The sequence below is a fragment of the Akebia trifoliata genome, chromosome 1, assembly GCF_017979445.1.
Source record: "Akebia trifoliata isolate Shusen 1 chromosome 1, ASM1797944v1, whole genome shotgun sequence".
Classification (NCBI taxonomy): domain Eukaryota; kingdom Viridiplantae; phylum Streptophyta; class Magnoliopsida; order Ranunculales; family Lardizabalaceae; genus Akebia; species Akebia trifoliata.
Genome location: NC_141375.1, coordinates 23,643,358 through 23,715,446, shown reverse-complemented (window position 1 = coordinate 23,715,446; position 72,089 = coordinate 23,643,358). Strand labels below are relative to the sequence as shown.

At 35.2% G+C, this 72,089-nt stretch overlaps 4 protein-coding genes across 19 annotated transcripts in view; 2 read left to right on the top strand and 2 right to left on the bottom strand.

The window, feature by feature from the left end:
* Positions 1-4,415: 4,415 nt before the first annotated feature.
* LOC147411078 (SH3 domain-containing protein) lies at positions 4,416-26,336 on the bottom strand. Of its 3 annotated transcripts, XM_086444426.1 has the most exons (11): positions 26,165-26,327; positions 21,660-21,782; positions 19,100-19,169; positions 18,783-18,928; positions 9,237-9,338; positions 8,899-9,096; positions 8,750-8,812; positions 8,521-8,610; positions 8,359-8,433; positions 4,827-4,984; positions 4,416-4,742 (listed from the first exon to the last, which is right to left on the bottom strand). In XM_086444426.1, exons 1-10 carry the CDS (start codon positions 26,222-26,224, stop codon positions 4,865-4,867), a joined length of 1,047 nt encoding a protein of 348 aa, XP_086300552.1. In that variant the 5' UTR covers positions 26,225-26,327; the 3' UTR covers positions 4,416-4,742; positions 4,827-4,864. The 3 variants fall into 3 exon arrangements, with proteins under 3 accessions (XP_086300552.1, XP_086300549.1, XP_086300555.1); XM_086444423.1 differs by having other exon boundaries at positions 4,416-4,984; positions 26,165-26,325; XM_086444429.1 differs by lacking the exon at positions 8,521-8,610 and having other exon boundaries at positions 4,416-4,984; positions 26,165-26,336.
* A 16,533-nt stretch (positions 26,337-42,869) lies between these two features.
* Positions 42,870-57,522, top strand: LOC147411077 (uncharacterized). Of its 2 annotated transcripts, XM_086444415.1 has the most exons (6): positions 42,870-43,065; positions 47,786-47,848; positions 51,866-52,038; positions 52,526-52,624; positions 52,717-52,868; positions 56,814-57,522. In XM_086444415.1, exons 3-6 carry the CDS (start codon positions 51,868-51,870, stop codon positions 57,187-57,189), a joined length of 798 nt encoding a protein of 265 aa, XP_086300541.1. In that variant the 5' UTR covers positions 42,870-43,065; positions 47,786-47,848; positions 51,866-51,867; the 3' UTR covers positions 57,190-57,522. The 2 variants fall into 2 exon arrangements, with proteins under 2 accessions (XP_086300541.1, XP_086300544.1); XM_086444418.1 differs by lacking the exon at positions 47,786-47,848.
* Positions 57,523-59,258: 1,736 nt separating this feature from the next.
* On the top strand, positions 59,259-64,919 carry LOC147411076 (ubiquitin-like-specific protease 1A). 11 transcript variants are annotated; one of them, XM_086444400.1, is made up of 9 exons: positions 62,043-62,182; positions 62,255-62,539; positions 62,620-62,779; positions 62,865-62,985; positions 63,078-63,170; positions 63,944-64,102; positions 64,217-64,348; positions 64,427-64,615; positions 64,699-64,919. In XM_086444400.1, exons 2-9 carry the CDS (start codon positions 62,338-62,340, stop codon positions 64,762-64,764), a joined length of 1,122 nt encoding a protein of 373 aa, XP_086300526.1. In that variant the 5' UTR covers positions 62,043-62,182; positions 62,255-62,337; the 3' UTR covers positions 64,765-64,919. The 11 variants fall into 11 exon arrangements, with proteins under 11 accessions (XP_086300518.1, XP_086300510.1, XP_086300505.1 ...); XM_086444395.1 differs by having other exon boundaries at positions 62,251-62,539; XM_086444402.1 differs by having other exon boundaries at positions 62,251-62,544; positions 62,643-62,779.
* Positions 64,920-67,114: 2,195 nt separating this feature from the next.
* HBT (CDC27 family protein) overlaps positions 67,115-72,089 on the bottom strand; it is a 20,640-nt gene continuing 15,665 nt past the window's right edge. For 2 of the 3 annotated variants that reach the window (XM_086444353.1, XM_086444366.1), the window contains 5 exons: positions 71,570-71,646; positions 69,302-69,421; positions 68,963-69,182; positions 67,748-68,032; positions 67,115-67,646 (listed from right to left, as the gene is read on the bottom strand). In XM_086444353.1, the coding sequence (XP_086300479.1) occupies positions 67,596-67,646; positions 67,748-68,032; positions 68,963-69,182; positions 69,302-69,421; positions 71,570-71,646 (753 nt within the window). In that variant the 3' untranslated portion in view covers positions 67,115-67,595. The remainder of the gene's footprint in view (positions 67,647-67,747; positions 68,033-68,962; positions 69,183-69,301; positions 69,422-71,569; positions 71,647-72,089) is intronic. The other variant, XM_086444360.1, reaches the window with a different exon arrangement.

The window sequence follows — 72,089 nt, the reverse complement described above, 5'->3', positions numbered from 1 at the left end:
ACCTTTCGGTTCGGCCTTGGTGCCTATCCAAAATTGGACGGCCCTATTAAATATTTAATTTTTCTCTCTCTCTCTCTCTTTCTTTCTTTCTTTTTCTTATTTTATATATATATATATATATATAATAAAAAAGAATTATTAAATTTCCATATAGCTTGAAGCCATTAGGAGCTCTCAAGGAGAGAGTCTTTGGAATGAAGAAAGAGTTGAGAATAGGTTCTTATATATAGGTTTAAAAATCCCTCCAAAACATTTTAAAAAGCAATGTGGGATTTATAAAAATTTGAAAAAAGGAGCCAAAAGAACTTTTACAAATTCCAATCCATGTGAAAAGTTATCAACCAATAGAAATGCTCTTTTTAAAAATACTTACTTTTCTTTTAACAAAAAGTAAACCAACCATAAAGTAACTTTCAAAAATCATTTTTAAAATAAACCAAATTAATTTTATTTGAATCAATTTTAAATAAATATTAATCATCATTTATTAACATTTATTTTAACAGTCATGAGTAAGATGACCATGGAACCTTGGAGAATCAGCCATATCCAAGCACTCTTCTTTGATCAACTCAAGCAGATCTTGAGATTTACTTATCTTAAGCTTGATATATCTCTCACTTTGCATTACCCGATAAAAATATATAGTAATGATCAAGATCTTTCCTGCGTTACTTATAAGAAGGGAGGTGGAACACCAACTTCTTCATATTTAATAGAATCTTTTGGATCCTCCAATACCAACAAGAATTTTGTATTCACTAAAAAACGACCTATTTTTCTCGCTACAACTTTCTCGTCCCACTCGTACTCATCATCATCATCATCATCGTCAACCGGTCTCGTGCAGGATGGTGGAAGATCCAATCCCAGTTTCTCAATGATGGCCATTTGGATCTTCCTCACACTCCAGTCACTTCTTCGCGGCATCGAAATCCATATCACTCTGTCGAAAAGGCGGATATCCATCACTTCCTTCACAACATATTTTGCAGTCCTGCATCTCCCTATTCCATCTCCTTTCCATCCCGAAATGGTAATAACTCCAATATACGGATCTGTCAAGTACTCCAGGGCTTCTCTCCAGGCCCTTTGCATTATTTCGGGGCAGTTTTCCAATCCCTCCAACATGTTATACTGTGCTTGCATTTTTTTTTTTTTTTTCTCAGCTTCTTTCTTCTGGAGATCAAACATAAAAAGAGTAGTTAAATTATTGTGGTGGCTCTTTGATATGTATAGGGCTAATTATGTTAGTGTTAGTGGTTAAAGATAAAGATCAAATAAACAAAAGGAAGACTAGACTAGACTATAGGAATAACATTGCTTCATGAATTTGAAGTTCTCGATTCCTTGATACTTTGCATTAATTAGCAAGAAGACATCATCATCAATATCTTTAGCATAGTGTTAGGAAAATGAATTCAACCATTTGATTGCATCTAGTCTAGGAAAAAATCAAAAAGAGAAATGGGGTTTTCATCATACTTTTAAACTCGTCGAGTCAACTTCAAACTTGATCAAGTCGACTTTAATGGATTTCACGAAGACTTCCAATTTACCAAACTCAAACCCGACCCGTTTAATAATTGTGTTGAAAACTTAAACTCAAACTTAGTTCATTTATAGATAGGTATACCTAACTTAACCCATAGATAACGTGTTTAATAAAATTCTCATATTTATTGAAAAAAATAAGTTTCATTTCCACTACCAAAATAAAATACCATTATTAAAAATAAAGTCATAATTTGTTTTTAATAGGTCCAACATAAATTAATTTTTATCATCAAAAGTGGGTAATTTAAAAACAACGTAAATAATTATTTATATGTTTAAGACTACACGTTAATGATAGAATAATTGAAAGTGCCAAAACAGGTTAATACCCCTAGTTGGGCCCCGACCCATTTAATAATCGACGGATTGACACTATTATGACTCAAACCCACTAATTTTGTGTCGTTTTTTAATTGTATTCGCGGGTGAGTGTGTTAAGATTGCCCCCCCTACTTGGCCCCCAAATTCAATGAACCAACTCGTTGAGTCAGCTCAAAAAATGCACCTAGGTAAATTAATTTAACTCAAATTGTATCTAGTCTAGCAAACTATCAAAAAGAGGGTTGAGGTTTTTAGCATACTTTTGAAACTCGTCAAGTCAACATCAAACTTGTCTAGTTCGACTCAAATGGATTTCACGGAGACTCAGCCCCAAAATTCAATGGAAACAACTTGTCGAGTTAGCTAAAAGAGAAACCGAGGTAAATCAGAAACTTGACCGAGTTATTCATATAAAAAAAATTAAATATTTTTTTATTTTAAATATTTACAGATTTAAAATATTTTATTTGACTCATTCAAGTCGACTCAACTTGATAAAGAGTCGAATCAAGAGGAGTTTTTGAGTTTAAAGCACAAACGCAAAACTTTGTGGCAAATAGGTAACAACAATGTGATAATTGTGTATTTTTTGAGATTTCAAATCTTAAAAAGGATAGTTGAGCCCACGTTGATTATCACATTTACAATCCAACAACTCAACCTTCTAGATTTTATGAAAATATTTATATAAAAAAAAAATATATTAAAAAATTATTATTTTTCAAATTTATCCAAAGTGTTTAAAATGTAAAAATAAAATAAAATTCAATAATAAAAAATAATTATTTTTTTAAATAAAAAATTAAAATTCATATAATTTTGTACTCTACAACTCTGTTGCATCGTATCATGTTTTTGAATGTCACAAGGTGATCAGATTAGATTGTTTTCTCTTTTTTTTTTTTTTCACTATTGGAGGGCATTAGTCAAAAACACGTCATATTATCAAAATTAAAAAAAAATTTATGCAGTTAAAGTGCCGGATTTTTTTTAAAAAAAATGAAGATAAATTTTTTTTTTGCAATTAAAGCGGGAATTTTTATAATAAAAAAAAATTGAAATTTGCGGCACTTAAAGTGCTGGTTTTTTACATTTTAATATTAAATTAAAAACCCAGCTTTGAATCCTAATGGTAAATTATAAAAAGTTTGTAATCCAATATGCAAATATAACAAACTCATTTCGTTGTTTTGTTGACAGATTGATGGCGAACCTTACTGGTACTATGAGTATATTGTTCAAAAATCACCTACGGATTCCGTAAGTGTTCTCTCCATGAATTAAAAGTATCTGCGAGCGTTCTCCCCATGAATAACTGTTTTCTATCCCTTTTGTGGAACCCTGCAGGCTCAAGAACCAAACTTTCAGACCTGAACACACTGAAGGTTTAACACACCATATGGGGGTGCCTACAGTTTTGCACGTTGACCAATTAGTTAATGTTTCAAGAGGCGCTTAAGGCTTCTCTAGAACGTCATGCACCTCATAAATAAGAAATGTAAAAGCTCAAGAGGCATTGGGATCAAATGTAAAAGCTTGGAAATTCTGAAAATGTGGATCAAATGCTTTCTCAAGGGAGTCCGCGTTGGAAATTCTGTCTTAGAGTTCTCGCATCAAGGGAGTTTCTGTAATAAAAATGAAACAGTTGGGTAGGTAGTGTAAATCTCGCTAGGTGGTGAAAAAGGGAGCCAGCTGTTATAGAGTGGGCGAGACTTGAGACCACTTCTCACACTTCCTTTCGCGTCTTCAATAGTAAAGGCTTTATTTGTGCCAGCTTACCATTATTTGGGGCAAATGACTTGGTTCTAGTCTCTCTCGATTCAACTTAATTTTAGTTAAGAGATTGACTTAACTCAAGGTGATCAAGTGAAATTGCATCTTTTGCTGAGAGAGTGAGCTTAAAAATGTTCCCATCAATCTGTTTGAGGTTTTTGAATTATTCTTGTTCAATAAGATTGAAATTTTCAAGGTATCTCAATACTATAGTTTAGGGTTTAGGTTAACACAGTCCTCAAATGATTGTCTGACTTGGCTGCTAGTAAAATACTAACCATTGACAATCTTACATGTCACTGTATGATTCAGTTAATTTTTGTTTCATATTCAAATCATTTTGGGAGTCAAGTCAATCATACCTTAACGATAGGAAGGGAAGGACTCTATGGCACTTACTATCTTTTGCAGCTTGTTGAGACCTTCTTAAGCGTTCGATGGGAAGGAACATTCTTCAAGACCTTCTATATTAGTATTTTGAGTATTTTGCTCTTTTGGGGAGTTGTTTGAGGAGTTCAATGGGTGTCTTCTTTTTCTAAGTAGAGAAGTATATGGTTTCCTATAGTTCACAGTGGGTGCAGAAGTGTCAATCAATTAGGTAATGAACGTATTTCTGCAGAAAAACCAGGAAATCAGGCCCCTGTCATACATAGGAAGAGTAACTATACTCTTGACCAGATACATTGAGTGATTTGTGCCCATGTGTTAAGCTGTTGATTGTAAATCATGATCACTCATAGCGGAACTAGAATGGAACAAATGACTGCGCAGAACATAAACACATCTCAAGACATCATTTTTAATCTCAGTATTTTGAATCATCTTAGTAACCACCGAAACCAAGATGACTCATATGGCTCACAAATATTTAAATTCTTAAAAATCAATTACATATATAACCGTTCTATACTGGTCGACTTGGTCGAGTTTTTCAAATTCTTGGACAAGATGACTAGTGTTTTGGGCCAGTCATTGGGATGGCTGATTCATAGTGGAAATCTCGCTCGGATGCCTCAAAGTCAGAGATCACTCGTCTAAGTTGTCTCTGTCTTGTCTCATTCCCAGTTTCAAAAGCACAACTCAATATTCATCTTGTTCAGTTAAGAAGAATATGAAGTAAAAGAATTTAGTACAAGGACCAACACATTACACATTAGCAACACTGCTTTGTTTACCTTAGATACATAAAGTTCTGACTAGTTCATGTGTGCAACTAGAAAACTTCAATGGTCGCATTACTGGTGGGGATCCTATGGCGTTTCTCCACGTACGCTGACGGAAACCAGCCTGCTTTACCTTTGCATTCTCCTTCTGACCATCCCGATGGAGCGACCTGAGTTAACATAATTAATGTTAAAGTAAATTGAACAATGTGGAACTTCAATTCTCAAAGGTAATACATAAATACAAGATATACAGAGTCAATAATCAACCTAGTGACATCAAGTTTTTTATGTAAACTATATAAATGACATGGTCAGAAAAATGGAAAATAAAAAAAGGAACAAGGAAGTAGGGTGTGGTGAGTTCTAGGGGAGGGGGACATGTTTCCTAGAGAAAAATTTGATGAATCAACCTACTTGAGGCCACAAGATCCACAGATCAGAACACCCAGGATGAACAATGACTCAAACACCATGGAAATGGAGCAAATTGATTACGTTTGAGATTTTGTATAGATCTAATGCCAAAGAATTCAGTTTTTGCTAGGCAAGCCAGGTTATTGGTTTGAAATTAGTAGGTGAAGGCATTATACAAAGCATATGAGTAAGAATATAATAGATTAAACTACTGGTACAATAAAATATATTTACAAGATTGTATTGCAATTAACCATTCCCAAAGCCAACTAAGCTATTGTAGTGTTTAGAAAAAAAAAAAAAAAAAAATGTTGACTAAGTCAACTAAGGTTGACTCAAGTCAAGTCAACTATGATTGACTCAAGTCAAGTCAAGTCAATTATTGTTGACTAGTCAAACAACTTTGACTAAGTCAAATTAACTAAGATATTTGTAAGAAATTCTAAAAGGATTAGAATTTTGTAATATCTAGATATTTAAAATATCTAGATATTTTTTTTTTAATATCAAATAGAGATATTAGCTGATTTTTTAATTGTTGTTTCATTTTCTTTACACAAAGAAAGAAGAGAAAAGTAAGAAGAAAAGAAGGAAGAGAAAGAAAGAAAGAAGAGAAAGAAAAGAAGGAAAGGAAAAGAAATAAGGTAGGCCCTTACAACTATTTATAATGGTTTTAGTAAAGTATATGTATGTATATATATATGTATATTGCTGATTTTATAGTTATAAAAATTCAATTTGTTTTGTTTTTAAAAATAATTTTGACTTAGAAATTTTAAAGTTAAAATTGTTTTGTAAATTTTTAACAACATGCATATTATTTATACATATTTATATTATTGTTTTTATGATTTTAAAGCATGCTAGTATTTGGTATTTTGTTTAAAAGGAATTCTTACATGTTTGTAATTGATTTAAACATGTTTATACGTAATTATATATACTAAAAACAAAATACAGCAACTATGAAAGTTGCTATTTTTGTATTAAATTGACACCATGATTGTTGGATAGAATATAAAAAAAAAAAATGGTTGCTTTATACGTACGTTATACGTGTTTATACGTACGTTATACGTATTTATACGTATTGAAAATAAAATACAGCAGCTTTAAAAGTTGCTGTTTTTATAATATATTACTATGTTTACTTTAGTTTCATGCTTAAAAATATTTGTTAATTTATACGTATTTTATAAGTACTTAATACGTATTTATACGTATTTTGTACTTGTCAAAAAGAAAATACAGCAACTATATAAGTTGCTGTTTTTTTTTACACAATACATATTTTGTTCACATTGTTATAAACAAACATGATTTTTGAATAAGTTAAACTGGTGGACAGTTTACTTTAATCATTTTAGTGATGGATTTCCAAGAAATGTTTCTAATTAAAAGTTGGGTAGAAAAGTAATTTATTAAAATGAATATGAGAACGAGTTCTCAATTGAATGTCGTACTTTTAAAATACCCAGTTAGTGAGATGCTTCGGCGTATGCCGTATAAGACACGAAAAGGAGAGAAAATATGAAGTGATGCTTCAGTCATAGACTGTGTAAGACACGAATGAGTGAAATGCTTCGACTAAGGGTCGTGTAAGACACGAAAGAAAGAAAAAGAAAAGAGAGATAAGACGGTACATTTAAGAGTGGACTGGGTATTTAAAACACGTGTATGTTTTATTTTTCATTACGTTTTGAAAAGAAAATAAATACTTATATGTAGTATTTTAGTGATTTATTAAAGAGATTGTGAAAACCTATAAAGAATAACATGTTGTGATATTTCCGGAATGACGTGTTATTCTAGGATAACAGTTGCGTTGTTTGAGTTCTTATGTATTATGGGATGCATAAGAACACAACATCACAACAGGAATCCGGGAGTTTCTTTTCTATCTTTAATAGAGAACAAGATGTAGATAGTTGTATAATTGATAGAGAATATCGAGGATCACACGCACGCCAGATTGGCATAGATGAAGATGGCTAGTTAATGATCATTAATAGTCTAGAGTAGTCAAGAAAGAATGACCTACTTGATTTGGCCCGTTTCTTAAGGCCTTGGTCAACGGCCAACCTGAGCCGGAAAACAGTTACCCAAATTGTGGCAGAGGCTGGCCATAGAATCAGGAACTAACGGTGGGGTTCCACACTGGTGAAGTATTGGAATAATCGTATTTTGACTGAGATGTTCACATCAGTCGTGACCCTCAACTCTCTATTATAGTACTCTATTATTTGATGTTATATTATGAACAATTGTTTTCTTCAGATTTTTAAGTGTTTTAATTTCCTACTAAGTTTTATGACATCGGAGTTCAATTATTTTTAATTGTGTTGAATATCAAATATGCATGATTTATGAATTCTTAGAATGTTTAAACTGCATATAGGATGCTGTTATTTAGAATTGTAAGATTCCCCTATTGGGTAACTCCCCTGTTACTCACCCCTATGACATCAAATTTCAGGCGCACCTGGTTTAGGTGATCCTTCCGAGGAGGCTCAGTGTCAGGGCCTTATAGATGATCAGTCCAAGCTTCCAGGAGTGGAGCATGGGTATTACTAGTTATAAGTCTTAAACTAGAGTTAGGTTTAAGTCTTTAGCTATCGTTTTTGGTTATGTAATTATGAACACTATAGTATGTCATTACTGTTTTATGTATATATGTCAAGTGTTTTTTATGTTTGAGGATACGTGTCTGTTCTGTTGAGAAATGATCAGGTATGACATATAGTTATATTATTTGCCGTTTACGTTTATGAATTGATTATCATGATATGGGTTTTATATCATGCCTCGGGATTCAACTTGGGAATCATGAGGATTCGGGTTGAGTTTTTGGGGCGTGACAGCTATGATATAGAGTTTTCGGAAAAATGAAAAGCAAAGACATGTTTCTGAGATAAAAATGACAAAAATGCACTATCTTTTACCTCAAAAGTCCACAAATTAAAATTTTATATCAAGACTCTGACAACATGACAACTGTGGGCATTATATGTATTGATTCATTTACTAAAAAGTATACATATAAAAATTATGTTGAAAGCAAATTACACTTAGAAGTCTCCCAAGCCAATATAATTCTGACAATGACAATGAAAGAGGATAAAAATACCTTCCGAACGACAACATAGTCACCCACTGCCAAGCTTAGTTCCTTCTCAGATGCAGCATTAAAAACATGCATCACCTGCAATAGATAAACCAAAAGTTGATAGTCCAAGCTTTAAAAAGTAACAACTTTCTAGTCCTAAAATTTGGGATTGTCAGAACATACTTCAGCCAAGAAGTACTTTGTATTCTCCAAGCAGCTATCTGATTGTATTACTGGAGGGCCAGACTCTTTGTGTTGTTTCTCTGAGACCATCTACTAGCAGATTAACTTAAATTAGGGTACGCCGCACAAGTATTAGAGCAAGAAGAACTCTACTGGTCTCGAGCATTAATCTTTGTTCTCAATATATACATACATAAATATTAATACAATAAAACAGGCAGGAAATCACCTCGGCTTCAACCTCACTGAATATAGCAGCAACTCTTTGATGATACGTCTTTTCCCCCTCAACCTTCAAAAGCTCATAATTAACAATAGGAAGTCTTACATCCTTGATAAGCAATTTAGATTTCCAGAATGAACTTCATAAATATTTACCATTGCTACAATCCTTTGGAAAGTTAACCTTTGTTGTTGTGCTTCAACAGCAGCCAATGCAGCTGTCGCTTCTTTTCCCAGAACTGCCATGTTTGCTTTGAGTTCTTGCATTTTAGACTCCGCTGCATGCAGCTTTGCGGAGTTTTCGGAACTAGGTAATTCCCTTGCTCGTAACTGCCTTCTAGAAACCTCTCCTGCCTGTTTGCTTCTTGCAGTCAATTGAACTTACAAGATTATGAAAAGGCTAATATTTGGGTGAGGAAATATAGAGATGTGAGCAATAACGATAGACCTATAGCATCATTTGATACGACATTGAATCCCATCTGTCGGGTTACCTGTGTCTCGGCCTCGTGTCTCATTCGACTATAACGTTGAGCAAGATGTCGAGCATCTTCCAGAGGAGTACTAGTGATCATTGCTCTCAAGGGTTCTAAAATCTGGAATCATAAAAGAACGTTAAGTCCATGCTTCTGCTGTTAAAAAAAATTAATATAATTATTTCTGAAAAACTCAAAGAGGAAATAAAAATTCTACATAACCAAGTAGATGCAAAAGGAAGTTCAGTGTGAATTAATGATGATGTATTACATTAAAGTTGGTAATAAAATTATTGAATTTTTTTTATTTTTGATGCATAATGCAGTCATCGATGTCATTAAACATTAAAAATAACATGATAATTGACCCACCTCTAGTGTTTCAATCGTTTCAGATGGGAGGATTGATAAAAGAAATTCTAGGTTATATTAATTTCAGTTACAATCTTGTTTCCCTCTCCTTCCCTCTCAATGGATTTTTTCTTGTGGATATAAGGGAATGACACTTTGCATTAATTTTAGACCCCAATAGTAATGGAACATAATGAAAACGGAAATGTACCAGTTATAAGGAATGAGCACGGAATATATGAAATAAATCAAGCAAGATTTGAACTATGATTCATAATTACTATTTAGATCTCGTGACCAGACGAGAGAGAGAGAGAGAGAGAGAGTTCTAATCATAAATCAGAATAGTTTTCTTTCTTCAAAATCCTGCTTATGCTTGTTTTGATCAAAAGACATGCTTCTCTGGACTTTTAGTAACTTAATCTATTCATTGACATTAAATACGTGATGATCAAATGGCTCTTACTCAGATAACCTTAGACCATTTATCTCCATGTCACCTTATTTCTGCCGCATTGGAAAACATACAATTTTCTAAGTGAAGACCTATATGACTTCAACCTAGAAGAATTAATACTTTCCCTATCTTTTGGTCATAAAAGAAACAACAATTGGCGGGAGGGGATTGGTGGTGGTGGGTGAGGGGGGGTGTGTGTTGGGGGGGGAGTATCTAAAATGCACTTCGACAAACTTATACCTACATAAGAAAGTTTTGTCAAACACATAGTTTTGCAACATGCATAAGGAGTATGGAGAGTCGATGGATCCTGTTTTAGTGCATTGTCCCATTGCTTAAAAGCTTTGGTATCATTTCCTATCCCTATTTGGTCTGGCTGGTTGTTTTCTGTGTTCCTTGAGGACCTTATTCAAGTCTTGGTTGGCAGGGGGGGTATTCTTTTCGGTTGCTAAGCGCATTCTCTGGAGTCTTGACTTATTTTGCCATATGCTGGGGTCTTTGGAAGGAGAGGAACAAGTGTATCTTCGATCAAAAGGAGGCTTTAATTCAGGATCTTATTATCACGATTTTGGCTATTATGTTTTGGTGGGGAAATTTTGGCTATTTAGATGGGACACCGTTTGTAATTTGGCCTGTCTGTCGCCCCTTTGTCTCATGTTGGTTGTTGTGGTGTGCCGTGTTGTCCATTGAGTTGGTCATCTCGACCTCCCTTTTTTAATAAAAAATTTTACTCATCAAAAATAAATATTGGCAGAACTACTCGTAAACAAAGCGCAATCAACTATAAAATGGCCAAACGGGTTCAAAAGCAGTTGTGGAAAGCAGAGTGGTGTAATGTAGGAATCAACCATACGATTTATTGTTCTTGCTCCTATTTGAAAATTAGATAAATAACGCCAAACATTAAACACTGTAAATAGAGATCTTGCTATTTGAACCACCTCTGTTAGTTGGATAGTGATGAGTCTTTTACCGCAATTAGGTTGATGTAGGTTAAACGCCAACAAAAACCGATCCCGTGCGTCTCTATGTAAATTCATCATCACATTAGTTACACTCTGTCCCCGACCACCGCCGTCATCATCTACACCTCATTGGTCTTCATTGCACATGCACAAATCTCGTTTTTCCTAATCAATCCACGCCCAAAACCATGTCGATCAACTTTCCTTTATTTCACATCCTATTGAGGAAAAATAATTTAGTTGTCCTTTTGACTCTCATCATCCTCAACCACATCCCTACTATGCTCGTTCTATGGAAATATTGTTTCTTGATTACCCAAGATTTAGCTCCATGAGTATGGTCAACATATTGTTGTCTTGTAAAAAAAATTTCCTTTAGTTTGATCAATACATGTTGGTCACATAATACTCCAAAAGCGTTCCTACACTTTATCCACTCAATATTGGTTATACCTCACCATTCATAACATTAGTAATTTCATTTACGACAATATGGACTAATATTTCATACCTAATCCCCTATGACTCTATGAATGTCCATACTCCTTAATCCTTACTAAAGCTACAATGCACATATTTTATCTAGTCCCACTTATCTTAAAATCATTTAGTTTCTAAGACATCCCTAAACAATTCTAATCCTGAACTATGTCCCCCTCTATAAAAAAAAAAAAATCCATGGGTAACCAGGTGGATGGGTTTTGACCACAAGTATGTGGTATTACCACTCACAGACTTTACCCACTCACCAAGTTGGCACCCTCAAGTCCCCCTCTACTATCGTCAACCAACATTATATCATACCATATTCAAGGAACCTATTCTTGGATAAGAATAGTTAATCTATCCATAACTAATATGGGACGGTATGGACTTAGGGTATATCCGTAATGCGAAACGCAATGTAACTAAAAATCCCTCATCTTAACACCAATTGATCTAGCACTAGTAACTACTCCAACATACATGTTCTTAACATCGTCAATGTACCAATTAAAGACTAATGTGTAGATTCTCATCTCTTCCACGCCTTACTCCAAATACTAGGGTAAGAAACATGAATACAACTTCCTATCCCACCATATGTTTAACCATATCTTTGTAGAAAATAAACTAGGGTTTAGAGAAGATAGAGAGAAAGAGAAGAGAAGAAATTCTGGAAAAATTCTGATTCTATTATTTCTCCTTGTGTATGGTTTATAAACTTACACAAATAAAGAGGAAAAGACAGAAAAGGACATGAACATGAAAAGACTAAATAACTAATAACTAAAAACATAAAACTATCACTACTGTTAGCACTCCCTTTCAAGCTGGGGCAAAGATATCACGCATGCTCAGCTTGCCCATAAGGCTATCAAAGTTAGCATGACCCAAGGCTTTAGTAAGGACATCGACTAACTGTTGTGTGGTAGGAACGAAAATGATACAAATGTCACCAGAAGTGACTTTCTCCCCGATGAAATGGTGGTCGACTTCAATGTGCTTGGTGCAATTATGTTGAACTGGATTATGAGCAATGCCAATGACCACCTCGTTATCACAGTACAACTAAAAGGGCATTGGAGGTGAACAACCAAGTTCACGGAGTAATAGTCATAACCAAAGTAACTCACATATGCCAAGAGCCATGGCTCTGAACTCAACTTCAACACTGGAACAAGCAACTACTGATTGTTTCTTACTGCATCAAGTTACCAAATTTTCACCCACCATAGTACAATACCCAGAAGTCGAATGATGATCAGTAATAGATCCCACCCAATCAGCAACAATTCATGCTTCTACACGCATGTGACCATGGGAACGAAATAGTAAACCTTTCCCCGGACACTCTTTCAGGTATCGAAGGATGCGTAAGGCAGCATCAAAATGTGTCGTGCGAGAGGCATGCATGAATTGGCTAACAACACTGAGAGCATAGGCAATGTCGGGTCGTGTAAGAAATAGGTAGATGAGTTTACCCACCAACCGTTGATAACAACTAATATCTGCAAGGGCTTCACCAAACTGTCACTCAATCGGTGATTGGGCTCAATTGGAGTATCAATTGATTTAACCCCAAGTTTACCCACTTCTTGAAGCAAATCTAGCACATACTTTCGCAGTGAGATAAAAACGTCTGTCTTAGACCGAGCTACCTCAATACCTAAAAAATATCTCAGAAGTCCAAGGTCTTTTACTTCAAAACGATTTCCAAGAAGATGCTTCAAAGTTTGGATCTCAGTAGGACAGTTGCCTATAATGACAATGTCATCGACATACACAATAAGAACTACAGTTTGAGGTCCACTGTACTTGACAAACAGTGTGATTAGCTTGACATTGCTTGTCACCCACATCCTGCATAACAGAGCGAAACTGTTCCAACCACGCATGTGGGGATTGTTTGAGACCATATAATGACTTCTTAAGACGACAAACTTTCCCATCAGCATTAGGAAAAAAAACTCTTGAAGGAGTATCCATGTATACGTCTTCCTGCAAATCACTATGCAAGAAGGCATTCTTCACATCTAGTTGGTGAAGTTCCCACGAGAAGTTGGCAGCCAAGGAGAGAAGAACACGAATAGAATTCATTTTTGTACCAGGGCAAAAGTTTCTTGATAGTCAATGCCATCAGTCTGAGCATAGCCCTTGGCAATCAACCAAGCATTGTACATGTCAATCGATCCATCTGACCTGTACTTCACTGTAAACACGCACTTGCACCCAACTGATTTCTTCCTTTGTGGTAAGGACACCAACTCCCACATATCATTCTTTGTTAAATCTCGCATTTCGTCATCCATAACCAAACTCCTTTCACATTGGATGGGATGGAAACAGAAGACATAGTAGCAATAAAGGAGCGATAGGATGGAGACACATCATAATAAGAAACAAAATGAGAAATAGTGTTCAAAGCACAAGTACATTTACCTTCATGAAAAGCACTGGGAACATTGGAATCTAAAGAAACTGGATTTGACTCCTTAGTGGTGTGGCATGGTGGATCCGAAATGGCTTGTTTTCCCTTTCTAGTGTAAACGCATCCAAACAAATTAGGGTTAGACACTTGACGTAGTTGGTTCAACTTCTCCAGTAGAGTCAGGAATAATTGGCAAAGGCAGTGAAACTGGGAAAGAGGACTCCGAAAGTGACTCATCATTAATGGATTGAAGAAACCACTCCCCCCGAAGGGATTGACGATCAAGACAAGGAAAGTAACACTGATCTTCAAAGAATGTGATGTCCATTGTAATAAATGGACGACGAGTAGGTGGATGATAGCATTTATAACCCTTCTGAGAATTAGAGTAACCAAGAAACACATTTCAACGCCTTAGGGTCAAGTTTAGTGCGAGTAGGACGAAAAACATAAGCAAAGCATACATACCCAAAGACTCGTGGAACCACAGGGAACAATGGACGATTAGAAGAAAGGGACAACAGAGAGAGTTGGAAGTTCAAGACGTTGGAGGGAGTACGATTGATAATATAACATGCAGTAAGAACTGCTTCAAACCAGAAATGCTTAGCAACATTCATCTCAATCAACAAAGGTCTTCCTAATTCCAAAAAATTATGATTTTTCCTTTCAGCAGTACCATTTTGTTGGGGTGTAGAAGCACAAGAAGTTTGTTGTTCTATACCTTGAGTAACACATAATTTTTTTAACCCCCCATAAATATACTCTCCTCCCTTATCTAAATGAAAGATTTTGATCTTTACTCTAAATTGTGTTTGAACCATCGCATGAAAATCTTGGAATATAAAATAAACATCATCTTTTATTTTCATTAAGCACACCTACGTACATCTACTATAGTCATCGACAAACGTAACAAAATAACGAAAACAAAATAAAGATGTAACAAGGGATGGACCCCAAACATCATAATGTACAAGAGAAAATAAAGAACTCCTTTTATTTAAACTTGTTGGATAAGAGGAACGACAATGTTTTGACAATTGAAAAACTTCACACTGTAATTCTGACAATGATATACACTAAAACAAAAAAGGAAATAGACGTTGTAAATACTGAAAAGAAACATGACCCAAATGAATATGCCACCGCGTTATTCGAGCTTTATTGACTACCTATTACTACTACTCTGAGAAGCATGAGCATGTGAAATGTGCTGAGACGTTGAGAAGGTACAAGCCATCTGCTTCACGACCACCACCAATCACAATCTTCGTTATCAAATCCTAAAAGACACAATGAAAGGAAAAAAAGGTAACACTGCAATTCAGATTTTTTTGTAATACTACTAATAAACACAAGAATAGTAGTAAGATTAAGAATATGTAAAACATTGGACAAAGGAAAGCTATGAGGGATTGTGATGGTTCCTTTACCGGCTACGGATGATAAGGAACTATCAGCTAGGTAGACCTTGTCCTTGCCTGAACATGGGCAATAAGACTGAAAAAAAGACGACACATTTGTCATGTTATCCGAAGCTCCTGAATCAAGAATCCAGGAGTTGGAGTGAGATGAGGAAACATGATGAGCAGTAACAAGAGTACTTGTGTGTGCGAAGGAAAAGATGACAATGAAACCATCCAATAAAGCCCTCAAACGAGTAATATCCTCTACAGATAATTGTGCATGTACTGCTGGAAAAGGTGTCTTAGAACTTGGAGTATCATTTAGCATGTCAACATTAGAAGCATGATGAGCGAAAGAAGATCGGCCTTTAGGCTGAAATGACTCAGGGCAACCTATCAAGTCCCAACACTTCGCTCGAATATGTCCAAATTTGTCACAATGCTCACACTTCGGCCTTTCTACTATTGGGTGCCCGAGTGGGTTTATCAAACTTCTTCACTCTTGAAACTTGTCTGTCTCTCTGTCTACTAGCTATCATAATTGAACTATCACTCATCAAAATATCCAGATGTCCTATAACCACACATCAACTCTCCTCACTTTGAATATAAGAGTACACTATGTTCAAATGAGGTAGGGGATCCTTAACTCTAACCATCTCAAACTGAGGATTTAGACCGGGCGAGGAATTGGAAGGTGTAACGGGTCTCAACATGTTTGTTAAATTGAACACAATCTTTAGGACTTTCTCAATTTAAGGGTAAGTAGTGATCGAACTCTTCCCACATACTACGTAATTCAGAAAAGTAGCCTGAGAATGTCTTCTCCCCCTGTTTGAGATGCAATGTATTTTGTTCCAACTGATAGATTCTCGCACTATTTTTAGCTTGAGGGTAAGTTTGAGTCACCGATTCCCAAATCAGTTGTGCGGTCTTCAAGAAGAGATCCTTGACTAATATGGGGGTGCATTGAGTGCAACAACCACGACATAACCAAGGCATTCTCAACGTCCCATTGGTCGTACTTAGGATCTGAGATATTAGGTTATTTCTCCTTCCCATTCAAATAGTTTGCCTTCCGTCTTCCATGGATGGCTAACTTCGCAGACTAGGCCCACTCTAAGTAATTCGTGCCATCGAGTTTGACTATGGTGATCTGGAGGTTTGGATTTTCATCTCTGACTTGCGAAGATCCAAACCCGTTATTGGTAGACTGTCCTGAAGTTACTTCTGACATGACTTTGGAGAGTCCAGATCACACTAGAAATTACTCGAAAACACTACCAAACCACTTAGAACCTAAGAGGGGGCCCTATTGTCTCATTTTGGATGAAATAAGGGTCCTAGATGGCTGGAGGTAACCCTAGGAGACCTGCGGCAGCACCTAAGGTAGGGCTGTCAACGGATACATATCCGATCGGATAATGCTATATCCGAATTCGAATCCGAAATTTTTTAACGATATCCGAATTCGAATCCGAATCCGATCAGATATCACTAATGAATATTCGAATTCGTATCCGAATAAATTATCGGATATCCGATATTATCCTATTCGAATCCGAAATTTAATATTCGAAAATTATCCGAAATTTATATCTGAAAATATTCGAAATTTATATCCAAAATTATGGAAAGCAGCTTTCCAAGATCTGCAAGAGGGAGAGAGGGAGAGGGAGAATGAGTACCAGCAACGAGTCTAACGGTGATGTCGTGACCGCGAGGGGTTGTCGACTTGTCGCCTGTTGGGCTGAGCCACTGAGAGAGATTCCAACGGTGAGGTGAGTGCCAGACTGCGAGGGGTTAAGATCGTTGAACGGTTGAAATCTTGAAGACGATGAAGCCTGAAGGGCGATGGTCGATGGCAATGGCGATGGCTGAGCCGCTGAGTTACAGAATGGGTTCGACAGTTCGAGTGTTTGACTTCGAGAGAGAGAGAGAGAGAATACGTACCTGCATACTCGCCAACCGGAGAAGGAGCTCGCAACCCCGCACGGTCGAAACCCCACCCTCGGTGTTTCTTCGACTGGTTCGTGTGGTTGAGGGTGAGAGAAGATAAAAAGAAATAAAATTTTTGTTGTAAAACAGGAATACATATGTTATGTATACATATATAAATATTTTGTTGTAAAACATGAATATAGAATACATATGTTATATCGAAGCGGATATTATCGAATCGGATATCGCAATATCCGAATTCGTATCCGAAATTCATTCGAATTTTAAAATAACATCTTAATCCGATATCCGATATCTGAAATGTTCGGATAATATCCGATTTTTCGAATTCGAATTTCGGCTATCCATTGACACCCTTAACCTAAGGTAACTGTGGGGACCTGCGGCAGCCCCTCTGTTGGGTGTGGGAACCTGCAGCAATACCTAAGGTTGTTGTTGTGGCTTGCGGCAACACCTAGGGTGGCTGTTGTGGCTTGCGACAGTACCTAGGGTGTGCTCGGGACTCTATTTGATCTTCTCAGTCGTCACCAAAGCTTTGATACTATGTAGAAACTGATCTAGGATTTTAGATAAGATAAAGAGAGAGAAGAGAAGAAATTCTGGAAAAAATTTGATTCTATTATTTCTCCTTGAGTATGGTTTAAATACTTGCACAAATAAAGAGGAAAAGACAGAAAGGGGCATGAACATGAAAAGACTAAATAACTAAAAACTAAAAATCATAAAACTATCACTACTGTTAACAATCTTCAGTCAAGGCATGTAACTTAATATCTTTCCTTACTAACTTCATCCATTTCATTTTCAATCTTCCCTAATCATTTTAGATCCTTCGACTTACACCTAAGCACTCCTTCCATTGTGTTATTTTTTACCTTCTTTCTACATGCCCAAATCATCTCAAACAACTTTCATTTAATTTTAATTTTCTTGGAATACATTAGACTCTAATGTCGGTCTAATTATTGTATTTTCAAATTTTCTCTTTTGTTTGATTCATATATGCCGATCATATAAAACAGCAGAAGTACTCCCCTAATTTTCAATCTAACAGTAGTTCCATGGGATATTTGGTAGACTTTTGGTATTTGTAAAGAAATAATATTCTTCACAAACACATCAGGGTGTAAGTGTATTTTTTTTAGTAAGATTCATTAATCAAGAAAAGGAGGTCAAGATGACAGTCCCAATTCAAAGACAGAGTGCGATCCAAACCCCAGCTCACGCCATGTTTAACAAGTAAACTTGGGAGTTCCTTTTATCTTGACTAAATAACATTGGCCGATCAGTGGAGCAAAGGAAAATTGCAGACTAAATTTCTCAAAAAATAAAAATGTGAAGTGAATATTTGAATTGGGCATCCTAGTAAGTAGAAACAACAGATTTTTTCTAACACTTTCCAAGATAAAAGTCAGGAATTTTCACGTAAGTAGTAACAACCGATGACAAGTACTTGTCCAGAACCAATACAATCCCCAGATCTGTCAAATACATAAAAATAATGCAAACCTGTGAAGTTAACACCCTATTCAAGTCTTCTTGCTCTTTCTCCACATGAACACGAGCCTCACCATATAGAGATGCAGCTTTGGCTAGAATATTGTCACTGACATTCTCGCTTCCATATTTGCAACAATCCTCCGATAGTTTGGTTCCTGGTTAGCACAAAATGTTAAAAATGTTCACTATACACGTATCTCCACTGTTACATATCAAAAGTTAATTTTATTGGAACCAGAAGGAATTACAAAGCCAAGAGGCAAGATTTGTGTTTTAAGATTCCGCAGTACAGTTCTTTTCCTTTTAAGGACTAATCAATTCCTCACCTATTTCAATTTGCTTGTATCCTATAGTTGTAAATGCTTCGCCTGCTCGAACAATATCTTTTTGAAAATCCTGAAACAAAACAATAGCTGAGCATGACACACATTAAGAAAATCAGTCCACAATCTGAAAAGAACAAGTTAGCATAAAAGATGAAAGATCCATCCAAGTTTGCTCAAGGGATATCTTATCTCCATCAGAACCTTGATGCACATGATCCCCGACCAACATCTACTTTTGGCTAAGATGGTTTTAGTTCGCAAGAACAAGTCAATCAATCTGAAACTTCTCATATTGAAATTTTATCTTCCATTTCAAGACACATGCCTTGACAAAAGATATAGCTCTAGATAACGACAAATGATGAAAATCATGCAGTAGCAACATTGTGTGAAGGGGCGAGATTGTCAAAGTGAAAATCCTAATGAAGCTTCAAAGCACCGAAACCCATGAATCAAAAACACAGATCGAGAATCCTCACACATAGATTGAAGAACTTAGTGTTCAGAACATCAAAGAAGATTTATCATAGAAGAGGATCTGTACATACAAGATCCTCCCAATGCTACTAAAACTGGTAAATCCTCACAAAGTACAAGAGGTAAGATTTGATTGAGAGCCTCCAGAATGAGCCCTTAAACATGACTTTTTTACAAATTACTAGGATCAGTTCCATTAGGACAAAGCAGCATTTCTGGGAGCCAGTTGAACCCTAAAGAATGGACCTTAGATAATAGTATTATCTAGTCTATGCATCTCAAATGAGATGCATAGAATAGACTTGTGGAGGGTTGTTCCCAGGTCCTAGGATCAAACCACTACTAATCATTAACAATATTACTTGTACTAAATAAACATTTATCTATTAAAAAACTATATATGAGATGCTCATGAACCCACAAGGTTGTGGACCAAAATGACGTGCCAAAGTGTTGAAATCTTTTTTTTTTTTTTTTGATTGATAAAGATAATTTATTGAAAAGAGAAAATGGGGGTCGAAATGACCACCCCAAAAACAAAGAGGACCAAACTGACTAACAGACAAGACAAAAGCAAAAAAGGAAAACAAAGGAGCTCGACCACCTATTTAGACTGGCTGTACCGAACACACCCAATCCCAACGTACTACAAAGTGTTGAAATCTCAATGTAGGGCAGACGAGTTCATACTTGTTGAACAATGGGATATAGACGTATCAATTGAGAAGATGAAGATTTCTAAAGTATATGTGAATATAAAGACCCACCTCTGTTGAATAGGAATCAAAATGACTTGACGATGATAACTCAAAGGGGAAAGACAAGAATATTGTACTTCAGGTCATCAAGCACCATTTACAACTCCGTTGTTCTCAACCATTATTCATCATTTCCTATCACTGCTGTTTGTGTAGAAATCAAATGGGGAGTTAGTCAACTACTTTCTTATTCTTTGTCCCTTTTCAGGACAGGTTTGGGCTCATTTCCTAGTGATATTTCGTTCTCGTGGTGTTTTCCATCCTCAGTACTAGCATTGTCTCAAAGTTCGTAGCTCAAAGGAATTTCTAATGGGTAAAGAATCCTTTGGACCTTAACCCCCTTCGCTGTGTGTTGGAGAATCTGGACAGAGTGGAATAGTAGGGCTTTTCAATGGAAAGAGGACTCACTACAAGAGGTCATCTTGTCCATAGTGGGGCTACTACTCCTTTGGAGCAAAATCTTTGACAAATTTAATAGGGGACATCTTCAAGGAATTCATGTTTAAATGGGATTCAATATGTCCAAACTGATTGAAGTGTAGCTGGGTTTTTCATCTTTGTTGTCTCTCTATTCCCTCATTCTCTTTTGCTTCTTAATAAAATGTTACCCATCAAAAAACATACATATGATTTTTCATACATGGGTAGCAGAACCCACATGGAGATGAGTTGGAAGCTAATTTTTGGAGAGGGTGGTATTCCCATCATGGAGATCATACACGAAAAATCAGCCCATTTAGAACTTGATCGAATGTGGAATCAAAGTTTAAGGTAAAATGGGTAAATGCAATCCACTATTGATGGGGTTAGAATTTTCAAACTGTTGATTTTCTAAGTTTAGTTTCCAAGATGAGGAGATTATCCTGAACAAAAATAAGTATTGAACTCATGTTTATGTGGGCCTCATGGCATGGTACACAAAAATGCGTATGAATATGCTCACCCATATACATATTTAAGGGAAAAGTAAAGTCTAATGCAAGCAAAGGATGTTTGCAGCCTCAACATCATAGGTTCTTCATAAAAGTCCCTAACAAACAATTCATTTTGTCTTATAGAGGCTAAAGGCAATGGCATTATTGTCATTGTCCTGTGAAATTTTCAATAAACGTTGGGGAAGACAACTGTTGTGTTTTATCATATAGATGACTAGATTTTCAAATAAAATGTATCAATCAATGTCACTTCTCAAACTAGATCCAGGGGGCTTTGGCGAGGTTATAGCAGCAAAAACAATATGCAATTTAAAGAAGAAAATACAAGTGAGAAATCTCAAATTTGCAAACCAAACAAAGAGACATTGTTGTACATCAAGTCATCTTTACCTTGCCAGCACGAGTAGACCTGTACAGTTTCTCTAGTACTTGATGCCTCTGCAACTCAACTTCATCTATAACCATTATGTCGGAACTTTCATAACCAGTCCCACTGAACTGCTTTATCACAGCCTGAAACACAAACAAGAAAAGAAATTAACAAATGACAAGCAATCCTGATATTGTGTAGTAAAAAAGAACTACGCAAGTAGGTAAGTATAGCCTGATTAATGGGAAAGAAACATCTTCATGAAATTGAAATAACATGTGCAAATTTCAGTGTTTAATATAAGAAATTAAAGTCATGCAATGAAAACCAATAACAGCCCAATTAGAAGAAAATCACATGTTGAAGGTTCAAAAAGAGCAAGAAGAAGACCAAAAAAGAACATGGACTGAGGTAGTGAGAGTGAATACAAATTACAAAACACGTGACCTTAGACAAAACTGAATGGAGTAGGATTCGTTCATCGACCCTCCCTCTTAGAACCCCTTCATCCCCAAGTGGCCTAGGACATTTAGTCGCACTTCCTCACACTTTTCAGAGTTGTTGGGTGCTTTCCTCACTCTGTGAGATCCTTGTTCCTTTCATGGATGCATTGGAGGTCATCTTTTTTGGCATCTAAAAGGATTTTGTGGAGTCTTACCCCCTTTGCAATTTGATGGGACCTTTGGAAGGAAAGGATCAACTGTATTTTTTAGAATACAAAGCAATCGGTGCAGAAAATAATCATTTCAGTCCTTGGGCTCCTATTTTCTGGGGAAAGATTTGAAAGGAATTCAAAGGAGTATTTTTTTAGGATTTATTAGTCAGATGAGAGTGGATTTTTAATATACCACTTATGTAGTGTTTTTGGTATGTAATTTGATGTTTGTAGTTTGTAGTTTGTAGTTTGCCTATGGAATGGTCTCCTCTACTGCCCCTTTCTTATTAATAACATATTTTCTTATCAAAATAAATAAATAAACAACAAGATCCCAAATAGCTTTTCTCTTATAAGCTTCACCCAATGAGAGCTTAAGATAGGAAGCTAAAATATTCTCCTCTTAACAATAAAGAAATTTTTTTTTATCAAGATTTCTAAGAATTTGTTTCTATTTTCTAGTTCTATTAGGATTTCTATTTTATAATTATTTTAGGAGGACAATTCCTAGTTAATTTCTGTTTTATTCTAAATTCGTTTCTATTATTTAGGCTATAATTAGAAGAACTTACAAGTGTCCTATTTGAGTTATAATAGGATTAGAAAGTTAATATTATGTTATAGATAGGTTAGGAATGTTAATTTTTAGTGTTTTAAAAGGTTTCTAAATTGTGATGATGGAGTTATTTATATAAGGAGTTCCAAAAAACGAAATTCAATGAATTCCAAATAAACTTATCAATTCAATTATCTTCTCTCTTAATTATTTTTTAGCCTTATGTCTTATTTTCTTTTAAGTTATTGCTTGCTTATCAATTGAATCTATTGATTCAAATTGATTTTGAGTGTTCCATTGAACACAACCTATCGAATCTATTAATGCACACGCTTCCACTACGTCAAAAATCTATACTACATCATCAGGTTGAGCATTGGTCCTATCCCAAATACCTTGTAGTTACAAGAATTAACAGCCAACTACGACACAACTGTGATGATTAAATCCCACACATCCCTTGAGATTTGTGTAAATCCAACTCAACTTCACTTCCGACTATTCTAGTATGATTTCAACCACTTCTCACCTAAGATGTTCACCAGTTTACAAGGGTCTTCAAATTGTAACTCGATTAACTATTGATTTCGTGGAAGGTTTTCATATGAGAGCAAATTTTCAGGTGATAATAAATTTCTTCAGAAGAGTGGTTGGGAAATAGTAAATGTGGTCTTTAAATTTTTTATCATTCAATCCCTTTTTCTTCTTTTATTCTTGGTTTTGTAGTCTTGAATGTTGATACAGTTGTCAAGTTTTAATGAGGTAATCCATGTGATAGACATGTGTCTAAGCATGAAAAATCATGATCAAGTAAATGAAACGGCTATGTTTAAGATAAAATCTAAGTTAAATTCTTGACCACACTTTGCAAAATATCAATTCGCATTAATTGAAATGTGATTGTTGATGTGTCAGGGCACAAGGTGGTGTCAGAATCTTGTTTTATTATCTTAATCATAATTGTCTAGTTGATTGTTTTGGTTTTGGCTGAGCTGATCTATCAGGTTAATTGTTGAGGTAATGTTGTCATTCTCTAGATTTGGAAGAACCTTTCTTGTCAACAAAATAAAATTAATTATTTCTATCTTTTCATCAAGTAAAGGTATGTGGTGTGTTTATCCGAGCACTATAAATGTATATTTTTTGTAACAATTTTTATAGTTCGGGCAAATTTTAATATGAAGTTATTGTCAATGTACTATAATTTTGACCGGCATAAATATAATTCGAGTTCTTTGATTATATTTTCATGATTGTTATCGGTAATAGATTTTTCCGAACCTTTGTTTATCAATTGTCAAGGTTCTTCTCGGCATATATTTTTTTTGAGTTATTATTGTTGTAAATGTATGTTGATTATCGGCATAGATTTAATCCAAGCTTTTTAATTTATATCTTGCCCTTATTTTGAACACACCGTCCGGCTATTATTTCATTGTTATTTCCTTACTTGATTTAGTTGGTTTTATTTTTTAATCTGGTAAATGTTAATGGGTGTACACATGTCAATAAGTTAAGCTCCTTAGAAAAAGTGGTATCCACAACAACTATGAAGTAACAGAGGAGATATTGAGGAACCTCATTTGGTCAATGGGAAAATCTAGAAATAGTAATGGCACAAATTGGAGATGAAAGATCATGGCCCATTGGAGCCAGCCTCAAAACAAAAAAAGTTCCCATTGGCAACTTCCTTTAATAACATCATTCTTAAGGTTTCCACAATAATATTAAGAAGGAAAGGGAAGAAAATCTTTTCAGCTTAAGCCTCTTGAACTATTGAAATATTCCGTCAAATTCCCATAAACAAAAATAGACAAAGAGGTTGAGGGCACGACGACTCACACTCCATAATCCAAGATATTCACTTTGGAACAAAACTCATATGACCTAACATGTATTGCAAAGAACTCCAATTTACATGATTATGATCTTCTTCAATTTCAATCTTATAGATAACCCCAGGGAACCCTAAATGCACTCTTGAATCGATGCATTCGTAAGAAAGCCAAGATATTCACTTTGGAACAAAACTCATGTGACCTAAAATGTATTGGAAAGAACTCCAATTTACATGATTATGATCTTTTTCAATGTCAATCTTATAGATAACCCCAGGGAACCCCAAATGCACTCTCTAATTGATGCATTCGTAAGCAAGCTACACTCCAGCCAAGATTTTGACAACCACAAATAAAGGCGCCCTGATGATGGGCCATGACATAAGGGATCATAATCTCTCTTCTCAGACCATCTCTATGTTACCCAAATACTTCCAAATTGATGCTACCTTCTTAACTATCAAATCCCATCCAAACTTCTTCGTATATTCTCATACAATAAGTATTTCTTTAATCATACCTATCTTATCTGCTAACCAAATTGATGAGGACATTATTGGAGACATTTGGACCACTTATTGGCCATTTTTATTACATATATTTAGCCCAATAAAGGGCTTCTCTTATTCTCTTTAGAGATCAATTCCTAAAAAAGATAGATCCCCTCATAAATAGGGTAGAGTATTTTAATTTGGAGTCTTTTCTAACATTTTCCCCAAATTGCTCAGGCTGTTCTGACTTCTGGCACGAAAAATTATATACCGAATAGAAACTTCCTTATTCTTTCTCAGTGAGATAGCTCACAATTATCTCCATATGAAAATCATCCTTGTAACATTTTGAAAACTCTTCAAATATCCCATGCTCCATGTACCACTGTCTCAATGGATCACTAACTATGCTTAATTCACAATCAAAATCTTCGACCAGACTACAGATATCTCAATGTTCTTCAACTATCATATTAACTCTAACAACTTCCACAATTTATTAGATTGAACATGTGTCTCTACATCACTTGATCATGTCAACTTGTTGATCTACCTTGTGTCTCAACCTCAAACAGCAATTTGTCTCAATGTTCTTCAATTTCAAAATGGTAGATCTCTTCAGTTGGATCCATCAAATAGGGGAACTCCATGGATTTCCAATCACACAATGTTCGTAGTACCAAGACTGAATGTATGATGCTCTCAAAGGTTCAGAAAATTGGTGCCCTAGTTGTCTCGATTTCGATAACATCTCACTAGCAATGAACACAAATATCACGGATCTAACTTATATATATCTAAATTTTCTAAATATCAAAACAAATGAACCAATCATTCAAACTAAAATCCTCTCATGTAATAATTTTGTTTGTAAACCAAAGGGGTTTCGTTCAATTAGACTTGACAGGTGATTCTACACTCTACAGAGAAAAAAAAATCAAAAACAGTAATGAAGAACATAAGACAGAATCAAGAGGAAGAAAACCTGCTGCTGTTTGGCGACTTGCTCTCTGATCTTGCTCGCTTGTTTCCTTAAAGCGTCCATGATTTCAGATCCTTCGAGATCACAGGGAAAGCTGTCTGAATGCTTGTGTATGAATTATTTGCAGGGAAATTTTATCTACACACCAATTTTCTTTACGAGCCCTCCAATTTTTAAGGGCTCCTCAAATATTTAAGTATTTGTTAAAAGCACTCCATCTTTAAGTATTTGTTAAGAGCACTCCATCAACAACTCAACCAAAAAATCTGCATCTCTTGTTCTACACCGGTGTCGAGCCATGCAATTTCGGCTACATGGGACTCGATTGATTCAAGGGCTCATGTATCTCTGACTCCATTGATTCTAGCAATCTTCGACTCCATTGATTCAAGGACTTATATACCTTTGATTCCATTGATTTCGACAACCTTTGACTTTGACTCATTGGTGTTTCTGGAAGCCTATCTCAAAAGTGGACATCTGACATGTTTTAATCTATATATATATATATAGAGAGAGAGAGAGAGAGAGTCCCGTTCAGCACCAAACATTTTGGCCAACATTTTAGCCAATCATTTTTGTCCTACATGGGTTAGAAGTTTTGAAATGGGCTGATTTTTGGTATGGATGATTTCTACGGTGAGGAGATCATCCTCACCAAAAATCAGCCCATTCCAAAACTTCCAACCCCATGTTTACAAATTGAAAAATCGTGGATCGTCCATTTTTTGTAAACCATTTTGATGGGGTTAGAAGCTTTGGAATGGGCTGATTTTTTGTGATGATAATCTTCTCATCATAGAGATCATCCTCACCAAAAATCAGCCAATTCCAAAATTTCTAACCCATATTTTGAAAAATGTTTTGCCAAAATGTTTGGTGCTGAACATTTCCCATATATATATAGAGATATATAGGGTCAGGTTCAAGGGCCACATGAGAAAACATATGAGAAAACTTTCGTTTTTCAAAATTAGGGTTAGAGGTTTTGGATTTAATTGATTTTTTGCAAGGATGGTCACTATGATGAGAAGATCATCCTCACAAAAAATCAGCTCAATCAGAAACTTCTAAATCTGTCAAAGTGATTTACAAATTAGTGATAAAAAGTGGTAAAAAAATCGACGGTCCACATTCTAAATCACTTTTAATGGGGTTAGAAGTTTCAGATTGGGCTGATTTTTTTTTTTTTGGATGATCTTCCCATCATAGAGATCATCCTCACAAAAAATCAACTCAATCCAAAATTTCTAACTCATATTTTAAAATTTTATTAAAAACGAAAGTTTTCTCATATGGCCCTTGAACCTGACCCATATATATGGGTCAGGTTCAAGGGCCATATGAGAAAACATATAAGAAAACTTTCGACGGTAAATAAAATTTTAAAATATGGGTTAGAAATTTTGGATTGAGCTGATTTTTTGTGAGGATGATCTCTATGATGGGAAGATCATCCAAAAAAAAAAATCAGCCCAATCTGAAACTTCTAACCCCATTAAAAGTGATTTAGAATGTGGACCGTCGATTTTTTATCAATTTTTATCACTAATTTGTAAATCACTTTTGATGGATTTAGAAGTTTCTGATTGAGCTGATTTTTTGTGAGGATGATCTTCTCATCATAGTGACCATCCTTGCAAAAAATCAGCTCAATCCAAAACATCTAACCCTTATTTTGAAAAACGAAAGTTTTCTCATATGGCCCTTGAACCTGACCCTATATATATATATAATATATATATATATATATATATATATATGGGTCCCGTTCGGCACCCTAAGTTTTACCACACACTTTAACAAACGCGTTTTGTCCTACATGGGTTAGAAGTTTCAGAATGGGCTGATTTTTGGTGAGAATGATCTCTATGGTGAGGAGATCATCCTCACCAAAAATCAGCTCATTCCAAAACTTCTAACCCCATCAAAAATGATTTACAAAAAATGGACGGTCCACGATTTTTCAACGTGTAAACATGGGGCTAAACATTTCGGAATAGGCTGATTTTTGGGGAGGATGATCTTCTAATCATAGAAATCATCCTCACCAAAAATCAGCCCATTCCAAAACTTCTAACCCATGTAGGACAAAAAACGTTTGTTAAAATGTGTGGTAAAACTTAGGGTGCTGAACATTTCCCTATATATATATAGGGTAGCGTTCAATGACTAACTTTTTGACATAACATTTTTCAAAACATGGGTTAGAAATTTTGGAATGGGCTGATTTTTGGTGAGGATGATCTCTGTGGTGAGGAGATCCTCCTCACCAAAAATCAGCCCATTCCAAAACTTATAACCCATGTTTACAAGTTGAAAAATTGTGGACCGTCCATTTTTTGTAAACTATTTTTGATGGGGTTAGAAGTTTTGGAATGGGCTGATTTTTGGTGATGATGATCTCCTCACCGTAGAGATCATCCTCACCAAAAATCAGTGCATTCCAAAACTTCTAACTCATGTTTTGAAAAATGTTTTGCCAAAAAGTTAGCCTTTGAACGGGACAAAAAAGTTAGCCTATATATATATATATATATATATATATATATAGGCAAATGTTCAACACCCTAAGCTTTACCCTACACTTTAACAAACGTGTTTTGTCCTACATGGGTTAGAAGTTTTGGAATGGGCTGATTTTTGGTGAGGATGATCTTTATGATTAGAAGATCATCCTCACAAAAAATCAGCCCATTCCAAAACTTCTAACCCATGTAGGACAAAACACGTTTGTTAAAGTGTAGGGTAAAGCTTAGGGTGGGGAACGAGACCCATATATATATATATATTTGCATCAAGTTTGCTAGCCAATGTTTTTTGTCCTATATAGGTTAGAAGTTTCAGAATGGGCTGATTTTTTGTGAGGAGATCATCCTCACCAAAAATCAGTCCATTTTGAAACCTCTAACCCCGATTTACAAATTGTAGACTATCCATATTTTATAAACCACTTTTGATGGGGTTAGAAGTTTCATAAATGTTTGATTTTTTGTGAGGATGATCTCCTCACCATAGAGATGATCCTCACAAAAAATCAGCCCATTCCAAAACCTCTAACTCATATTTTCAAAACACGTTGGCTGACAAACATGTTCATAATATATATATATGGGTCAGAATCGAGGGACAAAAAATTTTGACACCGTTTTCAGAAATATGGGTTAGAAGTTTCAGAATAGGTTGATATTTTGTGAGGTTGATCTTTTTGGCTCATTCTGAAACTTCTAACCCCATCAAAAGTAATTTATAAAATGATAGTTCACGATTCTTCAACTTGTAAAATTGGGGTTAGAAGATTCAAAATGGGCTAATTTTTTGTGAGGAGGATCTCCTCACCATAGAGATCATCCTCACAAATAATTAGCCCGTTATAAAACTTCTGACCCATATTTTCAAAGGATGGTGTTAAAAATTTTGTCCCTCGATCCTAACTCTATATAATAGGGTGGGGTTTCGTGAACTTAAGAAATATGACTCAAGATATAACACAAGAACTTAATTGTATACACACAAATTCTAATGATTGAGATTTTATGCATATCTCAACAATACATGTCCTGATTACACTTATCTCAAGTATAATTTTGAACCATTGGATTTTGTATTTATATGGTCTATATTTTATTATGTGTAATAGAACACAATGGTGAGGGCCCACTTGGTATAGTTTTAAGGGGGATAAATGTCCCATTTTTGCTACAGTGTCGTGGGGATAAACCTTTGAGACAAAGGAGTGGGGTCAACAACTGAAGATCCCCTTTCCCATTCACGATCCCCACTCCCCTCATTTCATTTTCCGTCCAACTTATTTCACTCTCTCTCTCTCTCTCTCTCCCATCCCCAAGTTGTCTCTATCTCACCTTCAATTGTTTGCACAAGTGTTAATAAATACTTGTGAGCCAAACCTTCGTAATGTTTGAATGGTGTGCTTAGTCTTTAATATTTCTAAATATTGAGAGCTGCTACAGTGAATTAAGATAAGTCCTTAATTCAATTTATTGTGCATGTATGTACCTACTAGCATTTATGAACAGTATATGATCTTTGAATATGCGATTGAAGTCCAATTGATAGAAGCTCTCACTCAATAAACCACAGATGAGAAGAACAAATGGGAGAAACAGTAGTGTGCATCTTCACTTCTTCTTAGCTCTACAATGTAATTAATAAAACTATCGTAGAAGGCGTTGGAATGTGGGACATTCCCCTGAATTGATTTATATAAATAAATGCTTAAAATTACTAATGACAAAATAAAATAAAAAACGACACCTCTAGAAAATATTAATATTTATCAACTTGCCAAAGGGTATCCATTACGCATCGAATACCAAATGCTTTATATTGGTTTTGTGGATTTTGTTCTAATTTTTGACATAATTTTCTTGGCATTTTGTATGTTTTGTGTATTTTTTAAGATTCAGGTAATGAAACACTTTATGTGTATGTTTTACACACATTGATTTAAACTGTTCACTTAGATTAGAAGGTAATGAGACAATATTTCCTCACATGTATGTTTTGTATTCTTTTCAATGCTTATATTGGTCTTGCCATTTGAACGCTAGCCAAAAAATTTATTTGTTAAGATCTATTGTCCCAATTGGTGGGCTTTGTCATAAGTTGTTCCTTGGTAGACTTAAAGTCAATCCATTGGACGAAAGCAAATTTATTTATTTCCTTTTCTTTTCTCTTCTTTTCCCCCTTATTTTTATTTTTTCCTTCTTATTTGGATTGTCATTGTTGGCATTTTCCTTTGAGATAATTATTGAGAGAGTTGTTACCACAGATTCCTTCACTAACAATAACTCATGAAACAAGTTCACATCACATATACATATAATTGTATATCACTATCCTTTGGATTGTTAGACATTATTTAAATCAACAATTACATTTCCTCCTGATAAAAACTTGTCAAACGATCTTCATTAGATGGACATGTGACCAACTAGAATGATTTTTCTTTATACTTCATTATGTGTAGCCTTCAACTTCTTAATTTACATATAATATTCAACATGTGCTCACCTTTTATTTCTTTGTGGTGGACAAGCGTCTAGTTAAAATGCTTTGTTCTTTATACTTATATCAATAGACTTGGAGAAGTATTCCAACATACTTGACATCGTTTTTGAGTAAAATAGTGAGGTGTAAGAATGATTTTTGTCAAGAGGTTGAATATGATGGATTGTCTAGAAACCTGAAGGGGATCAATAGCTTTATAAAATAATATAAATTTAATAAAACAGTTGAACCTTTATCAAGGATGTGAAAATGGGTTTTTCACTCAAATTTTTTCGAACGTATAGATCATCCATGCCATATGCGCAGACAAACTCTATTTCCAATCAAATCATTGTGCTATGTTTTTTTTTTTTTTTTTTTTTTTTGGAAATATTCAAGGCCTCTCAAAAAGTTGCAAGGGGTACGACAACCTTATCTCAAGAATTCAAATATCCTAACAAAAAATAGAAAAATAATCATATATGATCCATTGGACTTTTATTGTTTCGTTCCTTTTCTTTTATCTATAACAGCTTGGACATAAGGAACGACATAAAAAACAATGCATGTAAAAGAGTGTCCAATCATATATTTATTGGGTTTTCAAAAACCAACCTTGGTCTAACGATACGAAGAGTTAGTCTATTCTTACTCCCTATTTGTAGTCCTGCTTATGAGCTTGAATATTCCATCGGGGAATCCATTGTACAATTAGTTTTCAATATGGTGATGACCATTCTTGAGAAAGATTGATTCATTTTAACATTTCTAACCTAATGAAAAATTATTCAAAATTAACTTTCTAGACTAAATCAGTAATTAATATTAAATGGGAGTGACAACATGGGCCTTAAAAATAAGAGTACAAATCAGAAGTAAGAATAGGGAGTCAACAATGATTAACTTTAATCCAAAATATTAACACACAATATCTAATATGATTTAGAATCCTAACAACTATACCATATAAAATAAATTTATTTTGGATTATTACTTTTCTTTCCACACACATAAAAGAAGCATTGATGATAAATAATTGGGAAGTTGTTTATTACACCCAAACTAACACTCATTTATTTTGTGTCATCATGATACGGAATTACAATTAAATGGCTTAAACACACTCGCAACACACGACACACAAAACCAAATATTGTTTGTAGTTATAGTATGACACTGACAACACCCAACACACAACACAAACATTATTATTAGTAGATCTAGCATACTATAACCCACCAAGGGTTAGCTGAGATGACAAGATTGATTGGGTTTGCTCCTCAGGTCATGACTTCGAATCTCTATATGCCCCTCCATAAAAAAGATGATTATTTAATTGTTGTACACATGCTGGGTGGTATGGTACGTGTGGTCCGCCATAGAAAAATAAATAAAAAAGATCCAGCATATTGTAGTAACATAATCCATACGTCCAAGTTCTTGATGGGCTTTAAAACTTACTTCCACTACACAAATCACATGAATCATAAGTTGGATTTGTAGATGGGACACCACATTGCTATTAGGGCTATCAATGGATCGGATCAAACCCAATCTTGATATGAAACTTAGGGTCCAAATCGAAGATTTGGATTCTATTAAAACCCCAATTTCATAAGAATCCAATCTTATAATTCATTCAATTGATGTTGGATCAATAGTACATATGTTAAATGGATCGTAAGATCATGTTGAGACTGGACTGAGGTCTTCATTTAGGCCATGAGAATTATCATGTCCAAATGACACATCATATCTTTAGAGTTCATTGTCTAGATTAGGTTTATACAAGATCCTTTTTGTTATTACTATTTTTTTTTTTTTTTTTGGCCTTATCTAAGACTTTGAAAAAAGGATGTCTAATTGTTAAAAATTGCCCTTATTTTTAATATTATTTGACGCCCATAAATTTTTTTGCTCTACATCCATGTGGCACCCGTTTATGTTTTTGGTTGCCACATGGACTTTTAGTCTATATCGATCTAGTATTTTATTTAAGTCGTGATAATCTGACTCCCCCATATGGCATACTCAAAATAATCTTTTGACTCGGGATACACATCTGCATATCCCCATAAATATGTTCAGTTATGTATCCAAAGGCAAAAAGATCTATGGTTCTAGCACAAGCCATTTCAGGAGAGTATTTTGCATATGGCACGAGGGCAAGTTAGAAAATCATTACTCTCTATTTAAATATATGACTTTTATCCATATAAGTTGTAAGTAATTTTTTCAAATCAGGTCAGATTGAATCTGATTTGAAACACTAAATATTATTTTAGACCGATTCTAATCTAAAAATGGTAGATTGAATTGAATCCAATCAGATTGATCCCCATCCACTTGATAACCCTAATTGTTGAGAGAGAGAGAGAGAGAGAAGGCACCTTTGATTAATGAGTCATGCTGGGGTGCCAAAAACTCGTGGTGTTGTGCACATTACCATAGATGCTTTTCTGCGAGATATGAGTAAAAAGCATCTACGGTATGTGCACGCCATCACATCATTTTTGTCACCCTTGTGTCTCCATTTGTGTCGTTCCAGTATTTTCCTTGATTAATTGTGCATCATGTGTGTCGTCTCTTGGGTGGAATAAACGTTGGGCATGCAAGGAAATTGATGCGACACTTCATACCCTCCTCTTCATGTTTTTCCCATTGCAGGTTGTTCCACCACATTGGCTCTTTTTTTTAATCACTTTTTGAGAGATGGGTGAGACAAAAAGGGAGTTTATGCAAGTTTGGACACCCTCTCACTCTAATTGCCTTCAATTTTGGACAATGCAAATTGTGCTCACAGATAATCTTTAGGGCCGGAAGCTCCCAAAGGCACAAGGTTTTCAATCACGGGAACAAAGAAAGGCCTTCATCTAGTGTTTCAAACACTGTCTTCATTCTACCACAAAATCTGATTTCCAATGTTTCTAATTCTGGAAAGGTATTAGCTTTGGTGAAATAAGAGAGAACATTCTTGAGCATTGAACAATACTCCAAACGAATCTGTTTTAGACAAGAGAAGTTGCTATTTGTACCTGCCACAATCAAGTTGGTTAATCTTGCAAGATTCGAGACCCAAAGGTTCTGTAGCGACATGAACATATAGAAATTCCCGAATTATACGTATGAAAAAAGGTGCTTCAGTCCATGGCATCTTTGTATCCAACACCCTTTCACCCGTTCTGATGGAAAATCAAATTGTGATAATGATCCAACAAACCCGTTGTTGCGCATAGAGAAAAATTGTGTCCAATACAGAACAACCCCAAGATTCTTTGGGAAACCATCCCCACCATTTATCTCCAAATGCCCTCCTTTACTACTCACCGTACTCGTAAAATAAGCAAAATGTTGGGTTTGGGTGAGTGAGGTGGTGGTTGAGGAAAGAGAGGAAGCAGACTTGTAATAAATGTCTCTGTAGAGGAATTTGTTCTTTTGAAAAGAAGCAACATTGATTTCCTTGTTTCCTCCTTGTTCAAAATCAGAACAAAAAGGAGAGATGGTGACATGGAATCTTATCAAGTAAGAGAAAAAGTAATGGAGGTACCCTAGGGGTTTAAAGATTTCAGTGCTACTACTTACTGATATGAAAGCTTGTGGAAGTTGCTTGTCATCAAGGGGGGGCTGCTGCTGATGATGATGGTCAGACTCCCCATCGTTGTTGCACTGATCCCATATAAGAAGTTCTTTTGGCAGTCAGTGGATTTTTTCTCAATCAGCTTGGCATAGGTGATTTGTGCCCAACAGATACATACGTTTTAGAGACTTCGTCCCCACGGAGTAGACTTCCTGGGGAAAGCGTTTGATTTTGGTTCCCGAAAGCTCGAGCACTTGAACCCCTGTAACTCCTTCCAATTCTAACGTTTCCAGGTTCCGATAACCTCTTAATGAAAGTTGAAATAACTGGGTGGTGGTTCTAGAAATGTTGAGAAATCGGAGGTTTGGTAGCTTAAACTTCCCAAAGGAAGAGATGTCTTGGAGGGCCTGACAACCTGATATGTCGAGCGATTCAAGTGCATGTAATTGACTTAAATGAGAAATCACGATCTCCAACTTAATTAAAAGAATCTCTCAGAACGAGAGCCTTGAGATTGATGCAGTGAGAGAGGGAAGATGGTAGGGATAGCAAGGAATGGGCATTGGAGAGGTTGAGAACTCGAAGTTTCACCAATGATTGAAAAGAATCATTGGGTAAATAAAATAGCGATTCACAATTCTCTAGTAAGAGTTGCTCGAGATCACTCAAGTTGGAAAAGAATGATGATGGGAGAGAGAGAAGGTATGAATTGTTAGAAAGATTGAGAAGCTGAAGTTTATATAGACCCTCAAAGGAAAATGAGAGATCATCTGGAGAAGGAAAAACAAATGAAGTAGCTGAAAGATCAAGTATTTCAAGATTCTCTAGAAATTGTATGGAGTGGGGTAATTGGCTTAAGCAACGGCAATTTCGTAAGTTTAGTACTCTGAGATTTTGAGCCCAACAAGCGAGTGAGGTTGGCAAGGATGAGATTGATGCACCTGAGATTTGTAAGACTGAAAAAAATCATCTGGGATGTGTTCGAGTTTGTCACAACGGGAAATCAGCAACATGGAGGCTTTGGAGCATCTTGGAGAATGATGGATCTGTTGCAATTCAGAGTTATTCAAGGATATCCAGTTGGCGCTGCCTTCCAACTCTAGATCGGCCATTGCCAAGCAGATTTTGCGAGGACCAAACATAAAATCTTTGTATTCCTTATCACCTTGCGAATTAGAAATAATTTTATAAATTATACTCTCATGTGCCACGTAAATATTTTCATGTTCTTTTGGCATTATCATACCTCGTCGTGTGAACTCCATCAGCAGATCTTGCCCTATTTCCCACTCAGTAATGATATCCTGATTATCGTTCCCTCTCCCAATTAATAATCTCTCTCCTAACCAACAATAAATCAACTCAGTACTCAACCCTCAATGAAAGGAAAAGTTAAGAATACATGTGAAACAATCTAGGATGGAGTCTTAAGTAAGATGACCATGGAACCTTGGAGAATCAGCCACATCCAAGCACACTTCTTCTTTGATCAACACAAGAAAATCTTGAGTTACCCATGTCGTAAGCTTGATATCTCTATCAGTTTGCATCACCTCAGTAACATTTTTTGATGCCGTAATAATCAAGATCTTTCTCGCATTGGTTAGGTTGGGAGTTGGAATACCAACAGCTGTGTATTTAATAGCTTTCGCCGGGGGATCCTCCAACACCAACAAGAATTTTTTATTCTCTAACAAAGGACAGATTTTTCTCACTACAACCTTCTTGTCCCACTCGTACTCATCTTCATTATCGTCAACCCTTGTTGTGTCAGATGATGGGAGATCCAATACTAGTTTCTCAATGATGATCATTTGCATATATCTCACGCTCAAATCACTTTCCCGTAGCATCGAAATCCATATCACAATGTCGATAAGGTGGCGATCCATCACTTCCTTCACAATATATTTCGTAGTCCTCCCTATTCCTTCTCCTCTCCATCCCATTATGGAAATCACTCCAATATCCACATCTGAGAAGCATTGCAAGGCTTCATTCCTGGCCCTCTGTATTATTTCGGAGCAGTTTTCGAATCCCCTCTTGAACATGTTATCATGAACTTGCATTTTTATTTTTTTTTCAATTTCTTTCTTCTTGAGATCAAACAAAAAAAAAGTAGTTAATTATTGTGGTGGCTCTTTGATATATTGGGTTAATTGTGTTAGTAGTTAAAGATAAAGATCAAATAAACAGAAGGAAGACTAGACTATAGGAAGAGCATTGCTTCATGAATTTAAAGTGCTAGATTCTTCGATACTTTGCATCAGCAAGAAGACATCATGACCAATATCTTTACCATATTGGGAAAAATTAATAAACAATTTGATTACATCTATATGAGTAGGAAACTATCAAAAATAGATATGGGGTTTTTAGCATATTTTTAAACTCATAGAGTCAACTTCAAACTCGATCAAGTTGACTCGAATTGAGTGTATTTCAAGGTGACTTGCCACCAAAATTATATGGAACCAACTCGTTGAGTCAGCTCAAAAAAGAACTTAGGCAGATCAGAAACTCGATTGAGTTATTTTTCTATATGTAAATTTTTTTTTTCTGGAGAATAAAAATTAAATATTTTATTTATTTTTGTAATAAATTTGAAGGAAAATAAGTAATCTAACCTAAATACTTCCAGTCTTCCACGTTTGGAAAATGTGCCATATGAGGGAAAATCTTGATGAGGTCACTCCAGCACTATTCTTAAAGTAGGGGTTCAACTTGGTCCGGTTCAAACCAAGAATCGAACCAAACCGATAGCTTTGGGTTGGAACAAGTTGTGCTTTGGTTCTGGGTTTAGAAAATGGAGAACCCATCAATTTGGTACGGTTCCGATTCAAGGTTTGTATAGAATCGAACTAAACCAAGAACCGAATCTTATAATATATTAAATAAATTTATTCAGTTATGTGTATTATTTTAGAAGTTAGGACATATATTAATGACTGCTTTAGGGAAAAATTAATGATATTTTTTAAGAATAGATTAATTATTTATTGTATAATTTTTTTGTTTATTATTATTTGTAATTAAAAATATGTTGCTCCCAACTAAGTTTATGGGATATTGGCTACCCATGGAACCGAACCAAACCAAAGCGACATTAGTTTGGTTCGGTTCTATTGGCATTTCAGTTCAGATCTAGTTCTTATTTAGTGGAACCGACCTATGTTGGTTCGATTCCAATTTAACCATAAATCGAATCGAGTTGCACCCCTATCTTAAAGTAATCCGCTGGCATAAGATATCAAGTAGTGATTCTTTTTATGCAAGGTCCTTCGGGTCACTTCTAGCCTAATTAAAGTAATTCCACAGACACAATGTATCAAGTGTTGTGTTGATTCTTATCTCATGCAAGACCCTTCGAGTCACTCTTACAATAAAGTAGACCTACACTCTTACCTTGAAGTAATTCATCGAATTAAGCATCAGGTCGACCAGGAACTAATCTAATAACTATAGCATCAAACTCTTATTGGGGGTTTTTAAGGATCTCAATATTAAGATCCAAACTCAATCGTGTAAAAATTGGATCAGTCTAAAAAAGATCAAACCCTACTTGATATATAAAATCTAAATAAACTTTAAATACATAACTATATTAGTGGTGTCAATGGGTACCCATTTACCTGAAATCGAAAATCCCAATTCTAGTTCCGTTTGTATTGGAATTGATTAGAGCCGGTCTAATATAGAACCAAACCAACATTAATCGAAACCATTAGGTTATATTCGATGGGTACTCGGAATCGATTTATTTTGTTATTTATTTTTATATTATACATTATTTAAGGTTTTCCAATATTTTAGAATTAACATACATCATGAGAAGTTCTTCAAATTTTTATATAAACTAAATATTGGAGTTTAAAATGGGTCATTTCTTTTTAAACTTATTACTTGTAAAGAAGATGAATTTTAATTTTCTTTGAAAAAATTCATTGAATCATATTTTTAGTGGAACAATTTTTTTTAATAATGATTTTGAAATACTGTATTCCTATTCGAGCTTTGAGAATTGGAATTGATGGGTATCCGTGATTTTTGACGGTTTCAATTTCACTTATTTTAAAATTGGAACCGGAACTGAAAAGATATAGTGGTTATGATTCTAATTTTCATAGGAACCAACCCATTGACACTCTTAAACTCTACATATAATAATTTATAGTGTTCCCCATATTTAATGAAATTGGGCTCCTATTAAATTAGGATATGGTTGATCCAAAACTGATCTGATAGATTATCAGAATCCAAATTTATTGGATTTGGGTCACTCTTGGCTTGTACTTAAAGTAATCATACAGACCTGACATATGAAATGGTGATTTTTTTCTTCTTCGAAGAGCTATTCTTTTCTTCATCCAAAACTCTCCACCTTTAAGGTCATTGCATCTATATACATTCTAGAATCAACATTTTGCCCAAAATTCGATTCTAGAATCCGATGTTATGTCTTGTTAAGTTTATAAAAGTGATTCTTCTAAGGAGAATCAGAAATTGGTTAAAATCATAAACAATGTAGGACCTATGGCCATGACTGGTCACTTTATACCCCTATCAACCCTCAAATATAGAGGAACTTGAGACATTTAAAAGGAAAAAAACACTTCTCATACTTAACTTGGTGCTATAATAGAAAAGACCTTATTTGCACTAGCTTACTATTATTAGTTGGGGCAATTGACTTGGTTCTAGTCTTGACTTAATTTTAGTTAAGAAATTGGCTTAGTTCAAGGTGATAAAGTAAAATTGCATCTTTTGATGAGACGGCTTAGTTGAGGTTTTTGAATTGTTCTTGTCTAATAAGATTGGAATTTTCAGGGAATCTCACTTTTAAATTTTGAGAAAATTGATAAAAAATTAAACTAGAACAATTAGTAAGTCAGCATAATTATCCAAATGAAATCAGACATCATCCAAAATCTGAATCGACAAGGATAATGTTCAGAAAAAAACTGTAGTAGTAACAAAATAGTAGATTCTAATATCCAATAAACTCTTGTAAAGTTAATAAAAATAAGGAATAATGCTGAAGTGACCTTTGGCTGGAACCTCATATCGCAATACTTCTTGATGTGAAAGTGTATTAGAACCATAAATGCTTTTCATCGAGATATGAGTGAAAAAGCATCTATGGTTCCTAGCCACTTTCACGTCAAGAAGTGCGAAATGAGGTTCCAGCTTGAGGTCACTCCAGCACGACTCAAAAATAAGAGTCGTGTTAGAGTGACCTCAAAATTGCACCTCATAGCACACATCCTGAAGCTAAAGTGAAGAGGAACCATAGAGGCCTTTTGACTCGTATCTTGATGAAATGTATTGATGGTTCATACTCACTTTCACGTCAGGATGTGCGATATGAGGTACAATCTTGAGGTCACTTCACCATTATTCTAAAAAATAATTAGAAAATGTATACCAAATAAACATAAATTCGGGCAATACCAAAATCTATAACTTTAAAAAAAATTATCTAAAAGGGCAGTACATAATTCAATCGAGCCTGAAGACTCACAATTGTGCATGACCTTGACTCAATGTAATGGTTCATCTCAAAATAGTGGAAGTTATTGGGCGAAAAAAGAGGCTATTTTTTTTTTTAAAAATAAATACTCAGAGAGAGATGATTCAAAATAAAATATAACGAATGCGTAAAGAAGTTACGTTGAGTTAATCGTTCACTAATAAATAAGTCATACGATTTGGTTTCATATATACATGACTCTCAATTAATGAGACCTACAAGGATTTTTCATAATAGAGCTCCCAACCGCCAAAAGTGAGTCCTAATAAGCCCAAACGATCACATAAAACTAATGTTATTAGATAGTTTCTCAGGACTTCTTTATTCAAAATCATGCACGGTTCTATGTCTCTCCGTGTGCTAGTAGATTAACTCTAGACCTATTGCATATAATTATTGCAGGCTAACCATGCACAAACATAGTTAAGGATCCTGGTAGAGGGACTTTTTTCTAAGTAGTCCCTAAGTTTTAGGCAGTCTTTTAATTGTCCATTTAGTAAAATTTTCTTTTCTTCATGGTTCTTGGACCTCATCTCACGTTATAATGTCTTTGAATGACTCAAACTACCTTTTTCTCATCTTCTTTACTTAGTTAGGTTTTCCAATGATGACTGCGATAATTTTCAACGATCTTTAATCATGAACGGAGAATGATATTCTCTTAATTTTGAACATTTAGACGTATTTTTTTTTCAATGTTTCATTTAAAAAATTAAGAACGAATTTGAGATTCTAATCTTTTTTATGATTACATTGTAACTTTTGACTTGCAATTATGTTATATGCATTTTGGTTATTTCGAGATGATTTACTAAGTATCGAAGTCGAAAAAATGAAAAAAAAAAATAAAAAAATAGTTCACATTATAGTGTCGAGTTCAACATTTAATTACTTAGTATCGAACTCACTCCTTAGTGTCAAGTTCACTACTTTTTATTGTCTAGTTTAACATTAAATTAATATCGAGTTTCACAATATTTTCATTAAAAAAATCATTGAATTCGATAGTAATTAAATATTGAACTAGACAATAAAAAGTGATGAACTCGACACTATCAAAATGATCGAGATTTTTCTTTTTTTTTTTAGTTCGATACTAGGTAAATATCGAAAATATATAAATTATATTTGTAAATAAAAAATTACAACATAATCATAAAAAATTTAGAATCTCGAACTTCATTCTTCATTTTTTCATATTATAAATCATCAAAATAAAAAAATAAAAAAATTGTCTAAATGTTCAAAATTGAGAGAATATTTTTCCCCATTCATGATTCATGATCAAAGATCGTCAGAAATGATCGCAATCACCATTGGAAAATCCATCTATATGAACAGGGGCGGAGCTAGTGGGGGCAATTGCCCCCACAAAACTTTGAGACACCCTTATATTTTTAACTAATTACATGCCCCATTTTTCCCTACTCCCTCACCTCTCTCCCCATTTGCCCCCACACCCTCATCTCCCTCCAATTCCCCCCCCCCCCCCACCCCCACCCCCACCCCCACCCCCACCCCCACTACAAGAAAATATGGCTCCGCCAAGAAGATGAGAAAATGATAGTCTAGATATTTCAAAGGCATTAAACATGTGAGATGTGGTTAAGGGATTATTAAGAAAAGAAAAAAATTACTAAATAAACTATTAAGCCCAAAACTTAGGGGCTATTTGAATAAAAATCCCTCCACAGATACCTTTAAGAAATTTTCCCATAAAGAAGGGATCCAAGATTGTTCTAACTTAATGTGATATCTATTTACCATATATGTGTCTATTATGAAAGATCTAAAGAGGAGCTTTCAATTGGAGCATATAAAAGAGAGAATATGACACATGTCAATACTAACTCCATAATGCCGTCAACAATAAAGAATATACGATTGTAGAAAAAATAAAATGAAAAAGCATAATTCATTTAATAGAACCTAAATATATTTGAAGAACAAAAACAAAGTTTGGATTTGAGGCTTCAGTTAGGATAAGATAGTATCTTCGTTTAGGTTACATTCATCATTCATGATCAAAGATCATAAAAAATGATTGCAATCACCATTGAAAAGCCTAACTATGTGAAGTTGATGAGAAAATGGTAGGTTCGGTATTTCAAAGGCATTATACACATGACATGAGGTCCAGAGACTATTAATATAAGAAAAATTTACCAAATGCACTATTAAGAGACCATCCAAGACTTAAGAATTATTTATTAAAAAATCCCTCCGCCAAGGTTCTTTAAGTAATTTTTCATTGACATCAACGCCAAGAAATTAAAAACAAAGAAGAGTGAAAATATTTATGTTCAACCAATTTTTTTTTTTTTGGCAAAGTCATTTACGTGAAAAGTAAACAATTAATAAAATGGAGGAAAAAACCAGAAATTTCTTGTCATATGGTTAAAGATGAAGGATTTCTAGGGGAATCATATATGGAGTTGGCAAAAGATTGAGATTATGAGAATATTTTGGTCATTTCAGTTAGTCTCTAACAGACGATCATGGTCAAGGAATATATCTGGGGGTATCTCAAATATTTATCAAAATTCGGAGGTGTACATCTAAATTACCCTTTTTTATTTTACTTCCCCATTTCCATCCATGCTCTCTTGGCTCGTGTTTTTTCCTCTCGAAACTGCGAAGTGAATCAAAACCAGTTTCTTCTGCAATCCATCTTCCAAAAGGATTACTCGCCGTTTTAGAGAATCTCACTTGATTTTATCGTAATTCAGATTCGCACTCTATAACATTTTGAATTGCTACAGACACCCATTGCCTCCACCGAAAAAGGTTTGTTTTCTGATCTGGATCTGTTATTTCTCCATTTTTTTCACTCTAGATTTTGATTAAATTTGAATGTTTCTCTTGATTTTGTTCTTAATTGAAATACCAGATCAATGTTTAAAACCCTAGGGGTTTCAATTTAGAAGTTATGGATTTGAATCTCAACATGTGTTTTCGTGTTTGTTTTCTTCTTCACTTGAATACCAGGTGCCGAATTGTGATAATTTTTCTCTTTAATTGTGAAAGAAAGTTCTGAAAATGAATGTTGTTTTAGGGTTTTGAAAATTAGAGACCCAGTTTGATTTTCATGACTTCGTATACGCTAATATTCACAATGTTATTTATCTTTGTTCATATATATTGACTGGAATGTAGTTTTGTCTTTCGAGGAAATCTCCAAGTTGAGATTTAAGAGAGTATTGGATCTCTACCCAATGTATAGTGTAGTTTAGAGCATAATGACAAAATTCTCCGATTATTTGAAAAAGTCACGATTAGTTCGCAATTCTTTTAACTGGCAATTTAATCTGGAATTATTTGCAAAGTTTTGAAAATTACATTTTTTTATATTATGTTTACTATGAAATTTTGTTTAATAATATATATTTTTATAATATAAACTTTTTAATTTAGTTACTATTAGGTTTAGTAGATGAATTATACACCTCTATATACATAATAGTATATATTTTTAATTTTCCTGATTTTTTTATGAATTTTCCTGATTTTTTTATGAATTTCCCGAATTTTTTTTTTTGAATTTTTCCTTTGCCGAATTATTCCCAACACCAACTTCGTCACTATGGTTTAGAGATGAGCCTTTACTCCATGTTTTATAAATCAGCACATATGATGACCTGATTGGTGCTACAATGGAATTTTAATTGTTTCAATTTTTATTTTTATTTTTTATTTTTATTTTTATTTATAATTGAGGGTGCTATTTGGTTTCTTCCTAGTATGCTGGGAAGCACCTACTATAATGTCACAATTTTTGACTTATATGCCAATTGTTTGGGTTTTAATTGTTCATGTTTGGCCCTTTGGACCCATTTTTATGGGGCATATGGGGACCCATTTTGGAAAAAGGTCTCTATTGTGATCTTGAAATTTATTATGAGTGATCGATCTTATAACTTAGTTTTGAATGAAAAATAATGCCTCAAACCAACATCCTTGAAATTGGTTTTTTGTTCATTTTCTTTAGTTCCATGTCGTGATGCCAAGTCGGGGGCTAGGTTCTAGATTGGGTTACAGGACTTGGTCCATGGGGTTGTGGCCCATATATGGTCTTTGTCTAAGATGATTGGTTATTTTTTGTCAAAAGTTCAATTATCTTTTATTAAAAAAAATCGTTATGTCCTTGGATTTTCAAATTCCACTATGTACTAAATTAAGTTTTATTTTACCCATGTTGTAAAGAACGGAGAATAATGGCAATCTCTCACTTTAATTCCTTACCAATTTACTAATTGGGTGGCTTTTGTGGGACACATGTGATGGGGACATCAAAGCTTGAAGAATAGATTTTATGTTTATTTATTTTTATGTTTTTTGGGCTTACTTTCATATTTTATTGGCTTATGATCTTAGTATAATGTTTGGGGGTAGTTTGGTAACTTTAGTATGTATTTTATTTAATTTTATGAGGGTCAAAAATTTAGGAGAGATTAAGTTGTGAAAATTAGAGTTTTATTAATTTCTTTATTTGGTATTTTAGTTTTATTAGGATTCTTAGATTGATTTTCTTTATACATGGATTGTATCAGGATTTATTGACAGAGAGTTTGATAAATAAAGAATTAGTTTCTTGCATGAATTTTCTTGATATGATTTCTCCATTGTTCTTAGTGCGATTCCAAGGTTTTATCCTTCTATCTCTTATCTTTCTTTTCTTTTAATTTTTCTCATTATTGATTTTCTTGAATTCTTGATTCTTGAAACCTACAAACCTTAATCCTTAATCCTTAACATTACAAGCATCAACCTTAACCCTATAAACCCAGATCCCTTATCGTAATTGCAAAATGTTGTAATTAAACCTCACAACCAAACTGATGAGGACATCACATGCATACCCTTCAGAGTGTTCCAAAGTAGAAAAAGATACTTAGATTCATCGTGGATGGACAGAGTATGAACGTGAAGTTTATGGACGAGCACCGTTGGATCTTTATTGGGTCATCATATTTCATGTTTTTATTTAGTTTATGTTTATGAGTTTATTTTAGTGTTTAGGATGAGTATTTGGAATTATTTTCATGTTTTATTAGCCTATGGTGTTAGTATAAAGTGTTTAGGTGCAATTTGATAACTTTATATTGATTTTTTAATGAGTTTTCATGGTCTGAAAAATTCAAGGGAAATAAAGTTACGGGATTGGGACATAGATGGTATTTCTTCTTTTGTTTTATTAAGTTATTTTAAGTTTTATTTACTACCATTAGATCTTCTTATTTTAGTTGGATGGTTGAGATTAGATTTAGGGTTTAGAGAACATTATAAATACTTGCTTCTTACTGTAATTTTCTTTAATGATGAATAAAATTGATATTAGAGTTTTGATATTCCCATTAATAGTGTGGTGTGAGGCCATTTTGGAGTGAGTCTAAGGTAACATTTGTTTTCTCTATCAATTTCTCAATCGAGGTGGGTATTTTTTATTTATTTATTAACATCTTCTTTCTCATTTTTCTTATTAAATTTCTGTTTTGAACCCCTAAAACATCCATAAATCCTACCCAATCCATTCTCTAAACCAAAATCCCATCTACATTCTCTCCTCTGTTGAAACCTAACCCTATACCCATAAAAACTTGACCTAACCTTTCCCTACTCGAACCACATAATTATTTACCACCCAAAATTCTAATTACCTTCCATTTTTTTAGCTTACAATTTCTCCAAACATTGTTAATTTTCTGTCCCCATAAATCAACACTACTTATTTAGCTATTTTTGCATTAAAGAGCCTAGAAATTTGTTTTGAACATCTAACTGAAACCTTAAGCTAGAGGAAGGCTTATCTTCCATTGGAACCTATTGTTAGTACTTGAATAACTATTACTGTGAGATTGTGATGAACCTTAGGATTATTTTGATTATCGCTTGGATTTTCTTACATATCCATGAATGTATGAGCTAATGATTTATATTTGCATTTCTTATGTTAATTCAGTCTAATCTCAGATTTATCATCCTAGGGTAACATTCATGATCATGCATCATCCTAAACTTTTAAAGTAATTTTTTGTGGTTCAAATCCTTAACCCAAATCCCCTAACCCCACCCCCCGTATTCATCTTCTTCCCTCATCATCCTGCATCAACATGTCTCTCGTAGATTAATTGGTTTTTTGCCACAAAAGTCTATAAATGGCTTTTCATCGTCTATAGTTTTAGAGAGACACAGAGAGAGAAAATCACAAACTATATCATTTTTTCTTTGATTTATTTGATCTCACTCTTTTGCATTCTTTGCTAGTGATCTTTTCATTTTTTTTTTTTTTTTTTTTTTTTTTTGAGTGCATTTTCATCATGAAGTTTGTAGACTCCTTATCAATGGTGCTAGTTGAAAAAGGCGTAGATCATTGGGTGTTGGGAGGTGACCATGGATCTTGACAACATCATCTCAAGGAGAATAGAGGAAATATTCAAAATAATTCTTAGATTTCCAAATTGGGGCTATTTATGTACTATTTTTGGTAGGAGCTTTTGTAGTAGATCTAAAGTGAGATTTGAGGTTTCTAGGGACTGCAAATGGGTGCACTGATGTTTTGTTAGGCCCTCCCTTTTGGGTTGCATAAAATTGAGTTGGGGAATGAAGTCAAATTTTAATGTCTCTTAATTCTCAAAGATTTAAGATCCATTATTTCACTATTATGCTTGGAGGATTGGCACTTCTTTGTTTTTGTTGCAGCTTGAGAGAGCTGGCGATGTAGTAACCAATGGAGAACCAATCTCAGAAAGATTTCTAAGCTTTGTTTGGATCAAATACAATTTCAACTACTGATAAAACAAATGAGGCTTTTATTTGAAAGTTCTAATTTTCAAATTGAACCTTGAACTGTTTACCTTCTTGATTGATGGTGTTGAAGAAGTTCCAAACCTATTATTTGAACTAGAGGGTTAATCTCCGTGCTTCCAATGATTCCAATGAGATCAAAAGAAGCTCATAAGTTGTTTTATTGACAACCAATGGTGGAATCACTTCATTAATTTTTTCTCATGGAGTATGAAAACTAGGGGAGTCGTCTAAGTCTTCACTCTTGTCTCGATTTTTGTCCTATATTCATGCGCAAACTCTTTTATCCATAGGATTCAAGTTCAACTTTAAAAAGAAAAAAACCTCTTGGCTTAAGCTTGGAGGAATATACTTTATAGTGTTGCCACCTTGGTGGAGTACATGTTTCAATTTGACGAAGCCTTCAAGTCTTCGTGATTTTGATGTTGGGGGGGAGATAGAGGCTTGGGTATGATTAGCCCCTACTAAATGCTTGAAACTATGTTTAGTCTTTGCTAAAGTGAACATTAGGTTTATCCCCTTAGAAAAAAGTCACCGTCTTTGATTGCCCGTGAACAACAATGATTTTAGCTAGAAAAAACTAGTAATGCCTCATTATTTTTTATAATGACAAAAATGTCCTTAATATAACAATACAGACGAACAACTCTTCTGGTATTATCCCTCATCTCTCTTTACTCATATCTTTTTTTTCTCTCTGTAGTGTGAACTCACCTCTCTGTATCCCCCAACAATTTTCCGACTAAGACATCCATCGATCTAAAAGGTAATGATTTCATGTGAACTTGACTTTTTCAGTCTTGGAAAAGTTGGTTTTGTTGTACTCATAATTTCTATTTTTCATTACTTGGATTGCTTCATTGGATAAAAGCTTTAGAACAGTGTAGGCACGTGGATTTTTGTGGGAATCTCATAGCTACTTGGTATGGAGTTGCCACCGTTCTTTTAGTTCAAGGGTGTGAATGGTCATCCAATTTTTTAAAACATCCAAAAAAAAAAAAGACTCATAATTGGTCTAAGCCAAAAGATTTGGATAAGGAAGTTCATTTAAAGTAGCGGAAATTGTAAGGTCTTTTTTTCTTACGAAAGTACCTTAGCTTTGCCATCTTTGAGAAAATTCAGTAGTAATATTAAAAATTCAATCATGTATGAGTCTTAATTTTATTATTATTAATTATTTATTTTTTTATTTTATTTTTTGGGGAGGGGGGGTTGGTTATTGAGAACTTAGATAATCCAATTGAAGATGGATAACTTCCATTCATACCTCGTTTCATTAGAAGAAATTCAAAGGATGCATGGAATTCTAATTGGAATGCAAATTTTTTACTCAAATGAGGGGGGGGGGGGGGGGGGGGGGTTTATTGAGAACTTAGATAATCCAATTGAAGATGGATAACTTCCATTCATACCTCGTTTCATTAGAAGAAATTCAAAGGATGCATGGAATTCTAATTGGAATGCAAATTTTTTACTCAAATGACCTTGGATGCCTAATGTGTGTGTACAAGAAATGGGAAGTAAATAACAAAAAGAAGCAATGAGAGGAATCTCATGCCATGTTAATGAAGTTGTGATCATTCTCATATTGGAGGTATTTCATAACTCAGGCCTTTTGAAGCTATGTAAAATACATGAGCTCATGAGGTTTATGTGTTACACTTTAGGCTATAAAAGTACCTTCTCCATGCCGACATTTCTAGAAACATTGAACTTGTTTTTCCCTAGAATATGTATGATTATTTGTTTGCTCAACATGGATCTGGTTTGGTGTAATTGACATTTGTGTGCTATTTTTGGAACATTAACTTATCAAACTAATAAATAAATAATCTTTTGAAGATAAACTTCACTTGCAACATGCATGAAATGGAGCTAGGTAGGGTGGTCCTAAAAAAGGTTACAATGAGAAGGATTGTTGAAGAATCTTCATATGAGATAGTAATATATATTATGAAAATAAATTTCACTTTTGGATTGAATAGTTGAAATTAGAGATATCATTGGTTTACTTAACTATGATGACCTTTTAAACATATATGTTAATGTGCTCCTTTTTTTCTTTAAATGATTTTTATAAAAATACTTTCTAAAAAATGGGGTCCTAATAGATAACGAATGCATTGTTTCCAGAATTAGATCTAGTCGCCCAAGAGAGGTTTGTAAGATCACTTAGAAAATTCATATGATCATGTGAACTGAAACGTTTTAGAATTCTTGATGGTCGGATGGGTTTTGGAAATTTATGGATCAAATGGATAATGAAGTGTGTGGCATCCTCTGTTTTTTTTTTCCCCAATCCAATTGAATGACTAGCCAGTTGGATATTTCAAGAGTTTTAGGTATCTCAGGCAAGGAGATCCCATTTCCTTATATCTTTTTGATATTTTAGGGGAGTCATTAGGAAAATTAGCATCCAGGGTAATTGGGTTGACTTGGATGGGTTTTCAATGGGTGTTGGGACTTGTATTGCTTTGAAGCAGTGCTTGGCCTTGCCGTAATTTTCTCCAAAAGAGAGGTCTTTGGGGTGGGGTGTCATTCTTGATATGGTGGGTTTAGTTGTGGTGTTGGATTGTAAGATGAGGATGTTTCGTGCAACATGTCTAGGCTTACCCCTAGGCACTACTTATAACCTGAGACTGGTTTGGGACTGTGTCATCAAGAGTGTGAGTTCTAGGTTAGGATCCTATAAGTAAAAGTTTTTGTTGAATGGAGGCAAATTAATCTTGATGAAAGAATCATTGCTACCATTCCGATGTACTTTTTGTTGTTTTCCATCCCTATGTACATGGAGAGGCATTGGGATAAGCTTATTAAAGTTTTGTGTTCTATGGCATTACTTGTTTAGAGAGTTTAGAGGTATCTTTTTTAAGGATCTAATCTTTCGATGGGCTTTGGTTTATCAAGGCAATAATTAGTCTTCTTCTGTTTCCCTTGGAGATCATCTCGTCCTCCCATTAATAAAGTGGTTTCATTTATTAAAAAAGAAAAGCATGTTAGGGATTTCTTGTGGAATTGAAAAAGGAGGGACACACAATTTTCATTTGGTGAGTTGGAGGTCTGTTTGTGTCCCAAAAACGAGGGGGTTAGGGATTAGGTTCATTCTTTTAATAGTACTTTCCTTTCAGAGAAATGATTATGGAGATTTGGAGTTGAGTTGAATAGTTTGTGGGTGCTGGAGGTCAAAGCTAAGTGTGGTTCTTTTAGTTTCGGGATAGAAAGCGGCCCAGTATCGCATATTATGGGTGTAGTTTTGGGAGGATTGTGGCGAGTTACCTCTTAAGGCTCAATCTGGCAATCTTTATGCTATTTTAGATAATAAAAAAGTTCCTAGGTCCAAAATTTATGATTTGGTATGGAGTTATCTCTTGGAATTTTGGATTTAGGAGGAATTTCAATGACCGGTTGGTTGACTCTTTGGCATCTGTAATCGGATATCCTTTTGAAATCCAAATTGATTCATCAATTGAGGATGCTCTGCTCTAGCCTAAGAGTAGAAGTGGTTTATTTTTTGTCAAATCATTTTATCAATCTCTATCTTTCTCATGTGGTCCCTTCCCCACGTCTTTAATTTTGGGGGCAAAAATTCCATTCAAGGTGTTTTTTTTAATGAGACAGTTTCCTTAGACAAGATTCTCATTGTGGGTCATCTTATTATCAGGGGCTATTCCTAATGTAAAGTTTTGTTCTGTTGGTGAATCAGTCACCCACATTCTTAACCATTGCCGTTTGGTAAGGAAATTTAGTTGAACTTCACTCCTAACGTGTATTGAGTGGGTTTTCTCCAAATTGGATGCCCTTTTCCAATGTTCGGGGCTTCATCTACCTTCATATTGTGTAAGAGAATTCAATGGAGCATACTTCCATTTGCTATTTGCTAGGGAATTTGGAAGAGAAGGAATAGGCATGTCTTCGAAGGAAAGGAGATAGTTAACTGTCAATGAAGTCATCATAAGCATTTTGGGTTTGTTGTATTTCTGGTGTAAGTTTTTTAAGGAATTTAGGGTTTCTTTTTTGAGGACTTCCTTTTTAGGTGGGAGGAGAAAATGGCAAAGGACGAGAAGGATTAGTTTTTTCCAATTCGCTCTCGGGTAAATCTTTCTCTTAATAGATCTCTTCTTATTCCGAATATTTCCTTCAGGGAGCACTCATAAATTGTGCTACGTGATTTACAGCAAAGGATATATCAGGCCTAGTGAGTGTAAGATATTGTAAAGCTCCAATTACCTGCCGGAACTCAGTAGGATTAGAAAGTTGAGCACCGTCAAGAGTTTTGATTATTGTGGTATCCCATTAGGCTCATTTGTTTGGTTGTTTTTTGGTTCTCTTTTTCCCTTTTGTGGCTTTTTAATGAAATCTCTTTCATCTATCAAAAAGGAGGAAAAAAAAGGTTGGAGGATTGTCTTCATACACCTAAGACACAACAATAGTTCTTTGTTAATCTTCCCTCGCTTAAAAGAACTAATGTATATCTACTTGTTATATCATTGGATATCTCCAAAGTGTGTGTTTTTTTTTTTTTTTGGGTACATGTGTAGATTCTTTATATATTTATTTTCTTACTTGAATTTTAAAAACAGTTTGATTTAGATATTTACTGAAGCATATAGTACAATACATAGGTATACATGTTTTTTGGGCTTTGGCCTTGCCACAGGTGCCGTGTCAAAGACCTCAGATTTGTGTCATGTTACTTAGTCCTTTGCTGATAGAACTTGCTTTCAGTGTTTATCTTTTGTTTGATCTGATGTTGTTTATTTACTTATTTTCTATGATATTGCAGAAATGTATGAGAATGCGGGAGGCCAGACTGGGGTACCAAGACCCCCATTAAACCCCCAGCCTGACCCATTTGGGAATGCATTCTATGGAGCTGGTTCAGGACTCATCCGAGGTGGATTGGGTGCATATGGAGAAAGAATCTTTGGTTCAAGCTCTGAATATGTGCAAAGCAATGTATGTAGCATGTGGAGGGTAGACATCACTATATGGGAACAACAAAACGAATATAATACATTCTTTTGACATATGTTCAAAATATTTGGCACTTGGCTTTATATTATAAATTATTGCTGATAGATTAGGAGTACTTCCATGTCCTTGAGGAACACAAGTAGTGGTCTACATCACGTTAGAAAACATTTGCTTCTGACTCCAATCTGGGATGTTATATCATTGCATGCCATCACAGCCCAAAATTTTCATTTTTTTTCCCTTTCATGTTCCAATGACCTTGTTCTTTCTAGTTGTCCCGTTAAAAGAACTTGATCAGATGGCTGAGGTCGTCTGATTGAAGGGTTTTATTTTTTGGGTGGTGGGGTTTCTTTTGGCTGTGGCCTGCATTCCTTTAGCAAACACCCATATGAACGTGGGATGCAAGGCACAATTCTTGATTAATATATGGAAAGGCGTTCTTATTCACAATTTTTTATCTCATGAACAGATAAGCAGGTATTTTTCTGATCCTCAGTACTATTTCCAAGTGAATGACCAGTATGTGAGGAACAAATTGAAAGTTATACTGTTTCCGTTCTTACACAGAGTAAGCAATTACTCATTCTATCTTCTGTTTTGGCGATTTTTCTTTCTTACAAGTTACAGAATGTCATGTCTCACTTTTGACCTTTTTGTCAGGGGCATTGGACAAGGATAACCGAGCCAGTGGGGGGCAGATTGTCCTATAAGCCTCCAGTCTATGACATAAATGCTCCAGATTTATACATCCCTTTCATGGCATTTGGTACCTATGTCGTTCTCGCTGGCTTCTCGTTGGGTCTTTTTGGAAAGTGAGTGAACATATTTGAGCTTTATAAGAATTCCTTCTTACAAAACTTGTCTCTTAACTGTTTTCATAGTGAGCTTATATTGTCACACCAAATTTTTATAACACAATTAATAAGATGCCAAAAAGGGGGTTCTAAAACAAAAGGAAAAAAGGAAGAGGGAGAAGTTGTGATAACAATCTGACAGGAGCCAACCTTATATTTCTTCCTCGGCTCTCACATCTCTCTCATAACCATTGGTTTAGAGCTTGAAGGGTTTTTTTCACCTGTGTAGAAACCCAAATCAAAGAGCTTTGTCATGAAAGAAGAATTGGAAACGGGTACAGTCATTAAAAAATAGAATGGTTATCTGCACCCAATACACTATATAATTTCATTAAAGTTTACCCGTGCCAATAGAGGCATGGGCATCCTCTTTGGGGTTAAGGGGTATGAGAGAAGGCAATAAATTTTGAGGGGTATTATTGAAAAATTAATAGAAGAAGAAAGGCAATACAGCTGGAGGGGTATTTTTGGAATAGGGATAATAGAGGAAAGGCAATAAAGTTTGAGGGTATTCTTGGAAAGGAAGGTAGAAGAGGAAAGACAATAAAGTTGGAGGGCATTCTTGGAAAGAAAGAGAAGACGAAAGACAATAAAGTTTTTCTCGAGATTTATATCGAAGTCAAATTGTAACTCCTCTTTATGTGGGGGATTAAGGGAGTGGACCACCATTGTGTTTTATTATATAGATTATTGAGTAAGTCTAGCCTTACTAACTTAGTAAGATTAGGGTCGCCGATCTCACCTTGTGGCATTCAAGGACAAAATTCTATGAAATTTTTAAAAAGAACTTAAAAGAGATTATTTTTCACCATTAGATTTCAATTTAAAATTTGGGAATTTGGTGAGATTGTAGCCATTTATTTTCAAAACCTTGGATCAAGTCCAAAAAAAAAAATAATGGATTTTTTTTTTGATAAGTAAAAGAAGTTATATTAACAACCGGCCAAGATGGCCGATCAAGCGAGATCAATACAGTTCAGACGCTACTCTCTCGTAATGCTACAAACCTAATCCCACCTCCCTACAAAATCAGCAAAGAACACCCCTTGAAACTCGTCATACACTTTTGACCACACAAATCTGCCACCCAGTACATCGAGAATAAGGTCTGTGGCACTCATGTCCTTCTCCTCAAATATCCTTCCATTACATTCCTTCCACGCGCACCAACAAATAACGAAATGGGTGATGCTCCACAACACCCTCTTCAGACCCTCAAACGAGTATCTAACATGTAACCAAGAAGCAAATAGGTCGCATGTAGTAGCCGGTGCACAAGAGGACACTCCGAATAAACCCAAGAAATGTGCCCAAACCTCTTGTGCTACCTTACAATGAATTAGGAGATGACTTGCCGATTCCTCATCATTGTAGCACATCACACAACAATTAGTAGTACCAAAGCCCCTTCTCATCAGTAAATCTATCGTTTGGATTCTGTCCAAGACAGCCGTCCAGATAAAAAAGCCCACCTTAGCGGGCACCTTAGGTCCCCACACCACTACCTCCGAAAAGGAACATGAATCAGTCCCAACCAATGATCTATAAAAAGACCTTACTGAGAATACCCCTTCCTTAGTTATTTGCCACCTTCTCTCGTCCTTTTGTTCTACGTCGATGTGAGTCAAGCAAATTCGGTTTAATAATCTACCTACCTCTTGGACTTCCCAATCGTTAAAGTCCCCACAAAACCCAAGATCCCAAGACCAAGATCCATTAATGCAATGCCTGAAACTTGTGATTGGTTGACCTTTCTTCAAGAAAATTGAGTAAAGAAGTGGGAGCTCAGTCTCAAGAGGTCCAAGGCCACACCATCCATCTTCCCAGAATCTAACTCTGTCTCCTATACCTATTTTGAAACTAGCTCTCAATCTGAATTCCAGTAACACTTTGAGAATACTCTTCCAAACTCCACAGCCGTATGATGCTCTTGTCATTCTACTCTCCCACCCACATTTGTTCTCCCCAAACTTAGCCGCGACGATCCTCCAAAAACTATTTCTCTCCACCTCAAACCTCCAAATCCATTTTCCCAATAATGTCGCATTCATCACCCCAAGCCACTTAATTCCAAGCCCTCCCTTTCTCCTTAGTCACAACCTTCCTCTGTACCAAGTGGTGCTTACGATCCTCTTTTCTATCATGCCAAAGAAAATCCCTGATCATCTTATCTAGTTTCAACTCCACGTTGTTAGGCAACTGTAGCAAAGAAAGGAAATAAACGGGAATGCTTGAGAGAACACTCTTAATAAGAGTCACCTTGTCTCCCTTTGAGAGGTATTTGGCTTGCCAAGACGCTAGTTTTCTGCTCATTCTTTCCAAAATCGGGTCCCACATCGTCAAGGATTTATAGGGAGCACTCAAAGGAAGGCCTAAGTACGTTGTGGGGAGGCTTTCCACCTTCCATCCCAAAGAAGCCGCTAAAAGATCTAGATTTAAAACCTTGCCAACTGCAAATACCTTACTCTTCTTCATGTTCACCGGGATACTCGGGGTTGCTTCAAAACAACTAACCAAACCATTGAATCTTCTTCTTTGTTCCTAGTTCCACATCCAAAAACATTAGTGTCGTCTGCGAATTGAAGATGCAACACAACTGGCTCATTATTACCCACTGTTATCCCCACACGCCACACCCCGCTCCAACATCCTCCCTAAAGTTTTTGCACAATAATAAAAAGGAACAATGAAAGGTGGTCACCCTACCTCAAGACTCTCGAGCTCCTAAAGAACCCCTCTGGATTCCCGTTAACAAGGATTGAGAAGGAGGCCAATAAAATGCATTTATGGATCCAACCAATTCATTTATCATCTTCTGCAAGAGGAAAATCAGAAAATCCCAGTTAACGTGATAATACACCTTCTCGAGGTCTACTTTACACACCACACCCACCTTCCCGGACTTCAATCTGGAATCGATAAATTCATTTGCCACAAGAACTCCATTTAGCATTTGTCAGCCTTTAACAAAAGCACCTTGGTTGGGACTATTTACATTAGCTATAACACATGTCAGTCTATTGGTCAACAAGTTAGAGATGATCTTATACAAAGTATTGATCAAGCTTATGGGCCTCAACTCTTTGATGTCTTCTGTTCCAAATATCTTTGGGATCAGCGCAATGAACGTGCAATTGGATCCGAGATCCAGGAAAGCCTCTCTAAAAAAAATCCTCTGCTACCAACATGAAGTCATTCTTGATTATCTCCCAACATACCTTGAAAAATTCAATAGGAAAACCATTAGGCCCTGGCGCTTTCTCATTTTCCATACTTTTAATGGTTGTCCAAACTTCTTCTTCATCGAACGGTCTCTCCAACCATCCTCGCTGATTACCTGAGTTTTTCCATGAAATCTAGAAGACTGCACTGTTGGATTGACAATTTGGTAATTCATTTGACCTCAACCAACCGTAGTAAGATTTGTAATCTTACTAATTTAGAGTAACTCCAACACGTCTTCCAAAACCTCTTTCATTTCCCTCAACTGCCATTTTAGAGGGCAGAATCCACTAGATGGGTCTCCAACACAGTCTTCCAAAACCTCTTCCATTTTGGAATTTAAAGTTTCAAACTCCAAAATGGAAGACATGTACTACTGCTCCATTTTTTTGGCTCCAAATTTTTTGAGACCGTTGGTTGAATTTTGGTGGCTCTTAACTTTAAATTGAATAACAAATATCATCATTTTGGACAACACGATTGGAGTGCAAACACCTTGAATATCCAAAATGATCAGATGTTCCATTATGGAAAATCAAAGTGGAGTTTCCCCTTGGAGTTGTTTTTAGTAAGGAAAGAGTTTCTCTAGATTATTTAACGTGTTATAAAAAAGTTGGTGTGGTAATATGATCTCTATCTCTCTCTCTCTCACACAAACACTTTGGCTGTCATGTGATGCAGGTTTAGCCCGGAAGCTTTAAGTCTGCAATTCACAAAGGGACTACTTGGCTGGTTTTTCCAGGTCCTTTTGCTTAAGGTTTTATTGTATTCACTCGGGAGTGGGGAGGCACCATTATTGGACATTGTGGCATATGCCGGGTATGCTTTTACGGGGATGTGTGTTGCTGTTCTTGGGAGGATCATGTGGACCTACTCATATTATTTCCTAATGCCATGGACATGTCTGTGCATGGGAGTGTTCTTAGTGAAGACCATGAAAAGAGTCCTTTTCGCGGAGGTGAGGAGTTATGATTCTAGCAGGCATCACTATCTCTTGCTTTTCATGGCTTTAGCCCAGTTTCCATTATTCTTCTGGCTTGGTAGTGTTGGAGCTTGAATTTTGATTTTGTGCTGTTTGTTCTTGGGCTTTCTCCTCGGAAACAGTGCAACAATGCTGTGTTGGTAGTAGTTTTAGTTACATTTTAAGACAGTCTAGCTATTCGAGCTGACTGCATTGGTGGGTAATCAGGAAGTTCTGTACCCATGCCAATGGGATTTTCTGGGATGGGCCATACTTGTATAACTTCAGTTCAAATTGCTTGCTCAACTGCATTTTATACTATACTATGTTCATTTGCTGGACTTGTACTAAGAGGTTCATTCTCACAAATACTATATTTGGACTTCATTTTATATGTTCAAACCATCTTAAATGACTTCATTTACTTTATTTATTGGTTAGTATGCTTTGTTCACTTTTAGTATGGTTTCTATCGTCGTCTTATTATATTCTTTGATGTCCTCCTTGATATTGTAATAGGGGTTTTTATTTTTTATTTTTTATAACGTTTCCTTGCCATCTCAAACAATTTTTTTTTATTTTCTAAATTACGTCTAAGACGGCAGCCCATCTGCCATTTGGGCCACTTCCTCAGTTTGAATGGGGCAATCTCCAAAACAGAATGTAAAATGTTTTCCTTCGCCAACTACTGAGGTATTATTTTTTATTTATTTATGATCTCTTGATGTTGTAGATATTTCATCGAAGCTGAATTACATTGCCTTCCATAGTTTTCACGATAAACCTTTGATCCCTCTTTCATCAATAGGCTTGGATTTTGTTGAAAAGACCGTATATATTTATCTATTTGTATGATTTCATTAATTACTCCATTTTCTCAACTGTTTCAACTTTAAGTCAAGGGTCTTGTAAATGTGTGCCCTAAGGGCACATGTTAACAAAATCCTTAAGTCGATAGGAAGAAAATAAATAAAGTTTGAGTTAGGATCTTGAATGATATCTACGTGGCATGTTTTGGTAGGAGTATCAGACACATTGGGTTTCTAACCAAGCCGATTTTCTATATGGCACACAGCTCCATGTGTTTGTTTTGTAAAAAACACGTGCCATGTAAACACTTTATTTTTCTCTAGGAATGGGACACCATTCTAGATTACCACCATAAAGGTTTTGCCATTGATGACTTTACCAAATAAATCTGAGTTTGTTATACATTTAATACACCTTGGAAATAAGCATTTGCGAGTATTTTTGGTAGGGATTTTTTTTTTTTTTTAAAGTATTTTAGATAGTGTTTATTATTTATTTATTTGTTAAAGTTATTAAATTCTTCTTAATGTTGCCCTTAGGACTCGTTAACAGCACCCAATAAATCATGATTAAAATTTGAAAGCTATGGCCTTTCCGGGTGGGGGGTGAAGGGGAAGCGTCTATTGTTAACCAATTTTTGCTAATGACACCCCAATTCACATGTAAATCACCAGACTTAACACACATCTTGGGATGGTGTTAGCAAAAATTGGTGTGACAATAGAAGCTCACACCAACTCTTGCTAAGAGGGAAGAAGTTAAAGAGGATATCTCAATAAGTAAAAAATGAGGGTATTACGATCATTTTAAGAGTCTTTCTTCTAACTATGGTCAAGTAGGGCTTAAAACGGGTCAGATATAGTTCGGATATGAGTATGTCTATATCCATATCCAAATTTTTGTATTAAGATTCATATCCGGATTCAAATCCAACTTGGATCCTAATAGTTAAAATCATATCCAAACCATTTTACTTTTATTAAATTCATATCCGGATCCGATTAAATTAATTTATTCGGATTTTATAATGTCAAATCTTTTAAGTAAAATTGTTAAAATATAGTCAAATGGTGATTTGAATTCAAGACCTCTTTATTTTAAAGAAAAATTTTGATCACTACACCCTATTATTGTTTATTGATAGAAAATAATTTAAAAAATATAAAAATATAACTTACAAAATAATATATCATTCGGATCTTGAGAAATATAGGAATGAATTCATATCCGACTCGGATCAATGGAAATCATCTCGAATCCGAATCTTATTTAATTTGGATACATTTGAGAGACCAAATCCGCTAAATTCAGATTCGGCGCACTCAAATTTTGGATAAAATCCGTCTCATTTTTCTTACGTAACGGCTATAAGTGACAACGAACAGAACAAACATTTACTCTAAGCAAAAATTCATAAACTCTTTCCCCCTCTGTAAAACCCTAGTTCTGCGTGTCGATCTGCAAGTCAAATTGAAAGGAAACTTCACCCGTTTTAGAAGAATTGTAAGAGAGGTGGTTCTCCATCAGGTATCGAACTTAGGATCTTAAGTTTTTCAATAATTTGACTAATAGATGGTGAAATTAGAAGAAGAAAAAAAATTCCCTTTTTCAGATTTTTTTCAATAATTATACTTTCGAGGAGAAGGTTTATCTGATGTGGGTATTTGATTTTTTTTTTGGGGTCTTTGAGAGAATATTATTAGTTTTTGTTTGGGGTCCTTGCGAGAATTCATTCAATGGGGTTTCTCTGATATGGTTTATGTGATGTAGTTTGGGATCTTTGAGAGAATTTATTCAATGGACTTTCTCTGAAGTGGTGTATTTGGTTTTGTTTGTGATCTTTTAGAGAAATTATTCAATGAGGTTTCTCTGATGTGGTGTATTAAGCTTTGTTTGTGAGAGAATTCATTCAATGGGGTTTCTCTGATGTGGTGTATATTAGGTTTTGACGAGCTTTCTTTAATGTGGCGTATTAGTTTCTGTTTGGGTTCTTTGAGAGAATTTATTCACTGGACCTTCTCTGAAGTGGTGTATTTGGTTTTGTTTGTGATCTTTTAGAGAAATTAGTCCATGGGTTCTCTGATGTGGTGTATATTAGGTTTTGATGAGCTTTCTCTAATGTGGTGTATTAGTTTCTGTTTGGGTTATTTCAGAGAATTAATTCAATGGGGTTTCTCTGATGTGGTGTATTAGGTTTCGTCTGGGTCTTTGAGAGAATTCATTCAATGGGCCTTCTCTGATGGGGTGTATTTGGTTTTGTCTTGGTTTTTACAAGAATTATCCAATGCGGGTATCTCTGATGTGGTTCATGTGATTTAGTTTGGGTCTATTCATTTGGGGGGAGGGTGTTCAATGGTGCAGTGTATTTGGTTTTTTTCGGGGTCTTTGATTTATTCAATGGGGTTTCTCTGATGTAGTGTATGTGATTTAGTTTTGAGGAAAATTAGTTAATGGATCCCGATATAGGGGCTGTTGCTGAATAGTCCCTAACTCTCAGACGGTAGCTTAATAGTCCACCTCAAGTTAGTTGTGGGGGGCTCAATGCTAAACTGTCAAGACTTGACACTTGGCATTTTTTATCCAATGATTACTAATTTTCGTAAATTTTGATTCAGGAATACAGCTTAAAACATCAAATATGGTGCGTATTTTTGATACTTTTATTTTTTGTTTCCTTTAAGTTTTTTGGTTTATTATATTTAGTTTAACTTCTTGTTATCTATTTTTAATTAGGGTAAAGGCTCAATTCGCTCCAGTATCCAGCAATTGTCCAAGTTCTTCGATGGATTGACTAAGGCTCAAGAAAATGCATTGAAGCAAACCTGTTTTGGACATTTTCTGATGATGAATCATATGAAATCTGTCCAAACAATTATAACTATTTTACTCACTAAACATAAACCTATTTTGACATTTACCTTGGGTGGTGTGGAATTGAAGTTTTCATTGGCAGATTTGGCTATAATCTTAGGATTGAAGTGTGTTGAGAAGGATAAGAGTAGCCTCACAAAACCAAGGGACGAAAGCCACAAAACTTTCAAAGATAGGTTTTTTCCTAAAGTGCCAAAGGTTACTAAAAAAGATCTTCTAAATGCTATGAAAGATCTTGAAATAAGCCCTGATGATCATTTGAGGTTATCCCTTTTGTATATTCTCGCTACCTTTTTGTTACCTAACGGTAATGACACTGTACAACCCGAACATTTGGATCTAGTAGATGATTTAAATGCATTCAATAGTTTTCCTTGGGGTTTGATCGTTTACAAGGACCTTGCAAGTGCTATGATAACTGCAGCAGAGGTCGTGGACAAGCCATCATACAACATATATGGATGCGTGTATGCCTTACAGGTATTTGGTTGCATTAATCATGAATTTATAATGCACAATTATATAACAATCCTTCTATTGATTATTTTTCCTTTTTATGTTATAGGTGTGGGTATATGAACGCATTCCTGATTGTAGGCCTTCCATTAAGGAGGGGGATTCTTGGCCCAGAGCGATGAGATGGTTGCCTGATATCTACTACCATATAAATAGTTTACAACAGAGTTTTGAAAAAGAAGATTTACAGGTATTACTTAGATTGTTAACTTACCAATTTAATGAAACGATGTAAAACTTACAATTTGATCTAACCACAGGTCCTTATGGAGATAGACCTCTCTGAGGAAGAGAGAAAAAAAGATATTGTGACCGATGCTTTAAATTTTGATTCTAAAGATCTCGATGCTGAGATCTTAGAAAAATATAATCCTCCAAAACACATCAAGAGTAAAAGGGTTAGTAAATTTAGTCTGTCTTTGTAACTCTTAAAAAATTAATTATTTCAAACTCATTCACACTACTTACTATATTTTCAGAAGGTTGAAGAAAAAGAATTGAATGTTGTGAAGAAATTAAGAGTTACAAAGAAGGGCAAGTCCATCAACTCAGTGGAGATTAAGAAGGTGAAGAAGGTTAAGAAGCCAATAATCTTCCCCACAAAGCCAAAAATTCAACGTAAAATAACGAATGGGGACCAAGCGAAGAAGGTTGACACTCCTACTCAAATTCCATATGAGAAAAATGGATCATTGCCAGTCATAAATCAACTTCAGAAGAAAATTGATGATTTAGAAGCTGAACTAAAACAAGTTGTTTTTGATAAAGACTTAACTGTAAAGATGCTTGAAGAGAAGATAACAATCTTGGAAAAGCATGTGGATCTCCAAGACAAGATGCAAAGGAGAAAGCCAAACTCTTTGAGCAAAGACTAAAAATTTTGGAAGCTAAGGTAAAAATCTATGCCTCATCAAATTTAAGTTATACCCCCAAAGTCTAATTAATATACATTATGTCTAGGCAGATGGGGAGGAGGAGGTGAGAGGAGAGGAGGGTCATGGAGAGAGAGATGCAAGAGGTGATGATGGGGTGAGAGGAGAGGAAGAGATGAAAGGAGACCTACAACTGGCAACATACACCCCACATGCCATTATAGAAGTCCCCAACTCCATTCCAAATAAATGTGAGAGGAATGCAAGAGGTGATGATGGGGTGAGAGGAGAGAAAGAGATGAGAGGAGGAGACCTTCAACTGGCAACATACACCCCACACGCCATTATAGAAGTCCCTGACTCCTTTCCAAATAAACGTGAGGTGCCGAAGTTGCATTTTATAGTTATTTAATGTTTGTATTTGTTTTAATCTAATTAAAATTTGTATGTATTATAGGTGAACTTTATGTTCATGTGCAGTTGGGAATGAGGGTACCAATTCCAAACCATGCTTTTGATGGGTCTCCATATTATGACCCAAATGTAATCAAGGGGCTGAAAACAGAAGAAGTTGCAAAAATTGAGAATATCTGGAAAGCAGATTCGAGATCAACTGAGTATTTTATTTTTATTTTCTTTTACAAACATTCGATGTTTGTTTTTATATATGCATGTTATAATGTATTCTCACCACCTATGTAGGCCACCAATTGGGTTCATTGGTTATCACCAAATTACAAACCACACCATACAAACTTTAAGGTTCAAGGGATTCTTGAAAAAATATGAATCCATTCCATTAGAAGGGTGGATAGATTGCGACGTAAGTAAAATTTGTAGAAAATCTCATATGCTAAGCTAGTTTTGAATCCTGATGCTGGCATATATATTCTTATATTATGTTAATTTGTGTAGGTTGTGAATGCTTACCTGGTCTTGATGAAGGACAGAGAACATACATACCCAAAGACCTTCCCCAAATGTCACTATTTCACTACTTATTTCTTGGTATGTATTTTTAATCTCATTATTTCACTTACGTCAGTTTGGTCCAGTTCTATAGGTTGCCAATAATCTATAATTTGGAAGTAACATTTTTCAATAAAATAAATAAATATATAATAAACATAAAATTTCATACAATAAATCATTAAGTTATCCATAAAAAGTCATTAATTTATCTATAAAAAAGTGATTTATCTGTTTTATCACTCTTAAAACAATTCATAAATGGTTTAGAAATTGTGGACCATGGATTTTTTACCTAAAATTTGTAAACCATTTTTGATTGACTTACAAGTTTCAGATTGGGCTAATTTTTTGTGAGGCTGATTTCCTCGCCATAAAGAGCATCCTCACAAAAAATCAGCTCAATCCGAAACTCCAAAGCTGTCATCAGCTTGGTTCGGTTCTCAGTCAGAACCGGAGACAGTTGCACCCCTAGCTTCGATGACTAGTAAAGGTCAACCCTTGATGCTTGTAGAGGCTCAACTTTTACCTGTCGTCGAGGCTCAACACTGTTGTTAATTTTTCAATGATTTAGTGGTCAAGGCTCCACGCTCTTTGTTAAAAATAATCAAAAGCCGTATCTTAAAATGTTGAGCCTTGACCTTTACTAGTCATCGAGGCTTGAAGTTGTGGGTAAGTTTTCAAGGACAAAACCCAATAATTGACTGTTTTTCATATATAGGAATAATTTACCATTAATTTGTCGATCGTTTTCCATAATCACAGTGTTTATAATGGGAGGATTGTTTATGGTTAAATTTACTCTTTTGCAGGAGTTACTAGAGAGGGTAGAGAGAGAATGGAATGTGTTTGTTTCTACTCTCGACCAACCAATTACCATGGCAGATAAAGTGTTGTTTTTCGAATGGGGCAAGGCTTCCAACCAAGTTAATCCCAAAGTTTTGAAATACAACATAATGGATTGTACAAAGGTATACTGTTCTTTTTTTCTCAAAATTATTCTTTTAATTATTATATATTATTCTTTTAATTATTATATGTCATCTCTTTGTGTAACTTTTTCCTTCAATTTTTCTCATTCCCAGGCATTCATCCCACTATGCATTGACAAGCATTGGGCTTTAGCTATCCTACATATAAAAGATAAAAAAGTTGTTGTTGTGGATAGCCTTAAACAAAAAGCCAGTAATCGATATACTCAACATTTTAAAAGATTGGTATGGGTGTTTTAATTTATTATTGTACTTATTGTGCACTACCAACATGAATTCTAATTTCATAATTATATTTTTCAGCTTCATTTGCTGCCAAAAATTCTTTTCAGTGTTGGTGCAATCCGTGAGTTTGTGGAGTCATGGTGTGATTGGCAAATTCTAGATTATCCCAAACCTCCAAAGCAAATGAATGGAGATGATTGTGGGATCTTCATGTTGAAATACATAGATTGTCTATGCAAATCTGATAAGATTGATGAATTTTCTTCGGTAAACAATTTATCTCTTTAGTAAAATTTAAATTCACTGATCTATGTATGTTATCTATTAAAATTGTAGTCATTTTGATGCAGGATCAATGCATAGAATTGCGGTACAAGATTGCTGCTTCACTTCTTTTTGGAGTAATCAAGCCGTAAAGATATGATGAATACTTGTGTGTCGTTGTACAAAAAGTGTCCAATGATATATTAAAAAAAATACAATGTAACTTTGATGTGAATGAATGTGATGTAATCATTTGTACAATTTATAGATTTGTCCAGTAATCAAAAGGTGATCAGTTCCATTGCAATTGCTATATTATATTGGCTGAATTTGCAATTCCTGAGATTCAATCGTTCTCTTATTTCGGTGCTCGGTTTGGCTTACATGATTGGGTAACTGCAGAGCATCCATTGGAGTCGGTCTTGCTATTTACAGGTTTATATCATGGTCAGGTTGTATGGATTGTCTCACAAAAAAATTTCGTTGTGAAATAAGTACCCATACAATGTTCAGCACGATCACACAAGCATGTACGCATGAAATCCCGAGATGTCGGTGCTCCTCGTAGGTGTATGCTTGCTTGTTAATTTTCACACAATGAATGGCATGATCTAACCTCAACCTCATCGTCATTGGGAAAACTTACTTCAAGCGCACAGGAGTGTTAGATTTTATTATATAGGGCATCATTAATCGAGGAAATAAAAAAAAAGTCTGTAATTGTGTGGACAATTCTATAAATTCATTAATATTTTTCATTAACTTCACATTAATGTTAGTCCAACAACTAACTTCAACTCACTTTCCTCCAAGAGTCTTATTCAAACTCAATTATATTTGAGAGGTCAGGTGAGTATATTTATTACCTTCAAATGTAGCATTTGTCAATTGTTCGGGCTCATTACTCAACAAGCAACAATACCCAACATCGGATTTTCTGTTCAATATGTTGAGGTCGGTCAAATATGTATTCATATTGAACCAATCATTAATTAATCCCTTCAGATGGTCCCTCAAGTTATGTTCAAAATGTCCACACTATACGCATGGAATGAATTGGGAACTACAGTTGTTATTGCATTCATCTAGCACTTGTTGTGGTCCGACACAACGGTTAACCTTCTCAAGTCAAGACACTGCATTTTTTAATTGAACAGCAAACCCAGCTTTGTTATCCTCGTTTTCGATACTCAAAACTGCATAAACTATCGGAAACATACGATTTCCACCCCCAACAATAGTTGCCCCTAGTCAACGTTGCCTTAGCCTTTCCCATTAAGTGGACACCATCAATGAAAATGAGCAGACGACTTTACATTGATTATCAAATCCAACCCAACTAGCGTTTAATGATATAAAACACCGTACAAATCAATGATCCATAGGAGTCTCGTAGAAGATCATATTAAATTATAAATAAATAAAATTAAGTTATTTTAATAATAAAAAAGAAAGAAAGCCTAATTCGTCCGAGTTTTACTAAGTCAAGACTTTCAAAATATAGATCCAGTTCTCTCAGTTGTCAAACGAGACACCATATCATGGGATTCACATTAGGATTAAGGAATATAGTTCGAGTCCTTTCGATTGTCAAAAAAAAAAAAAATTCATAATCATAATCATAATCGTAAAGATAAACTGGCTAAACTAAACAATGAGGTTTAACAATGTTGCTAGCAAGAAGTATGAGATACATATAAGGAATTGAGTTCTTCCAACATGGCAGAAGATCGTTCGGTCTTAAAAATATGATGGCTCATCATATCATTGAGTCAAAAATCAACTTCTTGATGATAAATTGTGTACTGGGACACTATCTTCTGGACTTTTGGAGCCATTTAGGATCAACTATAAGAGTGCCTCAACTTAACGCTCAATGTGCAATCCACATCCATAGTTTTTTGCTTATTTTTTGAGGTGGGATGACGAAATTATCGAGGAAGTGATGCAACTTCCCAAGGCACCATCAAAACATCCTCAATCTTAGAAAGCTTCAAAATGCATTATTGAACACTATCATTTCAATCACATTTTAATGACATTGGCCACATTAAATTGAACGTAGTGAAGTGTATTACTTGATTGAACAATTTCTAGGAAATCTTTCAATTTCTTATTATACTACGTTGAACTCTGTATTCCTCTATCTGTAGATTACATTTTTTGAAATTATTACCAGCCACAAATATTTTTTAATTACAAAAATACTAAAACTACTGGATTCCACCTAAACAAAAGAGTATGAAAATCCAATTTTTGTCATTCCTTCAAAATAAAAACCCTAAGATTGAAATACTAAAATTTAATTTGAACCCCATTCAACACCAAATACAATCCAACTCTATTATTTGGTCTCAGATGGATCCCAATCCAATCTGAACTCCGGTCCAAGACAGCCCTCCACAGAATCGTGAGAACTTTTTTTTTGGTAGATCAAACAGGTTGAAGAGAGAAATTTGATCCCAATCGGAGGTATGACTTTACCAAACGGAATTACAATAATTAAAAATTTAAAAGTAACTGCAAGAAACAAGCTTACGTCTGTTGGTTTGCGAAAAACCAAATATACACTTTTAGAGGGAAAAAAGAAGAAAGAAAGAACTGCAGTTAAAAATGTTAAGGATGGTAAATATTCAGAAGACGCTTTACCTCTGATGAGATGAAGTGGACCAGCCAAAAGTGCAGGTTAACTGTCAAGTTATACAACTAATGTTACAAGCTTTTTCCAGTACTCCATTGCAACTGTTTTTTCAATGATTATGGAAGCTTTGAGCCCTAACAATTGCTCTCTGCTCGTATTTGAAACTTCAGAGAACTGCAAGAACTACAGATTTGGTTGTGTTACAAGAACCACATGTTGGGATTCCATGGGTCTCAATATAGGCCATTTTCTTCTAAGCTTTGTCGAAAGTGCAGGCCTAACCCTCTCTCCATGGTTTGTGCCGAATATTTTACTTAATCTCACATTTTGTGTCAAGTAAATCTACAAGTTGTCTTCTATTTCGTCTGGTACATGCAACTTTTCAATTGCAGACTACCAAAAGCACAAATCATACATAAGTATCTCGAAATTCTGTAAAGTGCAACATGTGTTTTATAACCAAAAAAAAAAATCGATAAGGATAAGCCCAATACCTTAATGATAGCAACATCAGCTGCAGATGGTTTTAAATCCAAGGCAAGTCCAAAATGAAGCATAGCTTTATCGTGCATTCCTCGTCGCTTATAAATCCTACCCATCAATGCATACACACTGCTTTCGTGGGGTGCATACTCTTTAAGCTCCTCTAAATCTTCCAAAGCTTCATCTAATCTTTCAAGACTCACTAATATGTTGGCCTTCTGATACATTGGGAGTGGATTCTTCTTATCTGCCAAAATGGCCTTCTCCATTATCTGCAAAGCTTCCTCACTTCTCTGCTAGATGATAAAAACAAATAAATTTACAAAAACTAGTTGAATGACAAGAATTTCCAAACTAGAAATCTGGAAATCCCACTATAGAATATAAATAAGAGATTGCTTTGTAATCAGGGCTGGAGCCAGGATTTTCTTGTAAAGGGCTTGGGGGATGGAGGGGGAGGACTATAGTTGACACGTATGGTTGAAGAACTTGAAGATGAGTGGTTTCGAGGAAAAATTCAGCCCCTTGAGTAAAACTTTTACCTTCAGCCCCTTGAACCTTAAGATTAACCTATTTTGACATTCAAACCTAAAAAACATATTTTTTTTGAAAGAAAATAGATTTTCCATAAATTGATTAATGCAAGGTTCGAAATGATGGATTGAACATGTGGTAAAATAGATTAAAATTAATTTCTTACAGAAATTGAAACATTTGAAGATGACTAATTTTAGGACCAAAAATGAAGGGTTGTAAGTTGAATATTATCTTCTGTTAGTGTGGAAAAGAAGAGTAAGATCAATGGGGGCATATCATTAGTTTGAAAACATAGGGATATCTCAAATATTTACCAAACTGTGGAGAGATGCCCAAATCAGCCAAAAAAAATTAGGAGGGGGGGGAGAGAACAAGTCTAGTTTGAAAACATAGGGGCATTTCCAATATCCACTAAAAATTGAGGGGGCATGTCATTGGTTGAAAGTAAAGGCATGTCTCTAATATTCACCCAAACCTTTAAAAGAGAGAGAGAGAGAGAGAGAGAGAGAGAGAGGGGGGGGGGTATCAAGGTTAAAAGGAGCCGGTAATGGGTTTGAAAACACAGGATGCATCTCAAATATTAATGAAATAGAGGGGGAAATGAAAAACACCCAAAATTTGAGAGGAGTTAACTGTCCCCCCTCTTTCCCCACTTGGCTCCGCCCATTAGAGTTAGAAGTGGCCCAAACCTTTAAAGTATGCAAAGCTGTTCCGAGGTAACACATAATGACAGAAGAACGAGGATTGATATGGAAAGCCCTTCGGAAGTGATGTTCTGCAAATTCAAACTTCTCTTGCCGAAGGTATACCATCCCAAGACCATACCAGGAGTTGTAATGCCGTGGATCTATTCGAAGGGCACTCTGGTAGCACTTTATTCCATTATCATAATCCTCCAAGGCTACATACCTGTTAATAAACGAAATAATAATGGCATATAGAACAATTAACATCTCTATGACACAAAAGTAGCTGGAGTTAATTTAATCTGGTCTGAACTTGTGAAGAAAAACAGGTGGGTCCCATACTCATGGCCACAAAGTGTGTGAGCATATGCAAATCTTGAATTAAGATGCACAGCACGCTGGAAATTCTTCAGAGCAGTTTCGTGGTCTTTCTGCAAGCTATAGCAGTTTCCTATAGCACACCTGTATTCCCATTGTATAAACAATCACAAAAAATAAAATGACATTCAGAATTGAATTCAACAATTTTATCATTTAGAGAAAAAAGCATGCCACGAATTTCTAGTGCCTCCAATGGAAGTATCATCATAGCTCTACAATATTTAGGTTTAGCAAGTGAATTGGGTCACCATTCTACCAACTATATCAGGGCAGATATAAATTTTTTTTTGATAAGTGTAATATATTGAAAAAAGCAAGGGGAACAAAGTACAAGGAGGCCGAGGAGGCCTCTCAAAGATTTACAAAACAAAGAAAAGCTAAAACATTAACAATTACAAAGGGAGTTCTACCTAAAAATAGTCTTCAAAAGTAATCCCCGCAAATTCTAAGTTTTGTTTAGACCAAAGGTACAACAATCCCATGATCTCCAAGAACCCGTCGTGAGAACTTCTCATCTTACTATTGAATACCCTGTTATTCCTCTCGTTCCACACACCCCAAGCAATAGCCGAGGGAAGTAAAGCCCAAAGGAATCTTTTTCTAGAATTGAGATCATTACTGGTCCACACCACCAACAGCGCAAAGAACTTACGAGGGAAGACCCAAACAACACAGAATAGACTAAGGAATTTTGACCAAATAATATGTGCATAAGAGCAATGAATTAAAATATGGTCAACAGATTCTCCATCCCTCATGCAAAGGGGACAACAATTGGGTATGATCCAACCCCTAACAATAAGGTTATCCATCGTAAGAATCCTCCCAAGGGAGGCCAACCAAACAAAAAAAGAAACTTTGGAAGGAACATACTTAGACCAAATGATGAACCCCAAGGGGGATCGATCGACAAAAGGGGTTAACCACTTGAAAAAAGACTTAACAGAATATCTTAAGTACTTAGCCCTCATCCATTCCCGTCTATCCTCTTCACTTCCATTGAGATGAATCGAATGCAGGAGATCAAGGAAAGATGTCACTTCTGTTAGCCCGAACTTAAATCCCCTTTTTTTGTAAAATAAAAAAAGAAACGTAAAGGGTAAGTCGTTCCAACTAAGCCCATTCCAGATCCAGTGGATCAATTCTGGCTTGTATCTTTTGGATCTGGACCAACTGTACTCCAAATCGGATTTGACTTGTCAACACCCCAAGGAAAAATAAATAAATAACACGACGACAACAAAGCCTTACCCCAAAAAAACCAAAATGCCAAATCAAATAATCTTTCCTCAACAATCATGCTATTGGGATCTATGCAAGGAAATTTCAAACAGATAAGACAAGACTATAGCATGATACTGAAAATCATTTTCCTGTTTTTCTGGCACAAAAAAAAAAAAGACCCAAACACTTGAAGCAGTACTCATGTGACTCATTATCATCCTCAAAGCCATATCCCAAAGATTTAATGTCGGCTAAATGAATCTTGTTCCTCCACTCCACTCTGTCCAGGGAATGAAAAGCATCATCAGGACTCATGTTAGGGGTGGTAGAATTCTAAACGAGTGGCCAACCTGACACAACCCTCCAGGCTTGGGACCAATCCTTTTTTTATGCGACAAGATGTCCCCCACCCCCTTTTGGAAGTGAGACTAATCCCTGCAGATATCCCCTGCCATCACAAACAGGTGTATCGCGTAAAGTCGTGGGTGGGGAGACTTGATCTTACGACCCTGTTAGAAAAGGCTGTAACATACACCATATTGTGTTATGAGTTGAGATGTCATTATCACATTTTTTGAGTCACCAGAAATTTGTATAGGTAAATGCCTAGTTAGGGCAGGTAAGTGGCACTTCTTATTAGAAAATGCTTTATTTGATAACCAGGTGTCCATATTATTCACATCCATAGGGGTTTGGTTCGTATATAGCTATGGTTGGGGTGAGACGGGGAAGCACACTTCAAATAAATAAGGTTAGCAGAGGTATTTCACGTACAAAGGTTAAGGTTTGATTGGCAATGCTATGCAATAAGGTAATGAATCAAAAATATCTTCACTAATAATAAGGCAAGTGACAAATTGGCATAAACAACAGCCTGTGGAGAGGCCTCTCAAAGTGTGAATTGGAACGTGGCTCAGAAAAAAAAAAAGATGGAGAAAAAAAACATCCAAAACAATTCTGAAGTTCATTATGCACTATATTGTGCAAAAGGTTTGAAGGAGATACCAAGATTGAGGAGCTAAGCGATCAGTTGATATCAGCTCCTGAGACAGGTAGCTCAACTTCATCTCTTCCTTCAAATGCTGCCAAAAAGGAAGGATAGGTTTCAGTGAAATAAAGTGTAAGTAGTTAAATCCAAGAGAGAATGGCTTGCTACCATCAAACATAATGTAGTATTGGTAACTAAAAGAGAATCTCTAGGCACAAGGATCAAATCTAAAGCTAACAAATTTAGAAGGCCATGTAACATGTATCGTCACAGAATGAAAATATCTACACCAATTTGGGGAAGCCATGTTATATGAACAAAAAGTATTGGAAGTAGACAATCACCAATTATTGGACCACAAAAAAGGGAGTACCTTAGATGAATTCAGTCAGACAAGGACATGCACGTCTTAACTCCTAAATTTTCATCCAGTTTAGTTCTACAATTACCCTTTCTCTTATCATCTTCTTTTCCTTCTTTGCTAAATGATTATCCATCTTAAATCACTCAATTAACCCTTTAAATGCATGCAAAAAC

Coding starts and splice junctions, on each gene's coding strand:
- LOC147411078 (XM_086444426.1), bottom strand. CDS start 26,224: ATGGACGCTTTAAGGAAACAAGCGAGCAAGATCAGAGAGCAAGTCGCC. Junction 18,929..19,099: donor ATACAAGCAAATTGAAATAG/GTGAGGAATTGA, acceptor TGTGCTAACCAG/GAACCAAACTATCGGAGGAT. Junction 9,339..18,782: donor ATAGGGTGTTAACTTCACAG/GTTTGCATTATT, acceptor TTATGATTCCAG/ATTTTAGAACCCTTGAGAGC.
- LOC147411077 (XM_086444418.1), top strand. CDS start 51,868: ATGTATGAGAATGCGGGAGGCCAGACTGGGGTACCAAGACCCCCATTA. Junction 52,039..52,525: donor CTGAATATGTGCAAAGCAAT/GTATGTAGCATG, acceptor TCTCATGAACAG/ATAAGCAGGTATTTTTCTGA. Junction 52,869..56,813: donor TCGTTGGGTCTTTTTGGAAA/GTGAGTGAACAT, acceptor CATGTGATGCAG/GTTTAGCCCGGAAGCTTTAA.
- LOC147411076 (XM_086444384.1), top strand. Junction 61,255..61,339: donor GATGCGTGTATGCCTTACAG/GTATTTGGTTGC, acceptor TTTATGTTATAG/GTGTGGGTATATGAACGCAT. Junction 61,689..61,769: donor AACACATCAAGAGTAAAAGG/GTTAGTAAATTT, acceptor CTATATTTTCAG/AAGGTTGAAGAAAAAGAATT.